The sequence below is a fragment of the Vigna angularis genome, chromosome 4 (genome assembly GCF_016808095.1).
Source record: "Vigna angularis cultivar LongXiaoDou No.4 chromosome 4, ASM1680809v1, whole genome shotgun sequence".
In the NCBI taxonomy this organism is placed as follows: domain Eukaryota; kingdom Viridiplantae; phylum Streptophyta; class Magnoliopsida; order Fabales; family Fabaceae; genus Vigna; species Vigna angularis.
This window is the reverse complement of record NC_068973.1, coordinates 3,730,828-3,802,672: the sequence shown is the minus strand read 5'-3', so window position 1 is coordinate 3,802,672 and position 71,845 is coordinate 3,730,828. Positions and strand designations below refer to the sequence as shown.

Genomic DNA, 71,845 nt, shown 5'->3' with positions numbered 1-71,845 from the left:
GCTTATATACAAAATAATATCGATATTGATATATTGGGATCAGCCTGTGCTGTGCACTAAAGGACATCAAAGCACACCAAAGGTTAAGTTTTGTTGGGCGAAATTTTTTATGGCTCAGCGAGATTAATGTTGGTCTCTGCATATATTCGTTGTCAATTTCATGTATCTCCTATTGGTGGACCTTAAATTCTCGTTTACATCCAACAGAAGCAATAAGCAATAACCATTAGTTACAAAGTAAACGTCAAAGTATTTATGAATCTACGTTTTATGTATTAAATTAATGTTGGCCTGTATAATTCAACGTTTCTCTGTATGACGTTGACGATATAAAGTAAAAAAAACATCAACGTTATACGATGTTTTTTACTAGTGAAAGTAGATAAGTGTGATTTACATAAGTTCACTCATTATAAATTAAGCTAAAAATGTAGTATATTTTGGTAAATTAAAATTTTTGAATCTGAATCAATTAATCATGAGTTGATGGATTAATAGGTTGATTTATTTAAAAATATTTTATGCTTTTAGTTTATTATATATATTTAAAGTGAATTGATTCGAATTATTATTTAATATTAATAAGTTTAAAACGTTAACTTATTTTATCAAATATTATTATAAAGGTAATAATTAATAAATAAATTAAATTTTAAACTATTCAAATAAACAGTATTGGTGTTTAATACAAAGCATGTAATATCTGATATTTTCAAAATAAATTATTATGCGGTGGTTCTTCTTCCTTTTTGGGTAAAGGCCAATTCAGTTCATCTTCATCAAAGCAAATAAAACTTTATATGAAGGTTTCTAATCATAATATTGACTACTAAATGAAAACAAAAGACATAATTAGGTTTAAATCCAAATATGGCATTAACCAATTTTTTTGGACAAGTGGGTTGTGAGCTTGTTCTGGGACATGGGACATGGGACATGGGACATGTGGGGTTGTCATGACTAGTGCAGCGAGGGGCTTTTACCGCGGTTGATTTTCACTATACGTCGCGGTTCATGAACCGCGGCATATTCAGCCGCGATAGTAAGTCAGACACTTTATGCCGCGGTTCGAACCGCGGTATATAGGCTGAGGAATATGCCGCGGTTGTCTAGGGAACCGCTGCCTAAATTCATTTTTTTAAAAAATAAAAATAAAAAAAAATTAAAAATGCACTATATGCCGCGGTTGAACCGCGGCCATATGTCTCGTTTTTTAAAAAAAATAAGCACTATATGCCGCGGTTGTGGTTAGAACCGCGGCATATTCCCCTTATATGCCGCGGTTGTGGTTAGAACCGCGGCATATTCCCCTGCAGTTTTTTAAAATTGCAGGTCTGTTTTTGTGATATCCACTACCACAAAAACAGACCTGCATATAAAAACATTTACAGAAATTCAATTTCAACATAACAAACACATGTTAAAATGTATTTCAACATCAAATAAAGTAGAGAGTCTAAGAAAATTCTATCTAATCAAATGCATTGTTTAAATCTAAATCTAAGAGCTATTGTATAATCTAACTATATACTTCGCAGCAGCGTTCCTAATGAATAGTAGTGACTTCTCAGGAACTGGTGTAGTAGTCTTGAATCTCTGCAAAAGACAATTCATTTTAATTAGTGTATATGAATTCAACATTTGTTAAAAAATCAAAATTTGTTAAAGTTAAATATTACCGTTTCCCAGCTTCTTGTGATGTGAGAACGAACAATATGGGTCATCCAATACATTACATAGTATCCACACTCATATGACCCATTTTGTCTGTTACACTACAATATATCATCACAGTTGATAATAGTTAGTGAATAACATTTGTTATAAAACAATTATAACAAAGTATAGACGGTAGCATATGTCAAACCTTGAGAGAAATCCAAGCAATCTTTCTACTCTTAACAATTGATCTCCCGTCCATCATCATACTTGCTGGAATAGAACTGTATATAAAAAAATGTTTTAGCATTCAGTTATATAACAAAGAAAGTCCAAACATTGAGGTTCTTACCAATCAATTGCTTGTCTGAGTTGTGTGGGAGGAGGCCTGTGCAATGAGCAGAACCACAAAGCATAGTTGTCTTGCACAGACATAACAAGAAGTTGCCAATGGCGCCTGAAATTCATAATAACGTAACTATTAAATATTAAAATCACATATGGAACATTATTATGTTAACAAAGTTCACTTACCCGGATATATAAGGCAAAAAGTATATTTTCTTGCCTCTTCGAAAATTGCTTATCATTCTCATGTTGATATGATCAAAATCATTTGATTCATGAATGTCTTGGGGATCAATGAATCCATAATCATCAGAACGCCCCAACTTATTAGTGACCCCAGACATATACCTGAAATCAAAAATTAACTTTGATATAAGGATACTTGATATATAAATCAATTTTATATATAAATAACTGGTCATAGACTTACATCGTCCATAGTTGAATAATTGAAATATTCAACTCTTGTGTTCCCGACGCAAGCTCACGGACATCTTGGCTATTAAGGTATATTGGGACCTCAGAGCCATGCCCAAATACATTAGCATCATACTGAACCTCCAAAGGCTTATCATCAAGGATGTCAGCAAGTAGATGCAATGAAGAAAGAGGGTCATCCTCAGATAGAGGAATCTTCTGTTGTTCCTGCGTCTGTTGTTACATGAAAAGATAAGATAAGTTTTGACATCAAAAACCTTTAAAATTGAGAAGTGTAAAGAAGAATTTCATACCGAGGGGTCAGAAACTGGTTTAACCAAAAATTTAGGCCAAGTGATAAACGACTTATATGCTTGTTCCACAGTGAAAATCTCTTCCGTGGACAGTGGAACCGAGGCATCTGGCATGATCATTTCATCCACTGATACCTTCACCTCATCCTCTAATAGTTGCATACCATGACATACAGTCGCTGACCTAAACTCTGTTCCACGAGCTACCAGCACCATCTCATCTTCTTCTAAAATGTATAGCAGACATGGACTACCATCGTCCATGTCATCCTCTGGGATGGCTGATGCGGAACAACTTCCTTTGCCGCTTCTCCCTGTCAGAGTAAATGTTAGATTATACAAGAGATAGAAATAATTGCACATAAATGTTTATTAAGTTTACCTGTGGGAGGGGGAGGGACCACATGTTCCTCTATAGGAGACTACATCGGACGCATGCTCTGAAACTGCTCCTGGTAGAGCATCTGGAATTCAGCCCTCACCTCGGCCCTGATCTCCTGCATAAGGTCTTGTCGGACCTTTTTTGTGATCTCTTCTGTCATCCTTTGTGTATCGCTGTACGAATATGAAGGCTGACGAGAAGAGCTCCCAAAATAATCCGTAATGCCTACTCCAGGACCTGCAGCACGTACACGTCCAGGGTGCTCAGGTCGTCCAATTGCAGCAGCAAGAATATCCTGGCGACCCTCTGGAGTGAATTGGCCTTGGGAGCTCTGCTCAACCAAGGCGTCCTGTAACATTACAAAACACCATTATTCTTTAAATAGTTTAATGTAGTATGTATAATGACAATATTCATTATTTTAGGAACAATGATAACTTACAATTTTTTCAGAAATCTCTCGTGCAGTGTCGGAAGAGTAGGTGCCCGATGGTCGCATACGGGCCAACTTCCATTTCTCATGTCTAGACGGTGGAGAAGGAGGCTGAGGAGGGCTACCACTCTGAGATGGTGGTATAGCATCTGCCTTTTGCTTGAGGATTTTCTCCTCAAGCTTCCTATACCCACCACGAGATAATAGGTGGGGGTTTTTGTTCTTAGCACTTGTTCCTTGTGCTTTGCTTCTAATTGCCTGTCACATACACATTAATTAATGAGTTCATATGATATATATTTGTTAATGAGGAATTGAATAATATGAACTACACTAACCTGCCATTCCTCTGACATCCGACTCTCTTTAAAAACCCGCCAAGTCTCCTCATCAATGGACTTATATGCATTACATGGAGTTTTATGTTTAAGGTGTCCAAAGATGTACCTTGATGTCAACTTGCTTTTAAAGTTTCTGAAATTTTCTGCAACAGTTGACAAACACTTATTTCTAAGTGTTGGGACATTTGGAATGTCAAATGTCATCTGAAAAAAACATAATAAAGTTGTATTAGTACAAAATTATCAATATAAACAAATTATAATTCAAATGCTATTAACTAACTTACCAATATATCTTGCCAAATAATGTTCCTATCACCCTCGGACACATGATCAAAAGATGGAATGAGAATGCTAATCTTATTACGTGCCACTACTCCAAGGTATGATCGGAAGTCATCTGCATGGGGGCCAGTTGCCACACCCGTGGTGACATTCACATTCACCGGAGTTCTTTCACCACTATTTTTCCTGATTAATAGTTGTTTCATCCTAGTGGGTCCTCTAGTGGATTTGGGTGGGGGAGCCTCATCCCCTGAAGAATGTGGATGATCAGCCATATATCTGTCAAAATAAATAACAACATTAAATTTTCTTTCAAGACTTATGTAATATCATATAAATTAACAAAACATGTAATAGTACAGAAATTGAAAATTCATACATAAAGATATGGATTCATCATATGTATATTCCCTCATCATGAGTTGCGTTAAACTTTCTCTCATTCAAACAGTTCACACAAGGACATCTAAACTTCACTTCATCATTAGTTCTCCCCTCATTACGTTGCGCAAATTGTATAAATTCCTCTACACCTCTCTCGTACTCAGCACTAATACGTGGTAAATTAATCCAATTTCGATCCATATTCCTAAATATTACATAAATAATATTTTAAGGTTTATAAATAATAGAAGAACTACAACACACATTACCAAAACTATAGCAAAAACCATATCATACATTACCAAAACTATAACAATTTCATGCACTATCAAAATTAAAGCAAAAATTATACCAAAACTATAGAAACTTCATACATTACCAAAACTATAACAATTTCATGCACTATCAAAATTAAAGCAAAAATTATACCAAAACTATAGAAACTTCATACATTACCAAAACTATAGCATTATGCAAAAATTAATGAAGCAATCACGTTAAAAATGCAAATGGACATAAATACCTGGAAGAGGAACGGCGGCGGAGAGGGTGAAAAACGCAACACAACGGCGGCGGCGGCGGAGAGGGTGAAAAACGCCAGGAAATCACGATTATGAACGGCTAAAACTCGTTTTTAAAGTCAAAAACGAATAATGACCGAACAATTTTGAGTTTAAACGGTTAAAAACGCAAAATCTGAGATGAAGGGTGGTTCGGAGGATGAAGAAACGCGAAAACAGCGAGGAAGACGATGCACTGTTCCAAGTTTTGATTTTTAACTCTGAACGGGGGAATCTACCGCGGTTCACTACTTAACCGCGGTATAAAAGGGTTATATGCCGCGGTTTAACCCCCAACCGCGGCATATACTAATTCAAAAAATTATCAGAAATGGCATTTTTGAAATTATATTCAAACTATATGCCGCGGTTCAACGGGCAACCGCGGCATAAACCTCGAAATATTTCAAATGAACATTAAATTAATTTCATATAGGAGAATATGCCGCGGTTCTCTGGGGAACCGCGGCATATACCCCTGAAACGTGTTCAACACAACTGTCTCCCCAACTGCCTTTCAGAGAATTTCAGAAGTTACAGGGGGTATATGCCGCGGTTCTCTGGGGAACCGCGGCATATACCCCCTATAACTTCTGAAATTCTCTGACTGGCAGAGAAGTTGAGACGTTGCAGGGGTATATGCCGCGGTTCCCCAGAGAACCGCGGCATATACCCCCTGTAACTTCTGAAATTCTCTGACCCAGTCAGCACCTGCAATAAATTGGCAGGGTATATGCCGCGGTTGTGCAGAGAACCGCGGCATATACTCTGTTATTTAATTTTTTATTCATACGTGGCGTCAAAGGCAATGGTTGACTGGGGTATATGCCGCGGTTCCCAGTAGAACCGCGACATATATGTTAGTTTTATTTACAAAACTGCCACCGCGCACCATTATGCTGCGATTTTCGTTGAACCGCGGCATAATGTGCGCTGTAAAAACCCGATCATGATCCTAGGATCAACCAATGTTAAGATAATATTTTGTCAGAAAAGCCACGTTTCATATGCATAGAATAGAAGAAGTCTTTTTTGTCAACTTTAAAAATACCGTCCATAAAAAAAGATCAAGAATATCTTTATGTTAATAAAAAAAATAATTCAGCAATAACTCAAAGCTCTAAATTGCATTATTTCCCTATAAATTTTAGCACCTGTATAATTTTTTATACATTATAACACTTTTAATCTACTTTTTTTCATATTTTTATCAATATTATTTAATGTGAGACTTGTTTTTCTAATGTTTAATGCGAATCTAATTTTTGTATTTTTATATTATTTATATGATAAAACTTAACTTATTAGGAATATGTTTTGACAATTAACTGTTTCTTTAAAATATGAAATTATCTATAATATAAATATGAAATTATCTATATAATATGCCTTTAAAATCTTAAAATGGTATATGTTAAATAATTTTAATAATTAATTCTGATTAAATCACTCAATATATAGATATTATAGAAATATTGATTTATTAATATAAATATTAACGTATTAACTGAATACTAAGTTATTTATTAATTGTATAAGAAATTGATTATTAATAGTTATTTTTAAACTTTATTATTATGAAGAGTGATAATACAAACGCATCTGTGTTATTTTTTTATGATAATAAAAAATAATAAAATAATTATTATTATTTAAAAATTAAATCTAAATCATTTTTATAATTATATTGTAAATAATTTTTGTTTACTTTGTATCTAGTCTTATAATTAAAAAAATGATTAATTTTTAAAAATTAATCAAATCAAATAAAAGGATTAAATTTTAAAAAAATGTTACTTAAAAAGATAAAATTAATAAAATAATTATTTTAATTAAAAAAAATTATTTGGAAAGATAAAATTAAAAAGATGATTATTTTAAATAAAAAATTTATTTGAAGAACAAGTTGAAAAATAAATATAAAATTTCTTTTATATATAGGAATAGATTATGTTGCAAAACATGTAAATAAAAAACTGTTTAAATAAATTCATGAAAATTAAAATTGAGATACTTTCATAATTTATGTATTCTATAACTCTGTTTATTTATTTTTCTTCGTAAGATATTTATAAACATTATAGAAAACGAACATTATTTAGTTAGAAATTTACTATTGATAAAAAAGTAGTAGTAATTCTATTTACCTTTTTTTATTAAAAACTACATTGGACCACGTATAAAAGGATTTTTTATACCAAATAAAGTTTGTTGTTCTTTTTATCTCTGATTTTAAAACATGTGGTAAATGGAATTTATAATTAGCAAATTTTAATTTGTTATAAAAGTTAGATAGTTACCCATTTCGAATCAAAGTTTTATATGATGATATGCTGAGTGAACTTGCTCATTGAATGCCAACCACTAATTCATCAATATATTTCTAATTTTAATAAAGTAAATAATTTTCTTATTATCCTATTCTCACTGACTGCAAGTGTGGTCACGGTTTATCTATCTCCACGGGTAATTTCAACCACAAGTTTATTAAGATATTTTAATGATTTTTTTTATTAGTTAATTATTTATATAATTGCATTTACTTTAAAATAAGAATTTTCAAAAATAAAGGGTCTTAAGCTTGTTGCATCCCTACAAAAATAACTTCTATTAATTTATTTTACTGTAAGAGTTAAAAAAAATTGTATTTTTAAATTAATATATATGAATAGTGTAACATCCCAAAAATACAGTAATAATACCATATAATATAATTGATTACAGTTAATAATAAATCAGTTCAGTCTTTAAACTAAGTAACAAACGGTTACGGCCGAACGACCTTACACAAGTTACAAACTTAAATTGTTCCAGATAAAAGGAAACATGACCGAACGGTTTACAAAAACTAAATATCGAACGATCACATAGAACAAAAAGGAGGAGGTGACCGAACGATCACCTCTCAACAAAATTTCTATAAACCAGCCGAACGCTCCTAGGGCTCGGCCTTCACTTCCACTTCGATAAGATTCTCTTCCTCCAAATTTTCTTCTTCCAGCGCCTCTTCCAGTAGCGCGTCTCCATCTGCTCACATCCACACAGATGATCATTGCAATGACAAGACGGACGTACAAGGACGAGACAACACAATAAAACACAGGGTAAGCTTATGTAATTTAATTCAAGTAATAACATACATTTCTCACATTCAAACACATCAGATACATTCCAATGTACGATTCAATCAAGGCCTACTACTAGACTGACTGTCCGGACTGTATGAATTCTGTGTAGCTACGACGTTCGTGCACCCGGGTGATGTAGTAACTGGAATTCTCTCATCAGCTGGCACCCGAGGTTAGTCCGTTCCGTCCAAAGTACCCTTAAGGACTAGGACCTCCTGTCGTTCCCACACATGAACTACCCTCCTCTACGTGAGGACGAGTACTCACGGAACATCAGGATGAACCGCCAGCTAAGCATTTCCACATTCATACTTTACCAATTCCAATATTCATCCAAGAGTCGTTTCTCCCCGGAACGCTCGTTCAAATCCACAATCTTACATTCATCTCATATACTCTTCATCCTTTATAACCTTTCACTTAGGTGTCATTTTCATGATCCTTTCTAAACACATAAAATACCGAACGTTCTGCCCTCTTCATAATGAGGACGAATGATAGAAACGAGACCGATAAAATCTCCCGTTCCAGAATAGAATAAGACCAAGAGAGTTACTTTTAGATTTAAGAATAATCCAGGGTAAAAATATATAATATATATATATATATATATATATATATATATATATATATATATATATATATATATATATATATATATAACAAACGTTATTTACATCGTGAATCAGTTAAATGAACTGACCCTCGGGAGTTCAAACCAACACTCAAATTATAATTCAAGTAGGGAGGCTCTAGGCCGGATCCAAGGGATGTAGATACATCAAGACGTTAAAGAACCATACCTAAAATAATTCCATTACAGAAACCTAATGCCAGTCAATGACCGGACACGGTAAAAGGAATTTTTACTGAATTTGGACGAATGTCGTTTCATCAAGTTTAATAAATTAAAACGAGTACGAGCGTTCGGTATAAGACCGAGCGCCTCTCATTTCAAGAGCTTGGGTTTAGACTTATCACAAATTTTTAAACTTATAATAGAAATCTTAAGGGTAATAAATATGATAAGACACGTTGGAAACCAGGTTGAAAAATAACTAACTATACTAATACATATTTACAAGATTTTCAGCTCCTCACATAATACATTTGGCCGAACGCTCAAACATAGCACTATTACAAGAAGACGCTCGTCCTCAACTAGAATTCTTCCCAAATGAAAGAATTCCATTTCAAACAAATTTAACAGAACCACCGAACGGTCAAGAACCGTTCAATGACGAACGTACACTATCATAGGGAATACATATTCAGATTTCATTTACATTCAATTCATTTCTCAATACATAATTTCATCACTTTATAAAATTCTAATCATAATCAATTTGGTTACTTCATACAACCCATATCATACCAAGAAATCACATTCCACATCAACCACCATATCAGTATTCATACTTGATACATACATTCAACCATTCATCAACAAGCATTCATTTTCAACAAACGTACAACAACATACAATTAAATTAGATAAGCTTCCCTTACCTGGATACGTGATTGGACGTCCTAAAGTAGGTTTTTGGTTCGTCCGACTACAATCTTCTACCCTCAACGATCACTTAACTCTTCCGACTAAACCAAACAACATGAAAATCAAAGATAACTTAGACCACACCCCTGCATGCAACCAGAACTTGGTTTTGCATGTAACAAAAGACGAACGACCAAGGACAGATACACTTACCCGCTCAAACTTGAAACTTGTTCGGTTTAAGAGGAAGCTTGGGACGCCGGGAATGCTCCTACGGTGCCTGAACGGTGATCGGAGCAGAGAAAAGGTAAGTTACAGTAGAGAGAAGGGAGAGTTTTCTAGAGAGAAGATGGAGAAAATGAAAGATCAGATTTTAGAGAGAAAGGGTGCATGCAGAGTGAGTGAAACAGGTTTTCAAAATTTTCAGTTTTGCTTTTCACGTTAAAACGAACGTCCGCTCACTCGCTGACACCTGCCTTCCACTATCTGATTTTCGAACCTTCGCTGTTGACACCTGGCGTCCGCGCAAAGGGTTTTGAGTGCGTTTTAAATGACTGACAGGAGGGTTTTGGGTGCGTTTTCCGAGGTCTGACAAATAGAATTACGAAACTCAAATATTTTAATAATAAAAATTTAAAGTATAAATAGAAATTTTGTAAACAAATTTTATTATTTCAAATTTTATTATTTATCTAAAAACTTTATTCTTTATAACTCTTTCTTTCCTCTAAGGATTTTAACCATTCATTTATTGGTTTGATGTTGGTTTCTTAAATGAAGTAAGTTAGTTGTCTATTTATTTTTTTTAGTTCGTGCATTTTTTGTGTATGCAAATTTTAGTTTGCATGTGGAGTCTGAGTCTTCTATAAAAATTTATGTTGATTAATGGTCTTAATGATGTGTCTTTATCGTGTTTCCTTATCATATAAGTTGTCCTAACTTTGAAGTTGTTTAGGATTTCTAAAGTTGTTTGGTAATCTTTCAGGTAAGAAAAACTAATTACCTTATTTTAGAATTTTAGATGCTTTAAGAATATTAAAATGCATGTTTGATCTATATGAGGTTGATTAATTTTTTATATTGATGGTTGAATTGTTGAGTAATCTAAATCTGTGCTGGTTATGTATTGTTTGAAATTGTCTGAATTGGTGTTGAATCGAGGAACTGATGATCTAACCATTTGAGTAAGTTAGTATGCCCTTTGACATTGAAAATTGTTTTTGAACTAAGCACTAAATCAAGACTACCAATTTGATCATCCAACATGTCCTTGGTTTCCTAAATCACGTAATAGAGTTTGTGGTTATATATTATGGCGTTGAGCAGTATGTATGTTGAGCGCAAGCACTAAATTTCTATGCATGTTTAATATGGATTTTGATATTTCATGGATTAATAACATGGTTGTGAACATGATGGTGAATGTTGTGAAAGGAATTTCAAAGAGAAGTTTCTTGTATGGTTTCAATAATGTATGTATTGATGTATGAATTTCGTATTGGGATTCATAATATATGGTCAATAGTGTATGTAGAGATGTCAATTTGACCCATGATCTTGGGGCTAGCCCTAACCCACTCTTGAAAAAGCCCCCTCTTAAGAAGCCCCTCAAATCGGGGCCAAAAAAAAGCCCCAACCCCCAAAGCCCCCTCTCAAGGGGGTTAGGGTCAGGGTTAAGGTGGGTTTAGCCCACTAAATTTTCTTTTGTAAACTAAAGTTCAACATTCTTAATAGTAACTATTAAAAGTACTAAATTTTATATTCATGTAATTGATTTCTTATTTCAAATTATTAAATAAAACTAATTAATTATAGTATAATAGAATATTTAATACTCAAAATAACCACTTTTTTAAATAATTAAAAACAATTGCAAACCATACACTTAATTTTATACAACTAAATAGTATTACAAATTTATTTTACTGAAATATTATAAAAATGCTTTATTTTGTTGTCAATTTTAATAAAATCATGTCTTATACTGCAGACACCAATTATTAGAAAATTATATATAATTAGTAATATCAAAATAACCCCAAAGAGAGATAACAACATATTAATTTGATTTAATATTTGCACTGCTTTTACAATTCTTAAAAAGAATCACTGTTTTGTTTCCTCGACTTCTAAAATATCACTCAATCTGTTTTTAATTATTTAAAATTAAAAATAATTCAAAAATTTATTATCTAAAATTTTTGGATAAAAAATAGTATTAATATTTTATGTGTAAATTAAACTTATGTTTTTTTTTTCTGATAATCTTTTCTCAAAATCACCATAAGATATATTATAAAAAGAAAGTTAATTTCTTAAAAATTTATAAAAAATGAAAATTTTAAATAGACCTAAAGTACTAAAGAATGACAAATGTTATAGTGTTTCAATTCTTTAACTAACACATTAAAGAATTTGTTTTTAACTTTCAATTAGAACACATAACATAAATGTATGTTTATGTTTATGACATTTAAAATGTAAACATTTTGAGTGAGTAGTACGACGAGATTCAATTCTATGGGCGAATACAACTTTAGTCTGCACAAGGTTTATGAGTTTTTTCTTTTTATTTATTATTTTTGTTATGAACATGATTTGTTGAGTATAAAATGAAAAAGAAAATCATTTATATTTAATTTCTTTTTCAATAACTTTATAAGAAAATAAAGAAGCCTCGTTTTTTTTTAAATTAAGAGTTTCAATTAGAGAAAATCTTCTCTTAAATTTCAATTAGGATAATTTTAGATAAAAAGTTAATTTCTTACTTATAACTTAAAAAAAAGTGAAATTAAATATTTAAATTTCAAATTTATAAAATGATCCTTTAATTATATACTTAGAGAATCTAACTCAATAAATATTGTCATTTTGCTTTTGCTTCTTGATTTTAGAACTCTCCTCTTATAAAAATTTTAATTTATTTTCTATAGTAACTATTTTTGTAACAAATTAGGAGTTAATTATATTTTTTCTTATATTCAAAATGAACATTTTTTCTAAAAAAAAGGCTCATGGGCTGGTCCTGGTCCACAGGGCTTTTGAAGATATTTTGGCCTCGTGAACTTTTTCTACGAGGAGCTTTTTGGTCCTGTGGATTTTTCTGGTCCCAACCCACATGGGTTAGGGCCAGGTTTAAGTGTATGTATATTATATATTTAAAAAATATATATATGAATTATTTTATTTTCTTATATATATATATATATATATATATATATATATATATATATATATATATATATATATATATTAATAATTAATTTATATATTATATATTTAAAATAATAATAATAATAAAACAGTAATAATAAAAAAATAAATTATAATAATAATTATAACAATAATATTTTGCAATTTTAAATAATAATTTCAATTTTATTTTAACATATTTTTGTACTATTTTTATTTAATTTTATATTAGATTTATTTGTAGGAGAAAAATTACAATCATCTAATTTAATATATATATATATTTTTAGTTTGTCATACATATCAAATCATTAAAAAACTTTCACAAAATGTTATCTCAAATCACAGTATGTTTTCTTAATCTAAATAACACCACGATATCCTCCTAAATATATTAAGAATTTTCGTGAAATGTTCTCCACAATCCAAAACCAGAAAGCAATTAATTAGAGGAACAAGAAATAACATAAATGAATATAAAGTAAGCACTTAAATAGATTTATATACTTTTGAAAGAAAAAGGAAATAAGAAAATAAGTTGTTGGTTGAAAGTAGTTATCAACCTTATTATTATTCTTAGGGTCCTAGCAAAAAACAATAGTAGGAAATGGATGGAGAGGAAAGTTGATTGCATATTCCATTAGGCACCTACCAGTCTTGCCACCACAGGCTTGGTTAACCTAACAACTTTAGGTCTAACTATCACAGGCTTTGGAGACTCCATGGAATTCATAGCATGCTCATTCTCAGACAACCATGGAGATTCAACACTAGACATGCTACTACTTCTCACAACCTTCTTCTTTTCTTCTACCTTCTTGCTCAAATACGTATTCCAGTACTTCTTTATCTCGTCTTCACTGCGTCCTGGTAATCTTCCTGCAATCATTGACCATCTGTGCCACATATTTTATTTTTTTATTATACTTACGTTAATATTTTTTAACAAATATACAATTTGAATTAGGATGTGGCAATCTAGTTTTTTGCAACTACTTATACAATAAAAAAATAAAAAATGAAATTAATGTAATAAATATAATATATATTACATTTATAAGTATATCAGGATTTGAAAAGAATACTATTGAAAAAGACAGAAGAATAACTTGGTTTGAAAAAGAATACTCTTGTAAAAAAAAACCACATTTGAACAAAATTTGTTTCTTTTTCTTACGATTCCTAGTGCTTCTTCTCATTATCCAAGGAAACTTTAGACAACTCACGAAAATGCTGTGGTTATTAACTCAGACAACTGCAACTGTGAGATACCAGTAAACCAGATCGATATAGTAATATATACTTGATTCAGATTTCAGAAAGCTCTTCCAGAAACACACTGGAAAAACAAAGGTAGCTTACACTAGCTTAAAATTGAGGTTAATTGAAAGAAAATGGAGAAGAAAAAAATCAGAAAAGCAATATATATATATACCTATTCCCCAAGAGTTTATGCAGTCTGATGATGAGTTCCTGTTCATCCCAAAGAAAGTTGTCTCTGGGGATGGTTGGCTTGAGATAGTTCAGCCATCGATGTTTGCAACTCTCACCACATCTTTTCAACCCTATTCGGCACAAGCGAAAGAGAATCAAAATTCAGAATTTTCTTTTTGAAAAAGATGGTAATTCTTTGCATATATGTACCAGCTCTTTCGGGAAGGTCTGTCCAATTTCCTTCTCCAGTGAGTTCAACATACTTCAAGAGGATTTGGTCTTCATCAGAAGACCATGCTCCTTCTTTTTCACAACAGTTCTTCGGTTCCATGGGCAACTCAAAATGCAGAATCTTTCTGTCTGTTTACTCAATTTATAAGTGTAGAGAAAGAAAGAGTCTGAAACCGAAGAAGGTCACTTCAGTTCACAGTATTTTACGTAAACTAATTCACTTTTATATTTATTTGACAAGAGTATAAAAAAGTATTTTTTTGTATTATTTTTAATTAACTCTCTCATTTCTTTTCTTTCCAACCAGACAAGTATAACTATTTTTTTTTATTTGCTCTCATTTAATTCTATAAATAACCAAATAAAATGACAAGCATGGTCATCTCATCGATCACGTCTAATGTTTTATTAAATAAACCATGTATCATTAAAATGTAACATTTAATTTATACAGTACTTAAGCCAACTAATGAAGAGGGACCTTGTAAAATTGTGAGAACAAAGATTACTTTTTAGAAAATTTCATTAGATTAAAATACATCCTGTCCTGCCATTTATGTAAAGAAAAAATTCTGTTTCTATAATATTTTTATAAAAGAAGCAGAAAAGAAAAGAAAACAATATTAATGCGAAATAAAATAATATATAGTATAATTAAATATAAAAATATATTTGGAAAAACTAAAAGAAAATGTATTTTATAGTGAAAATGTTAACTGATTGATATCGTGTCAGAGAAAGTTGTTGACTTGAAAAGTAAAAGATAAAATTTTAAAAGTTATCATACAAATATAATAAAAGTAATACTATATATATATATATATATATATATATATATATTGTGTATTTAGATCGAATTAAAATAATTTAATCATTTAAAGTACTAATAAAACATCATTATTTAATTGAAGTTTTATGTTAAATGTTTTTTTTATATTTTATGTCAAGTTTACAAATCAGGTAGTTTAAAAAAAATGTTGAAATCCTCAATGAAATTAGTACAATTAAATAATACTAATTGACCTTTAGCGTGATTAATTTATTTTCTTATATTCTGGAAGAAGTATATTTTAAGGATCTTGGTAGTAACTAGTGTTTTCAAGACACCAGTTGAGGATTTCTAGAAAAATATCATAAAATCATATTAACTAGAACATGCTTTTACCCATTTTTTTATTTTTTTTATCTTTTAATTAACTAGTACTATTTTTTGTAAAAATTACAGTACTTATAAGAAAAAGGGTTTTATATCTGTGTCATGTGGAGGAATTCAATATAAAAAAAATGATATGTTTTATGATAAGATTCCTGTAAATATGTCAATATATTATTATTATTTGTAGCTGTCTTATTGTTATAGGTTTATTCATCTTCATAAATAATCACTACTAATATTAGTTATCTTGAATGCATATAAAATAGTATTTTTCAATATAATTTATTTCATTTTTAAAATAAAGATTATCAAGATTTAAAACATGTACTTTGTTATAACATTAACCATATGTCTGTCTTGATGGGACAATACTCGATGGCAGATGTGTCCAATAACAACATTAAAATTTGGGACCAATATTGCCACAGGTTTCTTATCCTCTATAGTTGCACAGTGGTGGGTCAAAGTTCGGTTCATTATTGGTACATACTAAGTGTAAAAGGCATAACTTTTTAATATCTTACAGTAATGTTCTATCGAGAAGAAAAGGAGGAAGAAAGAAAAATGGTTTTTAGTTGAAAAAAAAAACAAATAAAGAGCAATTTTATTTATTATTTTAATAATTAATTATTAGTATTATTAAAAAAATACATTCATAATAGAACATGAATATCATGATGGCCATTATAAATAAAAAGAAAAATTAAATTACTATAACTAATTAAATTACTACTTTCAAAATTTCATGTCTCGAGTGCTCCTCAAATCAAATAGGTTGTGTAATAATCAAACAATAACTACATCCAAAATTATTTCACTACGTAAATACTCCATTTCTTCTAGATAATTAAAAAAAACTATAGAATAAAAAAACGATAAGAAAAGCAAAAAATAATCTATCTCGTTTATTTAATAAAATTTAAAATAATAATATTTTTATTTCTCTTATTTTTTAAACTTGTGTACCATGTTTATTTCGCAAAAATAAATATTTTGCCACTTCTCACATTTCCTTAATCTCTCTTTCTCTTCTATTGTCTTACACTCCACACTACAAAATAATTACACGAGTCTCTATTATTTCAATTTTCTCTCTCCACCAATATTAAAAAGAACAAAAAGATAAAAAAAAATACATAATATATTCACACCCAACAAATTTATACAATTATCTTTTTCTAATAATCACATTATTCTTAAAAAGACATTATCATATAGATGATGAAATGAAGATTATGAAAAAATTGTTTTGTAAAAAAAGAAAAAAAAAACAACATTTTATTCTCTTTACATTAATCCATCCACACAACGACAAACATTTGTTTGTGTTGAAGATAACAATCTCAAAAGACCTATATATTCTCACAGTCACTGCACTCTCACTTTCTCTCTCCCACGAACCTGACAACACTTTAATATGCATATCGCTTTTTCCCTCCCATTCCTCTGAAACATCACATTCATCACAAAAAGAAGCCACCACTCTCACTCTTATATTTTTGCCTGTTAAGGAGGTGATGTTGTTGTTGAATGAACACATATCCTGACATTTTCTGGAGAAATTTATTGGCTTTCTGCATATTGTTTGGTATATCCTTCATCAATACTATGAACATGTCAATCAATTTCGTTTATTTTCTTGGTATATCCTTCATGAATACTATGAACATGTCATAAAAACAGTATCTACTTCTACATTTAATTTTATCATTCAGGTCATTCTCAATGTCAAACTGAGATATATACTTATACATTCTTTTAATTATAAATTAGATTATAAGTTTATTAAAAATATAATATATGATTATACCATGCTTTGGGATCTCTATGAATAAAAGCATATAATTAAACACAACTATTATTTCTTAAATTTTTTGTACAAAACACAAGTAAAATAATAGAACATCGAACATTTTACGAAATTTATACAAAACAAAGATAAAATCATAAAGTACAACGTGTATTTTTATAGATAACTTATATCCATACATATCATTATGAAAATCTACATTTCGCTAATTTCTTTTAGATCACTCACAAAAAAAGATGTCTTTAAATATAATTTCTTTTTTAATATTCTAAATAATACATTTAGTAATAGTTTTCAAAAGGAGGAAATATTGTAAAAATTTCATTAGTGTAAAATTAATAATATCAACAAAAGACTCATTAATTGTTTATTTTAAAATAGAATTAGATGTCATTCTTTAGTTAATTAATATAACAAAGAGAAACTTGAAACAAAAGGACACGATGAATCAAGCACAAGTGTAATACTAAATACAACTTATAAAATTACAATTTAATTTCAGAAGAAGCACTATTACAACATAACTTGCTTTAGATAGCACTAAACTAAGTCACATATATGAAAGTATCGTCTAAACATAATAAAAACAAGACTTAAAAACTATCAAAGATGACGTGGCCAATATTACCCTCTCTTCGTCGCCTTCTCATCGGTCATCGTTGTCTCCCTTCGATTGTCATTCAGGAACCTCTTTCTCGCCTTCTCACTGTGATCGGGCTTAGGTAAGTCTATCACTTTTCTCGTCATTATCGCTCTTCTTGGTTCTCGTCGTCTACCTGTAACTTAGGTTTTGGCTTTTGGTTAGGTTAATTTGATTGAATTTGGATTTATTGTTTGATTTCGTTGCTTTCCCCTTTTGTCTACAATCCAGGGTTTATTTGTTTGAATTTGGATTCATTGCTCCCTGACTATACAATCAATCTATTGTCAATTGACTTCCAGTTTCTTTGTTGATTCTACAGAGTTTTGTTGCCTTCATTGTGACTTTTAAGTTCATTGGTATAATTAGCCCTCTTCATTAGAACCTTTTGCACTAAGATAAATCATGTGCAGTCTTAGCTTACAGCTAGAAATGTGTTTCTTGAAGGAGATTTAATTGCAGTGATTTGAGGTAGAGAAGGCGACGACATAAAGACATAATTATGATTGTGTAATCCTTAATATTGTTTGTTCTTGCACTTTTAGCGTTTAATTGGAGGAAGGCTCTGGCTCTATATTTGGATTATGTTCCTCTCACACCACAAACACAATACATTATTAGGATTTTGAACTTTCAAGGCTGGTGTAACTCCTAGGTCAAGGCCAAGAAACTCGGTTATGGGATGAAGGCTCTCGGGCTAGTACTATAATGTGTTCTATATTTTTGCTTATGGTGTAGTGTAACAAGTGCAAGATATTCAATTAGAACATATAACTATTTAACAACAGATATTCAATTATTATATATATTTATTAAAATTTTATCTATTATAAATTTTTTATTCTCATTTTATTCTCATGTAACATTAATTGAATCATGCTCCAATTAAAGTGCACAATTCATTATTGTCATCTAATATCATACATGACAAAATAAATCATACAATCCCGGACTAATCACTTTAATTGTTAGTCTAATTAAAACAATTTTTTGTGAATATTAATAATCATCCTTTAACAAAAATCTCATTCAATTTACATTATTTAAAATTCAAAAGTATTTTCATAATATTTTTAATAATATTTCATAATGTTTTTAATAAAACTATAAACTGCAAATCAACTAAAAATAACTATACAAAAAATCCATATTATTATATAAATTGAATACTAGAATAATTTCATAACAACATACGTGTTCATATATATTATTTGTCTTTGACAAATATATAGATAAGTAAATAAATAAAAACAACAATGCATTTGTTAAAATAATACCACTCAATAAATGATAAGTTTTATGCTATCAAAACTCAAATATATAATTTAATCTAAATAAAACTATTAAACAAATGTGTCATAAAATAAAAACTAGTTAGCTTCTTTTATCTTGATTCACTCGTCAAATTATGGTATAAAAACATTATAAAAAAGACTAGAACACAAGTCCTTACACTATTTTTATGTAATAATATTAATACATATTACTATTTATTATATATTTTATCTTATGTAAACATTTTTCTAGATCTTACACGTTTGTACACATGTGCATGAGCATACATGTACATACACACATTTGTCTTTACATGAAAATTTATTAAAACAAAAGAAAAAAATTATTAAAGCATTCAGAAACTATACAAAATTCATGATAAAAATCACCTTTAATGAAATATAGATAAATTATATCTATTATGAAAAAAATCTAAATAAATATATAGAGATAAAATGTTAAACAACTTCTAAAAGTCATTTTATATGCTTACAAAAATTTAAGCACTAATGTTATTTTCAAGAAACCACTTATTGATATAAGAAACCATGACACACTAAAATAAAATTACTCTTTAACCAAAGTATATGAAAACTCTCATTTTACGTATGTTCCCAAGAATAAATGACTCTTATAAACTCAATATCTGCCACTAAAAAAATTGAAAACTATCTACATATTCAATCGTGACTTCTTCTAAAACATGTAGGTAAATCAAGACAGCACCTTGTTACAACATCAATGTTTCTCTTAAATCGATTGATAAATAAAACTTGCAATATTACATTCATAAATTAAATCATCCCGTAGTTTGAATATTGAAAAAATCTAACATAAAAAAATCAGAAATAATATTATTCTTATATTTCTTAGATTTATTTTAAGTAATAGGTACCAACTTTTTTATATTTGAAAACATAGGAGAAGTAATTATATCCTCAAATTTACTATGATCTCTCATCTTTCAAACCATCTGTATAACCACGTAATAATAGTCACTTTAAGCAAATAAGTACAAGAAGATTTCATAAATTGAATAACAAAATTTAAAAAAGAAAATTGCAAATATTGATAGTTAGACTTAGAATTTGAATACACATTTTGTCATAAGAAAACTCCAAAACTAAATATAATAAATAAACTTTATTTTCAAACTAAATATTAACAACTTGCAAATCACATTTTATGCTGAAATCACACAAAATAGACCATTTAATTATGAATAGTCTCGATTTTTGTGTATCTACAATTAAAACAAAATTTTAAATTCATTATTCTACCTAAAAAAATTAATAAATCATTTATAAACTTGAAAGTTATAAAACAACAAGTCAACAGTCACTAAATTATTGATTGAATTATATTAATTATATTAAGCAATATTAGTTTTACTACGAATCTTATAGATCTGAAAAATTGTACATTAAGAGTTCTAATAATTGATCACCCAAATAAATAAAAAATATATTGATTAATTTATTTTTTAATATTAATTAAAATTAAATAACTTTGTAATAAAATAAATTAGAAAACCTTCTTATTTGATATTATCATTATGCATTAAATTCTAAAACATTTATGTTGTGTTCACATGAGTAGAAAATTCTGTTCGAGAGAAATTCTGAGCGACGATTTGCGAGATATTGGTGTTCGTTTCGAGTGATTAGCGAGAAAGAATTTAAGATGATTTGCGGGATTGATGCATTTTTGATATCTCGCTGAAATGCGATGATTTGAGCTGATTTATTGAGAAATGTCATCCTTACCCTCAGCCTTTTCGTCAAATGCCATCACTTTTTGTTTGAAATAACTCATGCCAAATTGAAGTATTCGATTCCAAGTAACAATAATCTATTCCAGCGCGTAGAAGATATAGAAGTGGAGGTTGTATTTGGTTCTGTGTGGATGGATTCGGTTCCATCATGTTTTGTGTTGCAGCATATTCGGTTCCAGCTGCTGGGATTGGGTTCCATAGCCTTGAGAATTGCTTCACACCTCGTATTCGGTTACGAGGCTGGGTGTAACCGAATACACTACTTCATACTTGATTCTAGTGCAAGAGATCTTGAGATCTTCGTTTTGATGGCTATCTCACTTGTTTCTTTGGTTTTGCAGGTGAAAGAAGGCCCGATGCACGTTGTGGAGGGGGTTGGAGTTTTTGAGGAAGAAGATGTGGAGATAAAGTTCGCAGGCAAGGTTAAGAGGAGTTTGAGTTTCGGAGGAGGATGGGGATCGGAGGAGGTGGAGGAAGGTTGAGGCAAGCTTTGATATCCATTAGAACCTTCTCGATCTCCGGCAGATCCAGAAGGCAATTACGGCCGTCAATGACGGACAAAGAATAGAACCCTACCTTCTTGCATGGTTGATGAAGATGAAGGGCCTCTGAATATCGCAAACACATTCTAGTTCAAAGAAGCCCCCATATTCGAGTTCCACGCTCAAAGCAAACTAGAGCAGTACGAGTGAGTTTGTGAATAATCCCTTGGTAACGCACGACACCGTTTTCATTTCTAGTTTTTTTTTCGCTGCCATTAATCTATTCACATTTGCAATTTTTCTTCGTTGTATTTTGGGTTGAATTTGATTAAAAACATTATTTAAATCGTTTAATACCATTTTGTTCATGTTATTAAATTATGTATTGTAATCTTCTAATATTTTTTTATGATTCTTTTAATTAAATTGGTAGTAACTTGTTTAATGGATAAATAAATTCATTTTACTAAAATAAAAATTTTGTACAATATTAAAATTAATAATTAATGTTAATTTTTTACTCTTTATAAACTTTTTTATAATTAAATATAACATTAACAAATATAATTTTATATTACATTAAGAGACATTTTGGTAATCTTCAATTTCTACCAATTAAACAATTTTTTTTATGTATCATATTAATCAAATCCTATACTAATTTTCATAGTATTCTCTTTCCACAAAGCCTTAGAGAGAGGGTCACGTCACCCTATGCCATGTAGTGCTGTGCCAGGGAGTGGTTTGACTGTTATAATAGACAAACCTTTAAAAACATAATTACAATTCCGTCCAGAAAAGTAATTGAAGATAAGAATTTACATATCTCCATCTAACAAACACCAAACTTAGACATACATTTGTTAAACCCAAATCACGAAAATCATGATTCCAAAACAATCTTCTCCCTAAGAAAGACTAATTATCTCTTTTCTTTTATATTAAATATTTATTTACTATATCGTTAAACAATTATCCTAAGTAAAAACATGTAAATGAAATATTCTATTCAACATAAAAGACAGGACAACATGTTACAAATTATTTTAATATCCAACATATAGGAAAATAGGTTTCAATACTATTAGCTATAATTTTGTCGGTGGAAACTTATAAATAATATAATTTTCTGGATAAATATGCTGAACCCGCAACACAACTCGTGTAAAACGTGCAAAGAAATATAATACTAATATATACATTATAAATTGGGTGTCAAAGTATCTTATCCAATGAAAAGACATAGTTATCATTATTGGTAGCTACTGATCTGAGTGAAAAAAAAAAAAAAAAAAAAAAAAACACTTCCATGTCTGTTTTCTCTAACTTTAAATGCACGATGATGCTGAGTCTTCAAACACGTTCACCGTCGTTTTCCCTCATTTTCTCTCCGTTCAAACACTATTCTCCACTCTTCAAATCCAAACCCCGTTTTTCAACGATCAGAATGTCCTCAAGCCAAAGTGTGGTGGAGCACGTTGTCCTCGTCAAGGTCAAAGATGGAACGGAGCCTAGCAAGGTCAGCGCCATGGTCAATGCCATGAACTCGTTAGCCTCCATCGACGGGGTCCTGCAACTCACGGCGGGCCCACTTCTCCGTAACGGACCCACCACCGCTTTCACCCACATGCTCCACAGCCGCTACCACTCCAAGGACCACCTCCAAGCCTACAACGTGCACCCGAGCCACCTCGCCGCCGTCACCGGCTTCCTCTTCCCAGTCTGCGAGGACATCATGGTTGTCGACTGGGTCGGCGCAAAAACGACCCTTAATCCGTCGGCGACGGGATCGGGCCTCCGCGTGAGGTTTTTGAAGCTGAAGGGGGGCGGTGGTGACGACCACGACGAAATTAAGGTTAAAGACGAGGTTTTGAGTGTGGTACGAGGAATGAAGGAGGGTGTCGGAGAATTGTCTTACGGCGAGAATTTCTCGCCGGAGAGAGCGAAGGGGTTCTCGATCGCTTCGCTGTCTATTTTCCCAGGACGGAAGGAACTGGAGAGTGTGAACCTGGAGGAAGGGTTGGTGAAGGTTGGGGAACATGTGGAGGACGCCATTGTTGTTGACTATGTGGTGCCTTAGGCTTTGTCTCTGTTTTTGTTTCCACTTTTGTTACTGTTTTACGCTTCAAAGTTTCAATTGAATAATTGGCATGGCCATGACAGAGACTTGCAAGAAAAAGGTTATCGGATTCTTGTATGTATTCTTCTTAATTCAATAACGAAATTGAGAGATCTAATGATGACTTAGCATGATGATGGTAGTAATTTCTCATAGCAAGTGATGTGATATGAATTATGTAAGGGAAAAGATGGTAATAATTTCTACACTAACCCTACCTAATAATAATAATAATAATAATAATAATAATAATAATAATAATAATAATAATAATAATAATAATAATAATAATAATAATAATAATAATAATAATAATAATAATAATAATAATAATAATAATCCATGTTGATGAGAAATGATGAAATAAATATGAAAATAACTATTAACAAAATTGAACATTACTTAGTATGAAAAATAAATGCTCATTTACTATGTTTTGAATATCCATGTCAGGTCTGTTCAATGAATAAAATCAACAAACAATATTATCCTTAAGACGAAATAACTACAAGTTGTAAGTGGTGCCTATGTCATTTAAATCTTGATTAGAGTCATAATTGAAGCACACTAATATAAACATCTACTTATTATTATCAACTTACTAATTTAAATAAACATCAAGCTAAACAAATTTAAACGGTTTTATTTTTAAAAAATATATCGAAAGATAAAAAAAAAGAAAAAATATTTAAACAAATTATTGGACGTGATAAAAATGTTTATTAAGAATCCTTATAAATTACATACATCATGATTCTTACATAATTAACTCAAAATCTTAAAACATTGAAATTTTATGATATCTACACCTCAAATAACAATAAGATTAATGAACATGGTACAAAATGAAAAATACAATAATGTTTCAACATTGATTTCCCACTGTTATTCTTAAGGCATGATGATGAAATTGTTAGCAAGTACTCCAAATTGGCTTTCATTTTGTAGGAAAAAACTCTTTAAATTTTTTAACTTGTGTGGAAACATTCTCATAGTTAGATACTTAATTAGAGATACCAAAGAATTTCCATAAAAGAAAAAAATTTCAGTCATCGATAAATTACTAACAGTAACATATTATGAGAATATCCAGTGTGAAGTTTTTTCAATATCGTAGTAACAATGGACTCGTTTATTTGTTGAACAGTGATGAATGTTTTTCAATTTTCATTGAGAAAAAGCATTGATAAGTACCTCAAATGTGTAAAGGGCCGCAAGGACATATTGAACATATGGGCTTGTACAACTGTGGCCCATGACAACGACTTAATAAGAAACGTATTTAAAATTATATTTCAGTCTAAACGTACTTAAACATACGTCTCATTTAAAAAATGTATTTAAAGTTATACAATCTAAAATAAAATTTTAAATCATATGATTTAAAAAAATATAATTTAAATTATATAATTCAAAATATATTTTTAAATTATGAAATTCAAAAATATATTATGAATTAATTATACAATCTAAAATATATTTTTGAAATGGATAATTTTAATTTGTTTAGTTTTAAAATATATTTCAGATTCTGAATAATACAATCTAAAATATGTTTTTAAATTTTAAATTACACAATTGAAATTATAAATTTAATATACATTTTTAAATTATATACAATTCAAAATATTTTCAACCTATTAATAATTTGTCCTTTTCCAACCTAAATACAAAAAATTAAAAGGAAATATTCAGAAGATGCTATGAGAATGGCTAGACTTAAATTAGACTTAATACACAATGGTCTAGATTCTCAAAATATATAATCATTAACTTTTCTACGTTTCACTCAATTTTTAATTTTCAATATTTTCTACATCGAAAAAAAAAACAATTTAAAATATATTTTAAAACATTTACTCTTTTATAAAATTTTACTATAATATTTAGTAACGACCAAATTTACTTTTTTTTAAACAAAATTGTGACTCATTGAATTTTTATATTGCAAATCTTAATATATTTTAACCGAGTGAAAAGTTATATACTTAGTTTGGTAAAATTTCATAAACAAATTATATAGAAAACACATTTTCTTCAGTTTAGTAAATTTCATTGATTGAAAAAAAAAATCTCTTTTCATATTTTTATTTGACGACAAAGCGATTTTTTTTATCTATTCACTAGATATGAATTTAAACAAAATCATTTATTTGGCACACCAAATTTATCAAACCCATTTAATATGCCGGATTCATAAACTAAATTTTAATGAGATATAATCGTTTACCTACCCCTACTTATTGCATCGTTAAACCATAAATAATTTTATATTTTAGATCTTGTGTTTGTGTGGACTTTTACTTAATATAAATATATGATTTTTGTGTTGTCTACTCAGAACTATTAATGAAAATATATTTACTTAACCATTTTCTGGACTTCAAAATAAACTAAACCGACAAATTTTAATATAAGCGAATGGATAAATAATCAACTAATTCAAAAAAATGAGTAACACAGTATTAATAATTTATTTCTTCCAAAAATTAATATAATATATAAAAAAACACAACAATTTTATCTTGCCATTAAATTTTGAAGAATCTTTTTATTATTAAATTTTATTTTGAAAGGCCAATTCAATACTACAGAAGTTATTATTTTGTTATTAAATTAAATTGTTCAACAACTAATTTAAACTTTTTTACGCATTCAGTGCTTAATAAGATTTTTGTTTTATTTCAAAATTTGAATTCACAACTTCCCAGAGATTTAATTAGGCATTTACCAATTTAAAAAATCTGAAACCTGTGAGATTAAATTTATTTTCTGTGATTGATTTATACATTCCTATATATGGTAGTTTGGCTAATTATTAGTTTTTCACATTAGAAAACTTTTAATTAATATTTCAGCAAAAAGACATGACACTTTTTTTTTTTTTAACTTTCAAACGATTTGAAAGACATATATATATATATATAAAGTGAAATTATTTAGGAATTGAATAACGAATAAGATGCATGAATAATAATATTACATGCATTAAACATGATATTTGACCCTTTCCATGGAATTGATATGCATAGGTAATTCATTAGCTTAGCCTCCTAAATAGTAGATGATTCATGGTCAAAAACAACCTAGAACAATTAATAGGGGACGGTTTGAAGTTTTTATTTCATTATGTATAAATTATTAAATAATGCTTAATTAAGTTTTAAATATTCCATGAATTTAGATTTTTTAGTTTAGTTTTTATAAATTCAAATTTTTTATATTTTTCAATTGAGTATTAATTATTTAATTTTTCAATTAATTGAGTAACAGTTATATTATCATGTTATCTTATTTATTTGTATCTATATTTTAAAAAATATGAAATTTTGTGATTAATATAATATGATATTATAATTAATATAAAAAGACAAATATTTTTTATTATTTTCATTAAAAATGTTTTGAAGATGATGATAATAAAAGCTACTTATTGTTTATATTAATCAAAATATCAATTTTATATTAATTATATAACTATATACTTCTTATAACACGTAAAAATAAACAAGCAAAATTACATGAGAAAATAATAATCACGTAACTTGGTTAATAAAAAAAATAAATGATATAAAATCAATTAAAAAGTATCAAAATTTTGAATATTCAATTGACAAAAAGAATAATAGAAAATTAATTTAAAATAATCAAATTTATCATTATCTTAAATCTTAATTATGTCATTATTTAATTAATAAAAAATTTAAAAAATCTAATTAAATATTGAAGATTGTTAATTAATAAGGTTAGGGGTGTGATGGATTGAGTTTGCATGCTAAATAGCATTAATGCAAATATATGCATTTCGTAACGAAATAATTAAAATTGTTTAGAGAAATAAGAAGAAAATTAAGTTTTAAGTTGTTGATAAATTTAATTATTTTTAATTGAGTTTTTATTAAGTTTTGTTTTATTTAATGAATATTCAAAATTTTGATATTTTTCAATTGAGTTCATATCATTCAATTTTTTTAATAATTGAGTGATATGATTGTTATTTATCGTCAACTATTTAATGTAATTTGATATGTTTTGGTTTTAAAAAAAACTAAAGTCATTACATTTTTTAAATTATTAAAAATATTTAGGCTTTGATTCTATTCAAAATTGAAGTATACACATAGAATCGGTGTTTAAAAGTTTTTATTAATTTAAAAAATGTTATTAATATTTTTTATTTAATTTTTAGACAGAGGTTTAAACTTAAGTTATTTTTAAAATCAAACCCAAAAACATTTGCTTAAGGTTATTTTTTTTGAAATTTTATATTTTTGTCTCTACAAAGTTTCTTTCCTCCCTCCTCTGCCACTCCTTCCTCCTTCCTTATTCTTTCTTTGTTTTTTAACATCTCCACTCAATGTTTTCAAACTTTAGTTGCCACTATTGCTCAATGTCGAGTGAACTATGAGTGACTTTTATTTCTTTTCCGTTCAATTTGTTTTATGCATTTTCGTTGAATTTATGTATATGGAGGTGAGAATATGATGGAAAAAACAAAGATTAATGACCATGAGAAAGAATAAAACAGTGAACAGGAGAGAAGACTCAAAATAATGAAAAAAAAAAGAATAAAAAGGATTAGGCTTCACAATGTCTAAAATAATTGATGTAAGTTAAAGAAGATGATTTTAGGAATTATTAAAGTTTTCATTTTAAATCAATAAAAGTAGTTAGCTCATTATAATGGTCTTGTGGATATTTAGTCCAAATAAGAAGGTTGAATTTATGAGTTATGATCATTTTAAAATGAATTTTTTAACTACCTATAGGGTTAAATATGTTTTTAGTTCCTCAACTATCAAGCGATTTTGTTTTTTGTCTCTCTTTCAAACTTTGTACACTTTGATCCTTGTCCTTAAGGAAACTATAATGTTTCGTCCTCAAAAACTAATGCCGTTAGAATTAGGCTGAGTTGACTAACAGATTGCCACATCATTATTTTTTTTTTCTGACACTAAGTCAATTTGTCCCTCATCGTATGGTAATGACTGAACAATATTGTTAATGGTCGAACGGTTATGATGACTGAATGATGATGGTCATCGAACGGTATTGGTAATGGCCGAACGATTATGACGACTGAATGGTGATGATGACCGAACAGTGATGGTGACTGAATGATGATGGTGACCGAACGGTGGGGGACAGATTACCTCAGTGTCAAAAAAAAAATGACATGACACTTCACCGTTAGCCACCTCACCTGATTTTTAACGTAGTTTGTTTTGGAGAACCAAAAATTATGGTTTCCTTAGAGGAGAGGGATCAAAGTGTATAAAGTTTGAAAGATGGACGAAAAACAAAATCGCTTGATAGTTGAGGGACTAAAAACATATTTAATCCTAAAATATATTGTTAGGTTGGTCTTCATAAAAATATCTGTTAATTAAAATTTTGTTAGAATAAAAAGTTAAATTTAAAAATAAGTGAATTAGACTCCTATCAACTCTAAAAAAAATGACGATCAATTTTCACTAAATCACATTAAATAAGGTTTTAAACAGAATTTACAAGGATTGTGATAACATAAAATTGTGAAAAATATATGATTTATAACATATTAAATGAAATATGAGAAGAGAGAGAAACACGGTTTATACTAACTCACTATAATAAAAGAGTTACATCTAATTACTCAATTATTGTTAGCAAGTCACAACTTTCAAGCTTTTACTACACTCGGAAAAATAATAAAGAAAACATATAAAAAACAATATCTTCAACCTACAAAATCTTATAGAACCAGACTTTATCACAAGAATAATTTCATCACCCTGTAATCAAGCACAAACACAATATATATGAACAATATAGAGATGTTCTTGTATAAAAGAGTTACATGTTTATTGCATTTTTTTAAACACTCAAGATAGAGATACTATTATTATACATTTGTTATTATATAAAAAATAAAAAACAAAATAGAATGTCATTATTTAAATGTTGATTATAAGATTGTTATATATACAATGTTCTTGTCAAATATTTTTATGAAGCCAATAACGTGTTCAATTATTGGAATTATCCATAAAAACTCTAAAAGAATGTCAACACAAAGTCCTACTTGCTGACTCCTTAAAGGGATGCTTATAAACAATATATATATATATATATATATATATATATATATATATATATATATATATATATATATATATATATATATATATATATATATATATATATATATATATATATATATATATATATATATATATATATATATATATTAGAGTGACTAATTGATGAAAAGTATTTAATGATACATTTAATTCTTCAACAAGCATTTTATCTCTCAGTTTAAAAGATTAAAATACCAAATTAGTTCTATAAAAGAATAATACTCTTTTGTAAATACCTTCATTTGTTTGATAAGATGTAAACCAAATACATAAAATAATTTAGCTGAAACAAGAAAAGTCATTATTATGTTGTCTACTAAAAGTACTGCTTAGAACAAGTCAAAATATAACTTCTAATTTATTGTTATATACAAATATTATTTCAAATTTTTTTAGGTGAAAGTTTTTTTTTACATGTTAAACTATATTTTTTTTAATGTTTGAGTTATTTATATTATTTGATTTTTTTAATTTGAATGTCAATCTAAAACATATTTAATACATAAAAAAAGTTGAATTAAAAAAATTATATTTATTTCTTTTTAAAATTTAAGACAAAAATGTTGGACAAATTTTAATTTTTTTGTCAAAGATTTAGATATTAAAAACGTATTTAACATGAAAGTAAAATATTTATATTTTCATTTTATCCTTTAAATGTTAATTTAAATTTAATTGTTTTAATAATTATTTCTTCAAATTTAAATAATTATTTACAATAAAAAGAATTAACAATAAAAATTGTACAAATTATTTTGTAGTTTAGTAAATCTTTACAAGAATAAAAATAAAGTGGACATGTGTTTGCACTATTAAACTATAATTACCATTAATTGTTTATCAAAATCTGTATGGTAAAGTGGCTCGTGGTATGTGTATTGTTTTTTATTATTGTTTACGTTAACTAACCTCGAAGGTTTTTAGAATAAAATATTTTGTATATATTATTTTTAATTTTTTTTTTTGGGAACATGTGAAGCTAGTACCATAAAAAAATTAAAAGAAAAGTTTGATACATAATTTAACTTTTTTTTAATTAAGTGTCCGTATTGATACGTGATAGTATGTTATCATATTATGTTATAATTACATTCTAATTAAATGTTATTTTTACTTAATATTAAATTGATAAAGTTTGTTAGATATTTTATATTAATATAATTTTAATGTTCCTTATGTAATATCACAGTATATTATATCATATATAAAATAAACTTCTATACCTATGTATTAAAATATTGGCCAGACTATAAATTTGATCAATCCAACCCAATTTAAAATCCAACTCATTTTAACTATATTTCAATTAATTATGAGTTTAGTTTGTATTTATTTCAATTAAAGATTATAGTTATGTTTAGTATCATATTCATCATTTCCAAAATTAATAATAATTATTCTTATATTCTCTCTCTCTCTCTCTCTCTTTATATATATATATAACCCTAACTCAAACCTTAAACTACACTAGTGCAGCGAGGGGATTTTACCGCGGTTATTTTTCACTATACGTCGCGGTTTACGAATCGCGGCATATTCAGCCGCGGTAGTAAGTCAGAGACTTTAGGCCGCGGTTCTGACCGCGGTATATAGGTTGCGGAATATGCCGCGGTTGTCTACGTAACCGCTGCCTTAATTCATTTTTTTTTTTTAAAAAAACAATTTATCCATTATATGCCGCGGTTCAACCGCGGCAATATACTCTAGTATATGCCGCGGTTAGTGCTAAAACCGCGGCCATATGTCTCATTTTAAAAAAAAAACGAAGCACTATATGCCGCGGTTATGGTTAGAACCGCGGCATATTCCCCTGCGGTTTTTTAAAATTGCAGGTCTGTTTTTGTGATATCCACTACCACAAAAACAGACCTGCATATAAAAACATGTACACAAATTCAATTTGAACATAACAAACACATGTTCAAATGTATTTCAACATCAAATAAACTACAAAGTCTAAGAAAATTTAATCTAATCAAATGCAATGTTTAAATCTAAGAGCTATTGTATAATCTAATTATATACTTCGCAGCAGCGTTCCTAATGAATAATAGTGACTTCTCAGGAACTGGTGTAGTAGTCTTGAATCTCTGCAAAAGACAATTCATATTAATTAGTGTATATGAATTCAACATTTGGGAAAAAATCAAAATTTGTTAAAGTTAAATATTACCGTTTCCCAGCGACTTGTGATGTGAGAACGAACAATATGGGTCATCCAATACATTACATAGTATCCGCACTCATATGACCCATTTTGTCTGTTACACTACAATATATCATCACAGTTGATAATAGTTAGTGAATAACATTAAAATAAAACAATTATAACAAAGTATGACTTTAGCATATGTCAAACCTTGAGAGAAATCCAAGCAATCTTTCTACTATTAACAATTGATCTCCCACCCATCATCATACTTGCTGGAATATAACTGTATATAAAAAAAGATTTTAGCATTCATTTATATAACAAAGAAAGTCCAAACATTGAGGTTCTTACCAATCAATTGCTTGTTTGAGTTGTGTGGGAGGAGGCCTGTGCAATGAGCAGAACCACAAAGCATAGTTGTCTTGCATAGACATAACAAGAAGTTGCCAATGGCGCCTGAAATTCATAATAACGTAACTATTAAATATTAAAATCACATATGGAACATTATTATGTTAACAAAGTTCACTTACCCGGATATATAAGGCAAAAAGTATATTTTCTTGCCCCTTCCAAAACTCCTTATCAGACTCATGTTGATATGCTCAAAATCATTTGATTCATGAATTGATTGGGGATCAATGAATCCATAATCATCAGAACGCCCCAACTTATTACTGACCCCAGACATATACCTGAAATATTCAATTTTATAAGGATATAAGGATACTTGATATATAAATCAATTTTATATATAAATAATTGGTCATAGACTTACATCGTCCATAGTTGAATAATTGAAATATTCAACTCTTGTGTTCCCGACGCAAGCTCACGGACATCTTGGCTATTAAGGTATATTGGGACCTCAGAGCCTGTCCCAAATACATTAGCATCATACTCAACCTCCAAAGGATTATCATCAAGGATGTCAGCAAGTAGATGCAATGAAGAAAGAGGGTCATCCTCAGATAGAGGAATCTTCTCTTGTGCCTGCGTCTGTTGTTACATGAAAAGATAAGATAAGTTTTGACATCAAAAACCTTTAAAATTGAGAAGTGTAAAGAAGAATTTCATACCGAGGGGTCAGAAACTGGTTTAACCAAAAATTTAGGCCAAGTGATAAACGACTTATATGCTTGTTCCACAGTGAAAATCTCTTCCGTGGACAGAGGAACCGAGGCATCTGGTATGATCATTTCATCCACTGAGACCTTCACCTCATCCTCTAATAGTTGCATACCATGACATACAGTCGCTGACCTAAACTCTGTTCCACGAGCTACCAGCACCATCTCAGTATCCTCTAAAATGTATAGCAGACATGGACTACCATCGTCCATGTCATCCTCTGGGATGGCTGATGCGGAACAACTTCCTTTGCCGCTTCTCCCTGTCAGAGTAAATGTTAGATTATACAAGACATAGAAATAATTGCACATAAATGTTTATTAAGTTTACCTGTGGGAGGGGGAGGGATAGCATCTGGTATAGCATCTGGGCGCATGCTCTGAAACTGCTGCTGGTATAGCATCTGGAATTCAGCCCTCACCTCGGCCCTGATCTCCTCTCTAAGGTCTTGTCGGACCTTTTTTGTGATCTCTTCTGTCATCCTTTGTGTATCGCTGTATGAATATGAAGGCTGACGAGAAGAGCTCCCAAAATAATCTGTAATTCCTACTCCAGGACCTGCAGCACGTACACGTCCAGGGTGCTCAGGTCGTCCAATCACAGCAGCAAGAATATCTTGGCGACCCTCTGGAGTGAATTGGCCTTGGGAGCTCTGCTCAACCAAGGCGTCCTGTAACATTACAAAACACCATTATTCTTTAAATAGTTTAATGTAGTATGTATAATGACAATATTTATTATTTTAGGAACAGTGATAACTTACAATTCTTTCAGAAATCTCTCGTGCAGTGTCGGAAGAGTAGGTACCCGATGGTCGCATACGGGCCAACTTCCATTTCTCATGTCTAGACGGTGGAGAAGGAGGCTGAGGAGGGCTACCACCCTGAGATGGTGGTATAGCATCTGCCTTTTGCTTGAGGATTTTCTCCTCAAGCTTCCTATACCCACCACGAGATAATAGGTGGGGGTTTTTGTTGTGAGCACTTGTTCCTTGTGCTTTGCTTCTAATTGCCTGTCACATACACATTAATTAATTAGTTCATATGATATATATTTGTTAATGAGGAATTGAATAATATGAACTACACAAACCTGCCATTCCTCTGACATCCGACTCTCTTTAAAAAGCCGCCAAGTCTCCTCATCAATGGACTTATATGCACTACATGGACTTTTATGTTTAAGGTGTCCAAAGATGTATCTTGATGTCAACTTGCTTTTAAAGTTTCTGAAATTTTCTGCAACAGTTGACAAACACTTATTTCTAAGTGATGTGACATTTGGAATGTCAAATGTCATCTGAAAAAAACATAATAAAGTTGTATTAGTACAAAATTATCAATATAAACAAATTTTAATTCAAATGCTATTAACTAACTTACCAATATATCTTTCCAAATAATGTTCCGATCAACCTCGGACACATGATCAAAAGATGGAATGAGAATGCTAATCTTATCACGTGCCACTACTCCAAGGTATGATCGGAAGTCATCTGCATGGGGGCCAGTTGCCACACCCGTGGTGACATTCACATTCACCGGAGTTCTTTCACCACTATTTTTCCTGATCAATAGTTGTTTCATCCTAGTGGGTCCTCTAGTGATTTTGGTTGGGGGAGCCTCATCCCCTGAAGAATGTGGATGATCAGCCATATATCTGTCAAAATAAATAACAACATTAAATTTTATTTCAAGACTTATGTAATATCATATAAATTAACAAAACATGTAATAGTAATCATAGGAAATGTATAAAAGGAAAACTTATGTTATATTAATAAAATACTTATACAGAAATTGAAAATTCATACATAAAGATATGGATTCATCATATGTATATTCCCTCATCATGATCTGACCGAATTGCATGTAAATCATCGTCAACTAGAGATTGGTCATCCAAATTTGTTGTAGTTTGAAATGAATGGTTGTCAGCAATATAAATATTAATCAGATTGTCTTCGTTAACTTCAATTTGTTTTTTGCCTTGAAAAGCAACATACCAATGGTCAGACGCAGTATCTTTGACATAAAAAACTTGAGATGCTTGATGTACCATGATAAACGGTTCGTCTCGGTAACCCACCTTGCGAAAATCAACCAGTGTCATACCCGAGTCATCTATTTTCACACCACTCTTATTGTCAAACCACTTACACTTGAACAATGGAACAAAAAACTTGGTGTAATCAACCTCCCATATCTCTTCTATTATACCATAATATCTCATTGATCCAAGTACAGGAGATTGATCTTTTGATGTGGAAAATTGAAGTGACTCAGCTTCTAAACTGACTCCACTATTTTGTACTGTGCTTTTATCATCCAAAGTCTTCGTATAGAATGTGCAATTATTGACTTCATAACCTGTACAACACACGACATCAAACTTCAAACCATTTGCAAGCCACAATAAAGTTTCAGAAGAATGTGGCTCTTTGTCAATTTCAGATTTGAACCAAGACATAAATGTTTTGTTATGCTCCATCAATTGTCATTTCTCTGATTGTCTTGGATTTTTATTCTTAACAATGGCTTTGTGTGCTTCCAAAAAAGGGATCACCTCATCTGTGTTGTTCAATATATAAAGATGCGCTTGCAACAATTCTTCGCGATCTTTTGTCACCACATTGACACCTCGGATGCTTTTACTTGTAGAAAATTTATTCAACCATGCTGTGCGAGGAACTCCTATTGGATTCGTTGATGTCATGTAATCTGAACAAAACTCGATACTTTCTTCAGCAATATACCTTTCAATCATCGAACCTTCAGGACGATATGGATTTTTAACGTACCCTTTCAAAATCTTCATATAACGCTCAATAGGATACATCCATCTTAAGTATACCGGTCCGCACAACTTGATTTCTCTAACCAAATGAACAAGTAAATGTACCATGATGTCAAAAAAAGATGGAGGGAAAAACATCTCTAGTTGACACAAGATGATAACTATCTCGCCTTGAAGTTCATCTAACTTTGTAGGATCAATGGCTTTACTACATATTGACGAGAACCATGAACACAACCTGTTTATGGTGTGCCTAACATTTTTGGGCAAAATTCCACGAATAGCCACCGGTAACAACTGTTGCATTAAGACGTGACAATCGTGAGACTTCATGCCAACAAGCTTTAGGTCCTACATTGACACTAAACTCTTCATATTTGAAGAGTATCCTTGTGGTACTTTGATACTCTTTAAACATACACAAAAACTTATCTTCTCTTGTCTAGACATTGTGTAACATGCAGGGGGCAAATAAGTACGTTTACCAATCTCCTTGGGTGCCAACTCTTCTCGGATATTCATGTCAACCAAATCCAAACGAGCATTCACTCCATCTTTTGTCTTTCCCTGAATGTTGAGTAATGTACCAATCAAGCTATCACACACATTCTTTTCTACATGCATCACATCTATGCAATGTCGAACATCTAACTTTGACCAATATGGAAGATCAAAGAATATTGATTTCTTCTTCCAAGGGGTCGTTACAGATGACTTCTTCGATGTTTTCCCAAATACATGATGTATTTTATTAACTTTTTCAAGAACTTGAAGGCCAGTAAGTGGATTTGGTGCTTCGTCCCTCTCTTGATCTCCATTGAATGCTTTTTTTAACCTTCGATATGGATGATTACGTTTTAGAAATCTCCGATGACGCAGATACACCGTCTTTCTTCCATGTTTCAATTGATGAGCTGCAGTGTTTTCTTCACATATAGGACACGCTTTATGACCCTTGACACTGTATCTTGACAAATTACCATAAGCAGGAAAGTCATTAATGGTGCAAAATAACATTGCACGCATCATAAAAGTCTCTGAAGCGAATGCATCAAATATTTCAACCCCATCAACCCACAAAACCTTCAAGTCTTCAACTAGTGGGCTTAGATAAACATCTATGTCATTTCCAGGCTGCTTTGGACCAGATATCATCATAGACAACATCATGTACTTCCTCTTCATGCACAATGCAGGAGATAAGTTGTAAATTATCAATATAACTGGCCAACAACTGTGATTGGTACTCAGATTACCAAATGGGTTCATTCCATCAGTGGCTAAACCAAGCCTAAGATTTCTACACTCTTTACCAAATTCGGGGAATTGTCGATCAATATTTTTCCATTGCTTTGAATCAGCTGGATGACGAAGCAGCCCGTCAATTTTTCTCTCATCTGCATGCCATCTAAGATTTTTAGCATCTTTGGGATTCGCAAACAAACACTTAAGTCTGGGCACTATTGGAAGGTACCAAACTACTTTCAAAGCAGATCCATTTTTTCCTATCTGACCATTATCTTCACTATTGTTTTTTGACTTGTATCGTAATAAGCCACATTTTGGACACTTTGTCAAAAATTCAAACTCTTTCCTATACAAAATGCAGTCATTGGGACAAGCATGTATCCTTTTATACTCCATACCCATTGGACAAAGAATTTTCTTCGCATCATAATTACGAGTGGGCAGTGTATTTCCATCTGGCAACATTTCATTCAACAACGTCAACAGTTCTGTAAAACTCTTATCAGTCCATCCATTGCTCGCCTTCAAATTCATGAGCCTTAACACCGCTGACAAACGTGTGAACTTAGTTGAACCGACATACAAAGGTGTTTCCGCATCAGTCGACATCGTCTCATACACATGAGCTTTGGCAAAATTTTCTGCTCCAACATCGCGGATCATGTCCTCCAATTTGTCTTCATCCGGTCGATCTTCTTCGATGGTGGAATCAGTAACATTTACACTTTGAGAGTTAGTGGGAAAATGCATTTCTTCGCCGTGCCATATCCATGTTGTATAGCATCTTAGAAAACCATCACATATAAGATGTTCTCTAATTTGAGTTGCGTTCAACTTTCTCCCATTCAAACAGTTCACACAAGGACATCTAAACTTCACTTCATCATCACTTCTCCCCTCATTACGTTGCGCAAATTGTATAAATTCCTCTACACCTCTCTCGTACTCAGCACTAATACGTGGTAAATTAATCCAATTTCGATCCATATTCCTAAATATTACATAAAAAGATAAGCTACTAAAAATCAAACTTGCAATTTCATACATATCATTGAAACTTAGTGAATAATATTTTAAGGTTTATAAATAATACAAGAACTACATGCCACATTACCAAAACTATAGCAAAAATCATACCATACATTACCAAAACTATAGCAATTTCATGCATTACCAAAATTAAAGCAAAAACTATACCATACATTACCAAAACTATAGAAACTTCATACATTACCAAAACTATAGCATTATGCAAAAACTAATGAAGAAATCATGTTAAGAATGCAAAAGGGCATAAATACCTGGAAGAGGAACGGCGAAAACGCTTGGTGCAAAAAAAACGAAATCGCAGCGGAGAGGGAATGACGCGTTTCAAACGATTTTGATCGGCTAAAACTGTTTTTTATCGTCACAAATGAGAAAGGACCGAATAATTTCAAGTTTAAACGGTGCAGAAACGCGTATCTGAGATGTTGGGTGTCGGAGGAGAAGAAAACGCGAAACAGAGCACGCGAAGAAGACGATCATTGTTCCAAGTTTTGTTTTTTAACTCTGAACGGGGGAATCTACCGCGGTTCCCTACTTAACCGCAGTATAAAAGGGGTATATGCCGTGGTTTCACAAGCAACCGCGGCCTATACTGATTAAAAAAATTAACCTAAATGGCATTTTTGAAATTATTTTCAAACTATATGCAGCGGTTCAGCGGGCAACCGCGGTATATTCCTCGAAAATATTTAAAATTATTTTAAATTTATTTCAGGTAGGAGAATAGGTCGCGGTTGCTCGAAGAACCGCGGCCTATACCCCTGTAACGTGCTGAAGACGACTGTTTCCCCAACTGCCTTTTGGGGAATTTCAATAGATGATAGGGGTATATGCCGCGGTTGCTCTGTGAAATCGCGGCATATACCCCTGTAACTTCTGAAATTCTCTGACTGGCAGAGAAGTTGAGAAGTTACTGCGGTATATGCCGCGGTTCTGTGGACAACCGCGACATATACCCTTGTAACTTTTGAAATTCTCTGACCCAGTCAGCCCCTGCAATAAATTGGCAGGGGTATATGCCGCGGTTGTCCAGAGAACCGCGGCATATACGCTGTTATTTAATTTTTTATTCACATATGTGATGGGTGACTGGAGTATATGCCGCGGTTCTGCGCTGAACCGCGGCATATGTGTTCGATTTATTTACAAAACTGCCACCGCGCACCATTATGCTGCGGTTTCTGATGAACCGTGGCATAATGTGCGCTGTAAAAACCCAATTTTTTACTAGTGTTAGGTTCTTTGATAGCAAACATTGATTATTTCTTATCATTTGTGCTCATTCTATATCATTGTTTATTGTTGTTATTCATTAAACATCATCATTTATCTAATTAGGAATCATAGCCCATTAGTTCAACTAGTCTACACTTCCTTTTTTTCTTTATTATGCTTTCTCCTTTCCTTCATTTTCCATTTTTAATATTTCATCATCTATTATTCATGTTTATCGTGCATTTAAAGTAATTATTAATTTTGTGTGATGCATGTAATAAGTCATCGTGGACATGTGTTGTGTTTTTCTTTTTTAAATGATAGTATTGATTATAGAAAAATAATTCTACCCGACTCAATTAAACCCTTAAATTGTATATAATTTTATATTCATATTTAGTCTAAATTAATAAATAGAGAATCATGTGTTGTATTAAGTTTGGATTAAGATATTTATAGAAGTAGTTTTGGAATTGAGAAAGGAAAAATAATTATGTAGATGACGTAAGTGTATCCAAATAAAGAAGAATAAATAAAATGGGAATAACATGTGGATATTGAATATTGAATATGCATCATATCATCATCAATATTATAGATTGTACAGAATACTGCTAAATGTTAAGACACAGCAGGGTCCAAGCGTGAGCGTCCCTGTCAAATCTTACGTATTCTCTCTCTCCTCTCTCTTTCTCTCTCTTCACTTCTCAGAGAGAAGAATTCATACGACAGCCTTCGCTCCAGAGATTCCATTCAAGCTTCGATCTTTATCACTCTCTCTCTCTGGGTCTACCTCGTTTTCTTCTTTCAATCTCACCCAAAAGAAAAAAATATGTTTCGGTTTACCAAGGTAAGATTTTAGAATGATAATGTTGTCGCTAACATTACTCTTAATAAACTACGCAATAATTTGACTGGTAGAATTTTTACTATATTGCAACAAAAAAAAGGTGAATTTTGCTCTCCGCTCGCTTTTGGGTCGCGCATTGATTTTACGAGCTTCGTGTTTTTCATGTTTCGCTGTTGTTTTTCTTCTTTCTCGTCGAAGGTTGGAGATGCGTTTGAGCTTGGAATCATTAAACTCGGTTTTTTGTTTTTTTTAAATTTGTTGTCCTTCGATTTCTGTGACCAGATGTTATACTGCTGCAGGTTATCCCAGTACGGATGGAACATTTAAATTTAAGTTTTGACGTCAATTGGAGATTGTTAAACGGGGTTTTGGTTTGGTTTGATTTGGTTTGGTTTGGTTTTATTCAATGTATGTTCGAGTTGGCCGAATTTGGTCAATTATCTTTGGCATCTTGGACGGTTGCTTCTTTTGTTTTTGTTTTTCGTAATTTTGTTTAGAAAAGGTTAATGATGTTGTCTGTGTAGCAGTACCTTCATAGCCTCATATTATCATCTACAATGCATCATTGACTGATTTTTTTTAGTTTTTGTTTTTGGGTCTTTGAGCTTTGGGTAGCTGTTTCCTGAGTACAATATAAAAAAGTTCCCTTTTATGGAAATGGGATCTGCTTTTTCCCAACTCATAAAAAAATAAGAATAAAACTGATTATTGGAACCTATAATAACAGTAACAATATGCTAATAGTCTGATTCCTCTGGAAAAGGAACTCATGGAGGTCATGATTTCTCCTACACTGCTTGTTGTCTCATCTGCCCAAATGCCATAAACAATTCCAAAATTAGTCATGTTTTGTCTTTCTGTTGTGGTTAGTGCAGGCCGTTGCAGATAGGGGATATGATTATTAGTATGGATAAATTCATTAAAAAATGACTATGGTGTATTATTTTTATGTATACTAATAGGACTTTCTCACCCTTTGTTATATCTTCTCATCTCAGTTTGCACATAATGCAGGCCTGGTTCTGACCTGAATTTACTTCTTGCGATTCAAAGAGAGGAATGGAGGGTGACACATTCTCTGGCCTTGGCAATGGTGCTCAGATTGATGCCAACATCATGCAGACATTTCACAAGAGCTTTGTTCAAGTTCAGAGCATCTTTGATCAGAACAGGCTACTCATCAATGAGATAAACCAGAACCACGAGTCCAAGGTCCCTGATAACCTCACCAGGAATGTAGGTCTCATTAGGGAGCTCAACAACAATATCAGAAGAGTGTATGACCTATATGCTGATCTTTCAAGTTCCTTTACCAAATCCATGGAAGTTACTTCAGAGGGGGATTCCAGTGGTGGTGTGAAATCAGATGGGAAGGCAGGCCACAAGAGACACAGGCCTGTGTAGAGACTTTGTTTCCCTGTGATTCTTTTGCTTGATGGAGAAGTACAAGAAGTGTTGAAGGGTAGAACACAAGGTTAGAAGATTCAGTAGTTGAAGAAGCTCTATTGTGTTACTGGACTGCTAGCACATCACTTGTTCCTTATATTCCAAATAAAAAATTATATATTGATTTTTATCTACAATTCTCTCATTGTAATTTGTAACCATGTAATTTGGGATCTAATAGAAATCTAGCATGATTGTGCAACTAATTCAATCATGCTACTGTTGTTTAAAGTGGAAATAAGAGAGTCTTTCATTTTTTTAACTCTTTTTTTCTTTGATCCTGTCATGGTAATGTAATTTAGTGATGAGCTTGATTTTATGAGCCTATGAGGTATACCTTTCAGCTTCCGTTAACTTTTTCTCTCTGTCAAATGGAGCAAGAGGGTCTTCTTAAATCTTTGTTCATCATTCCTTTTGATGGGAACCTGTCATCATACCTTTATTCCCTTTGCAAGTTCAACCCAAAATGTTGATCCAGTTCTCACTTTGGCTAATAGCTGAAATTGAGAACGGGTGGTAGATACTGTTTTAGGTTCATTCCCATGTAACCACAGCTTCTTTACTGAAAAATACTGTTCCTGATTTTAATATTCCTTTGTGTCCTTGTGGGTGTAAGACAGGGAAGAGTACACAGATACATACGTACATACACGAATACATGTGCGCGAAGATGCCCTGAAACAGTGTGAAAAAAGCAGCTTTAGTCTATCTTTTTGGTTCCCAATCACACACCACCACAGGAACAGAATCTCAGATAAGAAACGATGTGCTTTTGACATAAATTTTTAATCTTTATACCAAATGAATGGTATTGGCTGTGAACTTAAAGTATTATATATGGACAGTGATGTATCAACGCCCATCTGTTAATAAATATTCATAGATACAAAGAATTAGGAGAAATAAGTATCTACATGATATGATCAAGAAATATAAATTAAGGTGTCAACTGTTGAATTATCTGAAAATAATTATTCAAACTGAGCTCTACAGTGCTTTGAATCAGATATATGTAAAGAATAATGATCACAACCCTTGGATATACCCCAAGTGGTACCAGAGAAAATATCATATGATGTGGTGAGAAAGAAAATGAAAATGAAAATGAAAAGCGGTGAATAATGAAAGTTGAAATTGGAATGTAAAAAAGCCAGAGTTGATACGGAAATACAAATAGTGGCCCCAACAACAAGACAAGGGACCCAAAGGTTCTCTTTTTTGGGATGAAACTGAACTTCTCCATGCTTATCTCTTTATTCTGAGCTACATACTCTTTTACTATTCAATTATTTCCCTTCTTCCTTTCTATTCAGCAATTGTTTTTATACAATGCATAAACTGATAAGATGCATGACAAAAGAAAGAAAAATACAAAGCTTATCACTGACACTGTAATTTCTGTTTTCATTTCTATGTAAAATGTTTAGGTGAGTTATCCTTCAGAAACAAATAATGCTATGCAAACACCCAGTAAGCAAAAAAAACATCTAAAAGATTCTTAATGATGTGATTTATGATACATATTTTTATCACCAAATAAAAACTGAGCAAAGAAAAATGTTTTTTAATGGAAGTTTGTGCTTTAAAAGGTGTCTATATACTTTTTCTTAACGTAGAGACTCATCATTCTAATTAGCAAAATTCTTGAATCTAACTGAAATTGAAGCTTAAGTTATGTAGAATATGAGCATAACATTCTCCTACTATACCAAATTTTGTTAGTATTTGCTCTTTTTATACCACTGATGCAAAAAAAAATGTCCTTAGGGACAAACCTCATGGTTGGTAATTCTCTGGCTTGGATTTCTCTCTCTCTCTCTCTCTCTCTCTCTCTCTCTCCCTGATTGAGCAGATGTCTGTGTTGGAGGACCCTGTGAGTGGCAGCCTAATTTCCTGATCTCAGTAAATTGGCCCACATGAGTGATTGCTGAAAATGGCCTGTTTCTGGTTTAGATTTTGCACATACAAAAAATAGTACCTTTTCCTTATCTACAAAATTGATCCCTCTGTCCGTACCCCATATTCACAATCAATTTACTTGGACATCAAACTATAATTGTTCCACCATCATCATCATCATCATCATGATGTGTGTGTCCATACTCTCAGAGCATTTCTTGGCATTGCACTCAAGAAATCCAGTCTTAACATATCATATCATATACACAAATCATAAAATATATAGAAATAATATTATGGTCTTTTATATAAATTTGTTCTGATACCGAACCTTCGTGTGTCTTCCATAAAAAAACTTCAAATCATAAGCCTTTCATATGCTATACTTATCATCACTTCACTTTCTCTCAAAACCTCACATGTGAAATTTTCATTTCCTTGTTACATACTGGTTTGTCTGACTAGTTTTTTCATAGTATGAGGATCAAATCAAAATTTTCCTGCTTATCTTAACCTATAGACTGATTATTACAGTACAAAATTTACCAGTTTCTTGAGAAAAGGAGGGAGAATGATTATATGAGTAAAAACACATCTTGGGTGACATAGCTCTATGCAGATGTGTTAATGATTAACCTATATATATTAAGAGAGGAAATTAAAAAGGGTTGGGGGAGGTTTTGGGAACTGTGCCAAAAAATGCATAAGCATGCTAAGTTTGAGGTAGTGATGAAGGGGTGTGGAAAAATGAGATATATAAAAAATGGTTTGGTCCCTACACAGGCGAAGACAAATTAAACATTGTCTAGTACATAACATGTGCAGTGGGAATCTACTTTTCCCCTTCTTTCCCTTTGTTCCTTGCATTTCCAGCAAATAGGTTGGAAAGGAGGCCATCTCTAGTTTGCCCTAATAAAGCAGTTTCATAATAATAATGCAACCCATTGATATCTACATCATTGGTTGGACCAATCATACTTATTCCACTATAATAATCCATGCCCCATGCCGCAAAGGTGTTTGATTATATGACTAAATGACACTAACAATAATTTCATAGTTTTAGTAACTTTTATATCCTCTTTTTAAATCAAAACTGAACTACATTTAGTTTATGGTTCGAGAAGACACCGATTTATCAAACTTGTATACTTTTAAGAATATTAATAAACTTTATGACGTTGACCTCCCGTGGTCATCCTCAAAGGTTCCCAAATTATGTTATTAGGGTTTTATATTCGACCGTCTTCTGCAATCATGTCTTAACACACTTTCAAGGAAGAATATATATATATATATATATATATATATATATATATATATATATATATATATATATATATATATATATATATATATATATATATATATATGAATATGTTTGCGTAGCTAAAATAAATAAATAATATGTTTACAGTTATACATGTTTCATTTTCTTTATTTCTTAAAAATTGAAAGCGTAATTTTTTTTAAAACAATTATGCTCAGAAAAAAATAATAGAGTAAACAATTATTTTTTATTATTATACGACTAATTATATATTTTACTCCTTTTTGACTTATCCAGTTAAACAGGAAGACACATCTCAATTTTTCCTTTATTTTTATTCAACCAAACAACATGTGTTATTTATATTTTATTTTTATGTATTTTCATTATTCATAATTTGTTTATCTTAATTTCATTTATAACCAAGCAGATCATTTAGAAAAAAAATTCACTCTTTGGCATGGGATGCTTCATCCATGCTCTTTATAATTTTTTTTTTCCTTTTCCCTTTGACCAAAGGGAAAAAGTTACTCACTCTCTTAAATTTTTTTTCCATCACTTCTTTATTTTAACCAAACTCATTAAAGCATCACGTTTACAATACAAAACTAATATAATTTTATTATAATTGTTGAAGATTTATATTAATTAACAATTTGATCAAAATAAAATATATAATAAAAAGATATTCGCTCGTATCTTTAATATAGGACATTTTTTTAAAAAAATACGAGAATAATTTAGTTAAATTTTCTTAAAACATATTATCAATATACTAAATTAATCCCCTTTAAAAATTCTCACTACTTGTTAATATAAAACACAAAACTCATAATATTTAATGAAAAAATATAAAATTAAAAAAATATATAAAATACTTTATAAAATGACCAATAACTTTTTAAAGTGTGTCCAACAGAGAGAGTATTTTTTTTTTTAAATTAAAGGAAACATACCACCACCACTTTCTTGTGTGACGATAATTGCGTGTTGAATGCTTAATTAAACGTCAAATCGTACATTATATTTGCTTACTTTTTTTTTCCATAAAAGATTTCTCTTGAAACTTCAATGTGGGCGGGCCTAATTCCATTAATAGGTCCAATTAAGTTATTCTTACTTTTGACTTTTGGTATTTTAGAGAATATTACTTCTTCAAATATAATATTTTAAGAGATTTTATTTATATATTTATTTGTTATTTTAAATTTAAAGATAATATTTTTTTGTTTATATATTTTTATCCTTTATTTAATATTTAATTAGTTCACATATATTAGAACAAAGTAATGATATAAGATAAATGATTAAATATTTTTTTATTCTCTCAATTTTGAGTGAAAATTAGAATTAGGTTTTTTTCAAAGTTTTGACTTAATTAGTCTCTCAACTTTAGAAAACTTTAATATTATTAAATATGTTAATTTATGGGAAGATATTTGCCGAAAGGTAACATGATATAATTTTAAATAATATTAAATATATTTTTAATTTTTAAAGTTGAACATAAAATTAAAATTAGTTTATTTCATAGACTTACATTTTAATTTTCAAATAAAAAAAATGAATATAGAAAAACTAAAAACATATTTAATCTATTTTTAGAAACTAGTCTCCCAAACAATTCTGTTTTACATCTTTCAACCTAGATTTTCTCGTTCTAAACTGAAAAAAATAATATATATAATAAAAAATATATTTTTTATATCAACTTTTTATAATATTAAAATTCACCAAAATAAAAAGTGATGTAGTTTTGCAAATATGATAATATTTTCTAAACCGAATATACTGAAAAAAACCAAAGTATAGAAAATGCTCCGTTGATAAATTGTAATAAAATACAAATATTTTTATACAGTTTTGCAATCAAAACAGGTATAATTTTATACCGGTTAAACGTAGAGAAGGTATAAATTATTATTTTTTACCGGTTAGATATTATAACAGATTATTTTACATTTTTTACCGGTTAGGTATAATTTTATATCTGTTATGCGATTTCTTTCTCGTTCTTGATCTACTTCGTTCTGGTTCATTCGTTCTCTTTCTCCTTCATTGTGATTCACTCGTTCTCTAGTTAGCATTGTTCTTGTTCACTCATTCCAGGGTTGCCATTGTTCTCGTGTACTCGTTCAGTCGTTCCATCATTGAAGTTGTCGTTGAGGTGGTTGTTGTAGTTGAGGTGGTTGGGTGAAGATGTTCTTCAGCGTCACTGGTGGCCATTGTTGAAGTTGTTTGTAATGTGGTTTCTTTCTTTCTTGAATCATTCTCTTCACTTCTCTCTTTGTATTGAAGTTTTTTTTTCACTTTGGGAGCAAATGTTCACTTTGCGTTCCTCTTCAGCGTTCTGTACTAGCATTTTCAAGACCAGACACGTCAACACCAACGTTTGCAGCGATTCGCGTTTGCGGACCTGTTCTCTCCCCTACAGTCGACAACGCCTGCGGCGGACCATCGTATAGGGAAACGATGGATTTTGTGACGGTGAGGTATTTTTTTTATTGTTAAGGTTTTCATATTTCATATATGAAAGAAATGGTTGATTGAAGTTTGCGTTGTATTAACGATTTGGGAATTGTTTATCTTTTCATGAATTTAATAAATTTTAAAGGAAACTATGAGTGGTGACTTACCTACTCTGGAAATGAAACGAAAACAATGGGAGGAGAAAGAGGTAGTGCAGATTTGAGACTATCACTTTCTACGGTGTGTCTCTGTTCTGAAGTTTGTAAGTTTAATTTTATAGTATATTTCCTCCTATTTGTTTGTATAAAACTATTTTGTGATTACAGATTGAAAATTTAGCAGGAGATGCACAGAAAAATTATAGACAGAATGAATGGTCGGATGAAAGAGGTCAGCCCTTCATAAATTAATAAAGTAAGTTTCTATGATTTTTACCCTTCTTTACACAACTTGCATTTGAATAATGTTTCCAATTTCTTTCACACCATTCACTATAAAATTGATGTTGTAGTGTACATATGTTAGAATCCTATAAAGAAGCAGGGATTGGATTTGAAGCTAATGTTCAATAACTTACCCCTTGGTACGGTTCTTTTCTTACACATTTGATACTTGATTGGATTCAAGAATTGTAATGCTTCTTCTGATCTTATCATGTATGGTTCTTTACCAGGTTCTCTCTGTCGTTTGGCTTCTTCAAGATGAAGTTGATCCTATGGTCTCTGTCATGAAGGTTGAAGGCACATTGGTGGTCTAGATGCCCAGATACAGGAAATTAAAGAAGCAGTTGAGCTTCCATTGACACATCCTGAACTGTATGAAGACATTGGTATCAAGCCTCCTAAGGGAGTCATTTTATATGGAGAACTTGGAACTGGGAAGACATTACTTGCAAAGGTGTGTTTTTTTTAAGTTCTAGGAATTAAGGGAGGAAATTGAGAGAATGGAAACTGAATAATATTTTCCAAGTATTTTGATGTATTATGTTACAAGATATGAAACACTGGCATGTTTTTGTCTAGATCATAATCCTAGGTAAACGAGGAAATAAATTATAAGGTAAGTCTAATAAGGAAATATGGAAACTAATCCTAAAAGATATAAAATACGTTAGGATAAAGTTAAATTGATAGTTTTAGAATTTAATAGTCCTATGTCAAATTGTTTATTCTTTTTGTTGCGTCAAACATCATTTAATTAAATCAAAAGTTGGTTAATAAGTAGCAGCTTGCTGTTCGCATATGGAAACAGCAACTAACAAAACTTGGAGTAAATTTTATGTATTAAATATTTGATGTTTTGCATAGTGTTTACTGTAATTATAGTTTTATCAGTATGAAATTATTGTTTTCATCTTTCACTATCTATTGTTTTCATTGATGAAATTGATGCTGCTGGTACAAAGAGGTAAGTTATTTAACATTAGCTTCAGGAATCACTACTGATGCATTGTACGAGGTGATTTTATTGTTTACGAGTGATTAATACAATATGGTATTTAATTGTGTATTATCTATAATTCAAGCTAAATATATTTAATATTATGAAATATTTCTTTGAAACATAAATTATTTTTAATATAAAATAACTCTCTATTTCTATAATTCATTATTTAAAATTCAGGATCTTAATTTTATTGTCATACCAACATACTCTGATATTTCAAATTTTTAAGAATCACGCCTTATGACTTGATATAATTCCTGCAAATGCATCCTTATATTCGTATAATTAAATTGATTTAGTTAAATTGATTTAATAAGCTATAACTTGATATATCCAATCCTTATAAGTTTAAGTTAGATTTAGTGTAGACTATAAATTTTAATTAAGATATCTTAATGTTTATTTTGATTTTGAAATTCTTTATTATGTAGTTTATTAAAAATTTTGAAATATATAATTTATTATGGAAAATTTGTTTTAATTACACATTTGTTGTTTTTATTAGTAATATTAATGTTTTATAAGTTTTTAAATATGTATATCAGATTGAGGTTGGAGAGGAAGATGGGAATGAATAGCCGCCAAAAGCAAAAGTTGCCAAATTCTATTTAAGGGACTTCAAGTTCTTGATGTTTAAGTCCTTCTTATCAAACTTTTTTTTTTCAAAGATTATGCAATCATTCATTATGAGTAGCAATACTTTGAGAAAAAAATATTCATAAAGAATAAAATCACCTCTTAACCTAATAAAATTTATAATTATGTTGATAATTTTTTAATTCCTAAGAGTTAAGATAAACTAAATCTCATCTCTGAAATTTTAAAGAAATAATTTAAGTTCCCAAATTTAAAATATAATTTTAATTTTAAATATTAAGTTTAAAAAAATAAAATATTTTTTAAAAAGTATTTTGAATCCTTCAAATTTAATATTTTGAGAATAAAATCATATATTTTTAAACTTAAAACACTAAAATAAATTACTTTTAATATGATATTGAAACCAAACTAATCTAACATTTTTTTGGAACTAGAAGAACCATAACTAAATTTAGATAAATAATTGTACAATTGATATTAATAAATTTTATTTTTAGCACAAAAAAAGAAGACTCTTAATACAAAACATTTAATTTAATTTATTTGTGTTTAAAAAATTGAATATGTATTTCACTTTTAGTAATTAACCCATATATTTACTAAAAAAAATTAACCTTAATTAAAACCTTTTCTTATAAATTCAAAATCGTTAACTATTCTTTCATTATTAATTATATAATAATATTAATTATTTTTTAATTAGCATAAATAATTTAATTATATTAATTATTAATAAAATTAAAATAAAAGTAACAAAAAAATGAAAGACCCGGTCTGATTTTTCCTCCGCTTCCCTTCTTTCATATCGATTCGATTTCTCTATTTACTCCTTCCGTTTTGGAGTTGAGTTTGTTCGGGAAATCCACAATTGGAGGGAGAATGTCAGTGAATCTCACCGAAAACGCGATTCCGGCGATAATTAATGGCGACGTCGACGCCAAACCGCTTGTTCAGGTTTTGGACGTTACCTTAGTCTCCAACAGCAACAACTCGCAGCAGCAGAAATACCGTCTCCTGATTTCCGACGCCGTTTCGTCTCACCACGCGATGCTCGCCACTCAGCTCAACGACCGAATCCGAACCGGTCGAGTTCGGAAGGGTTCGGTTGTTCAGCTTCTCGATTATATATGCACTCCTTTCAAGAACCGCAAGTCTCTCTCTTCTCTACAAATCTAATTTTGGATTTAAGTCATTTCTCTAGTTATGCTGAAAGTAGTGTTGTTGCGATTGCTAATATAATAATGTCCATGTGATTTCACTTTTTATGTTATTCGAATTTAAATATGGTTCAGATTTCACTTCTTAAAGCAAACTGTAATGTAACCTTATTTGTCATGTTATGCATTTGCAAACCCTGATAATTCGAATTAAAAGAAGAAGCGGTTGAATTTTTTGTTGAATGAATTTTATCTATGATTGGTTAGAGTGTGAATAAAGAAAAGCAATGCAACCTACTTAGAGATTTGCAAAACCTTAGCATTTAGTTGTTAGGCTTAATGTGTCTGTGTATAGATGGATTCTAAGGAATAAAGAACATGTTGCTGATTGAATCTTGCTTCTTCAACTTTAGTTTTATCCTGTAAAATTAGTTTATATACTTATGTGTTTTTCTTTGCACAGGATTATTATGGTTCTAAACATGGAAACTATAATAGCTGATTTTGAGATCATTGGGAATCCGAAACCACCCTTGGATTCAGATTTACCAGGTGTGAGGGCTATAGCAGATAACACTGTGGAGAGTTTGGCCAGGAGTAATAATACTAGTAATACTATTAGTAACTCTGCTGCTCAAAATGCAAGTCATGATAAAGCCCAGAATTTCAGGCCAACAATTCAACCTCCATACCAACCGCCTCCTGTTTACAAAGGCCGTGGTGCAGTTATGAAAAATGAGGCGCCAGCACGCATCATTCCTATAGCTGCTTTAAATCCTTATCAAGGTCGGTGGGCTATCAAGGCAAGGGTAACTGCTAAAGGTGATCTGCGCCGCTACAATAATGCACGTGGTGATGGGAAAGTCTTCTCATTTGATCTCCTGGATTCTGATGGAGGTGAAATACGAGTAACATGCTTTAATGCTGTTGTTGATCGATTCTATAGTGTAATTGAGGTTGGTAAAGTTTACATGATATCGAAAGGTAGCTTAAAACCTGCACAGAAGAATTTCAACCATTTGAAGAATGAATGGGAAATTTTTTTGGAATCAACTTCAACAGTAGAGTTGTGCCCGGATGAAGATGATTCTATACCTAGACAGCAGTTCTCATTCCGACCTATCAGTGACATTGAGAATGTTGACAATAACTCCATCCTTGATGTTATTGGGGTTGTGACATCTGTGAACCCTTCTGTTCCCATCTTGAGGAAGAATGGAATGGAAACCCAGAGAAGAGTTTTGAGTCTAAAAGACACTTCTGGCAAGAGTGTTGAACTTACCCTGTGGGGAGAATTTTGCAATAGGGAAGGGCAACAGTTGCAAGAGATGGTAGATTCTGGGTTTTTCCCTATTTTAGCTGTCAAAGCAGGGAAGGTGAATGATTTTAGTGGAAAGTCGATAGGCTCTATTTCTACCACACAGCTTTTCATAAATCCTGAGTTCCCTGAGGCCAATAGCTTAAGACAATGGTTTGATCTAGTTGGAAAAGATTCTGCTTCCCTTTCAATTTCTAGGGACGTTATTCCTGGAGGAACGAAGAATGAGGTTCGTAAAACTGTATCTCAAATCAAGGATGAAGGTTTGGGACGATCAGACAAGCCAGACTGGATAACAATAAGGGCAACCATAGCATTCATCAAGACTGATACATTTTGTTACACAGCTTGCCCTCTGATGATTGGAGATCGACAATGCAATAAAAAGGTGACTAGGTCAGGAAACACAAGATGGCAATGTGATAGATGCAATCAAGAATTTGAGGAGTGTGATTACCGATACCTTCTCCAAGCTCAAATTCTGGATGGCACAGGATTAACTTGGGTAACTGCTTTTCAGGAAGCAGGTGAAGAGATTATGGAGTATTCAGCGAAAGATCTGTACTTGTTGAAGCATGAACAACAGGATGATGAGAGGTTTGCAGAAGTACTCAAGAGCCGACTCTTCAAACAGTTTATGTTTAGGCTGAAAATCAAAGAGGAATTATATGGCGATGAACAGAAGGTCAAGATTACTGTAGTTAAGGTAGATAAGGTGAATTATTCTTCAGAGAGTCAATACATGCTTGATTCGATTTCCAAGTTTTGTAGGAAGTGATTGTAGCTTGGTTTCAGCTTCTTTTAGTATTATTGAGAACCATGCATATAGTGTTAGTATTCAAGCTTTGCAAAGAATTAATCATTAGTCATTACTGACTGAGTTACTACGTCATTTGTATGCCCATTGCAGAGATATAGATTTAGATAGTATCAATTCGTGTTTGAATTTCCTGTTTCTTCTTTTTTGTGTGTGGACGTGCCTTTATATCACGCGGGATATATTCATTGCTCCTTGTATTACCTCATATGACCGTGTAATCCCACTATTTTCGAATTATTAATCATCAAGTATCCTACTATCTGATTCATTCTAATTTAATCTCAGTCACATCTGTAGTTAATGTTATATAATCGTTCCTTAAAGTTGGATATTTTCAATATGTAATGTATCATCAGTCTGCCAGTTATTCCATTCTTATGCAGCAAAATGACGCAATCAACAAAAAAATTCGTTTTAAGAATTGAAGGGCTTCTGCCCAAGTAGAGAATAATAAAGGTCACATATTACACAACAGAGGGTTCACTTCATTTCTGAAGAAAAATACATTACAGATGCTGCATATCATTATAAGAGTTAAAAAAAAAAAAAATAGAACACAGTGCCTCAGAACTTCATCAGCTTCGTTTGACGGGATCGAAATTGGCAACACCAATTACAGCACCAATAATGGCCACAACAACAACTCCACCGGCGGCGATGCTGAGCAAAAAGTTCTTGAGAGAAGGTGAGACAGCAGCCTCAGCCACATCAGGAGCCATCATTGAAGCCGTCAATGCAGCTGCTGTGAGCCCTGTGACAACTTTCTCCTTCATGGAGGCTCTCACTTGAAACCTTCCATTGGGATTTGATGCTGTCAGTGCCTTTGAAGACCGTAGAGGCAGTGGCTTGAAGAAGGCATCAGAGGTAGGAACGACCTTCTTGTGGCTGGCACAAGTTACCGGCATAGCCATTGAAAGTGCAGAAGTGGAAGCCATTTCTTCTCTGTAGTTTCTTTCTTTCTTCCCCTGCTAAGTCTTTCTTTACTAGCTAGAAGTTGGTGCGAACAGTGAGGAAATGGGTTGATTATATGTTAACGTGCTTTGAGAGAAATGGTGGTGGAGGCAGAAGTGGAATGAGAGGTCCAAATTTTGGGCATATTTGCCTCTATCTGACGTGGCAGCTTTCCTATTGGAAATTGATGGATAAGGTTATCTTATCTGTCCTATCATTACCCTTTGCGTTCAAATTTTAGTGAGCTTTTCAATTCTCTATTTATGCTTCTTGTTGTAGTAGTAGCTACCATTTGAGCCCTAATAAACACAACATGATTTTGATTGGCGTAGCTTAATTTATGTGTTGGATTTACTTTCAATTATCGAAATCTATAGTGAAATATCAATTAATATGATTTTAAAGTAGATGATTACTGTGTGATTAAGAAGAATTTATTATAAATCAAAAATAGGCTTTGAATTAAAAAAATATTAGTAGTTTTTATATTGGATAAAAATTTAAACTAAATTGTGTTTTAACTTTCGCAGTAAAAACATTATAACATAAATTGGTGTACTTTAAAATTATTTTTATTAAAAATCAATTTTGTAAATATTTATCCATACAGTTACTAATCTTCTAAGTAACCTGTGAGTTATTACATATTCTTTCCTTTCTAGGAAAACCTCGTCTTTTATACCCTATCTTTAAAATTTATGTATGGATGTTTGTGTTCATGGTTCGGTTTTGTAATTATACGTGATTTAGTTTGAATATCAAAATTTTAAATTAAATCTCATTCGTGTTTAATCTTTTCAATAAATTCTTTTAAAAAGATTTATTGGTGGTACGAGAATACCTTATAAGAAATAATATTCATAAACTCAGTATTTTAAAATTTTAGATTGAAGAAATGATTCTCTATCCATTACATTTTATCATTGATTATAAGATAACTATATTTGAGAACATTTTTTTGACAACATCTTAACATCATCTACGTGTCATTCTATGATTGGTCCATGTTAGTGTTTATGATTATTATTATTGATTGTGGAGTAATTTTGGACCAATCACAGAATGACACTTATTATTGATTGTGGAGTAATTTTGGACCAATCACAGAATGACACGTAAATGATGTTAAAATATTGTCAAAAAATGTTGTCAAAGTATCATTATTCTTGATTATATCTCATTTGATACAAGCATGGAGGTTTATCATCATAACCATTCTTTTTACACTTAAACTTCATACTAGGCCATTTAGATAGAAATACCAAGATTTTTTTTTTATGTTGAACTCTCTTCTTCTTACTCTTTTCTCTGCTTTCAATTTTGTATGGTGTTTGTGGTGGACATTTATTAATTGATGATAATATTTCATGGACTTTTGTAAATATTATTAGAATGTCGCTGTTTGATTTTTCATTTAAGATGTCGTTGGAACTAAATACAAAAAAGTCAGAATTAATTTGATTCAATTTTAATTTAATATAAAACTTTAACCAAATTAAACTATAATAGTATACATTGGATTGACTTCAACAGATTTTATTATCATAAAATTATTAATTTTTTTATAAAAAAACTATTAATCATTGTATAATAAAAATTTTCAAATAAAAATCCATTATTTCTTATAATTATTCTCGTATGTATAATTCCAGTTTTCTCACATAGGCACAAATAAACTATGTAATTATATAATTAAAAAATACAGTGTAAATTTATTATTTTGTCAGAATAAAATTAAATATATTATAAATACAATATAAACAAATCGTAAAAGAATATAGTATTATATTAAATAAAATCAGTTGAATTTTGTTTTTTATTTTCAGTAATTTGATAAATAAAAAACTAAATCCAAAATAATAAAAAAATAAATTGATTTTATTCAATTTTTGATCTTTTGAATTCTTTTTGAATTGATTAACTTTCAATACTGCTACCAATTACTATCAAATTTGAATAATAAATGAATCTATAACATAAATTTTCATATGAAAACTATAAAATGTAGATAAAAACTTATGATTTTGATAAAAATTATCATTTACATAGTTAATTTACGATGATAAGAGAACAAAAAGGGTTAGTCTTTTTAAATAATATGTACCATCTACCAATATTTCTGTCTCCTTCGGATAATTGGATTGTGAGGAAAAAATTATCTTATATTTATGTGTGTTGGGGTTGACTGGATTTGTCATAGATTAGATGTGTTGTGTTTATTTTTGGATTGTTTGCCCTCTTTTGCTTCTATATCTTGCTTTTAAGTCTTCAAGGCACATGAAGCGTACATAATTACTTAAAATTATTTAATATCCTTTTTAATTGCACCTATTTTAGTGTTAAGTATTTTCTTATCTTTAATATATAATTATTTGTGTATAATATATTTGGAGTACGAATAAAATGTTGTGAATATGATTAAGAATCCAACCATTCGTTTTTTTAGATTATTCAGACAATTTTCGTAAATAAAGATTTCTTTGTTCTTTTTTACGATGAGGCTTTTAAGAATAAAATAGCCGTTGAGTTTGAGTAGCTTTTTCTTTTTTCAAAACCTTTGAAAAGGAAAGTAAAAGTAGCGATCTATTCTTGCACGTGCTGATTTTGCTATTCTGATAATATTAAAACCATTATTTTAAATGTCAGAATCAACGTGCCTGATCAATCAAAATTATGAACCAATCATCTCAGAATCAAAATTCTAAACCATTCAAAACTCAATGCCGAAAAAAAAATATTTTTTAGTGTTCATTTAATCCAAAGTACTTTTTCAGATAAATATAAGTTTAATTCAACATTTTACCAATCTATCATTATTTTTTGTAAATTTTATCACCCAAGCATAAATGTCTTGACTGAAAGATCTGTCATGACAATGGATGCTATTATGAACACAACACAGATCACAAAAAAGAGACAACATAACTCATCTCACATGGTACAAAATAGTACAACATTAACACCAAAAGATCATCATACTTAAACGTGTCTCTGGCTCTTACGTATAATAATAAAAGGAAAAAATATAAATAATGTGATTTGATCTTCTCCAATTCCTTTTCTTTATTATTTGACAACTTGGCATTCTTTGAGCAATTTGAAACTTCACACAAAGTGTGTTCTTTTAAGCAAGAGCCCTTGGAGTGATCTTCCTCAGAACAATGCCATTGACCATCATCTTTCTTTCTTCCCTTCTTTCTTCCCTGGCCTCAGCTAATTCATTAGGAAATACAGTGTTCAAACCAATTTCACTTCTTATCATGAAATTTGTCACACCACCTGTGATCTCAAACTAGATACTCTATGGAGAGAATCATTAGGGTAGAACAAATTTAACAGCAAAACAACAATGTGCTACACACTTGCACCCTATGAAAGTACAAGATATCTTCAAAATGTCTGTGCTGTTGAGTCTTGTGACCTTACATAACTGAGATGAACTTCTTGTGGGAGCAGATGATATTTAATATTAAGATCTTCAAAAATTTTCTTTAACTCCAGGACTAATTCGGATCTTCGGTTGTTCTTCTCCCCGTAGTTTTGAAAATTTATGGTGTGAGTAACATATACAGCCATTTTCAACTTATTCACATTCTCAATATCCTTAACCACTACATTGTGATTGGGACGCCAATGTTGAGGTCTACTCTCCAAATATCTGCAAATTTTGTCCAAACATATAAAGTGACTTGAAACAGACAGATAATTGAGACAATGTGTAAAGAAATCAACAATCTCTAGCTTAAACAACACTATAGAAAACTTTAAAAGTACTATACTATATCAGAAAAGTAAAAGTTGAAGTTAAACCCTTTGCTCATCACACCGATGGAAGGAAAAGAACAGTGGATTCAGACTAGTCTTACTTATAGCTATAACCCCTTTAATACTATAGGTAATCTTCGGGTGAACAAAAATCTAACATTAACATTTTTAGATGGAACATAGTAAAAACGTACACTTTTAACTTTGCCTTCAAAGCTCCAATACTTTCAACAGAAGTAGAAACATCAACAACAAATTCAACAGAATCACTCATTTCTGGACTCCTGTAGAAGTTCCCGATTGGCTTGGTTGCCAGAACCGAATTTGGATAGAAAATCTTTTCATTGTCATATCTCAGAAAGACGGTAGTTAGTATGTTCATCTCTTCCACAATCATCTGGGAACCATAATAAATGTGTCAGTCAGGTATGTTTTCATGAATGAATGTTGAGAGAGTTTAGAGTTGAAAACTACCTGAACTCCATCAATAACACAACGATCACCAACATCAAAAGGGTGCATCACAAAAACAAATATAATGGCTTCAAATACAGTCTTAGCTGTGTTGCCAAACATGAAAACCACAAGTAAAAGCTGGGATGAAATAAAGACAAGAACTTCAGTTGTCAAGAAGCCCATTATAAGAAGCCACACAATAAGGATCACAATAAGCACAAGGAAAGAAGCAAGCATATTCAAGTCATCAACAGCTGTGTTGGTATCATTTAGTGAATGTACGAGCGACCGGCGTTCAAAGTAGACTTTTACCTGCAAATAAGAATAATATGTGACCATCATGCTTGTGGCATTGGAATGAGTTTTAACTTGATAACTTAACAAATATATAAGTGAGCATCAACTATATACATTCCACAAGTTTAGTGCAGCAAAATTGAAAGAAATTGGACCTCATATATTGTTCAACCAATTCTTAGGATAAGACAACAATGTTAAAGGAAATTATCTGACAAAGGAAACATTTTGGAAATTGGAACTATGTAAATGCTCTCAGTAAACATTATATAGACTATATGAAGTGACTTCACCAGCCAGTTCTTGAGAGACTTCCTCTTAATTCTTCTAGTCTCAACTGCACCTTCAAATAGTGGAAGCACGTTTTCCACTTCTTCATTTTTCATGAATCGCAAGAGGTCATCCTTATCAATATAACTGAAATATTAGAGGGTGAAATGAGAACAAGAGGCAATTCCAGAGAAACTGAATCAGAAAAAAAAAAAAAAGTTGCAGAGTTTTCAAAGGGTAACAATGTTACATGTGTCCTGGCTTGGCTACGTTCCCGAAAATTCTGTATGCAGCTGCCTTTGCTTCCCACTCGCTATTAATTTCATTATCTTTCTGGTCATTCTGATCTTCGTCTGGTGCATAGGAGATGGTAGACAACCCAGAACTCTTTATCACATTAATCAAACCTTTCATAGTCCAAGCAGAAACTTTTTCTGGTTTCATTTTCTTGAGCTTGTCTACATCAATGACTTGTTCTTTCTCCCCTTCATTCTCATTATTCATGGTCTTAAAACTGAGTTGCTGACTATTTGAAATCCAACCTACATTTTCAGCCACCTCCCTCAAGGGAGGACCTGAAAGAGTCTTGAGAATGTATTGATGAAAGATTGATTCTTGCACCCTGTCAAAAAATCTAGTAGATTGAAATTTTGAAGCTAAAAGTTTTATCAACAATGTTTTGACCAACCATATAGCTGCTCCAAGAAGACAAGAAGCAAGGGCCCTAGTAATGTAATTAAGAATCTTAGTAACCTTTCTGGTTCTCTCCACTCCATGGTTGAAAAGCAGTCCCCATGTCAGAAGAACCAAACTTAGCCATATAAAGCCCTGAACACTCTTCTTCACACCATAGACAAAATACAAAACCTTCTTCTTAAACAAAAAGTTCCTCTCAATCAAGAAAACCAAAATATTGATAAACCACTCAGTGACCAGTCTACCACAGAGGACAACCAAAGCCAATACACACCATTTCCACAGTTCCAATCCCCAAATCAACCTTTTTTTCAATTCATTCACAGTCAAGCATGCAACAAAAAACCCCACGATGCAAGCAAAAGCAAACAACTCTACAACTCTCCACTTCTTACCAGATCTCTTGCTCACTTCAACATTTGCAGTCTTGTACACTTCTTCGTCATCATCTTCTTCTTCCCCTGGTGTCCCAAGGAAGGGGCTTCTTGGGGTGACAACAGTAGCGTCAGGAACATTCTTGTTAGGAGAATTCCTTGCAGGTGAACTTGTCTTTTGAGCCTTTTCTTCGACAAAGTTTGCATCTTTTGGACACGTTGGTTCCACCATTCTGGACTTTGGTTTTGAAAACTCCGACCGACCCATCAACCTCTTTGTAGTTGTCACCAACTCTGCGGATACTTGACCATTGCACTCTGTGATTTCACCATGAGAATCTCTAAACCCTTTACCTATCTGAGTATTATGCTGAGGAGAAAGGGAACTGTTTTCAGCTACTGGGAAGCTTCTGGAAACCCTTTGCTCCTTTGTATTAATGGCTTCTTCAGTGTCTGAAATTCGTAGAACCACCTCGTTCTTTGTCTTTTTCTTGTCTGCCACGTCTCCTTCTTCTTCCATGTCAAGGTGATAACTTTTTAGTTTCTGACTTCTCCAAAAAGCAGGTCTTAGATTTCTAGGAGTGCAACAACCGTTTTCTGCAACATTGAAGCTGAAACTTGGAGAAGGTTCAACTGGGGTTGGTGAAGTCAGAAAGAAATGTTCAGGAAGGTTTGAAACTCCCTTATTTTGGGAATATAGAGGGAAATTGAGGAATAGAAAATTAAAAAAATATGAAAACCATCGAAAAGTGAGATTGTTTAAGTTAAATACAAAAAATACAAAAATAAATAAGATGTGAAATAAGTTTATGTATTATTAATAGTTTTATTTCTTATTTAGTATGATTTTTTATTACTTTTATAATAAAAATTGTAAATATATTGATAAATTATTTATGATAGAATTATATATAGTAAATATTCATAACATATAATGGAATGCTATATAATTAGAAAGATAAAATCTATTATAGTAACTTTTCATTTTCACAACTTGATGTTCTTTTTTCTGTAAATTGTAATTTTTATTGCTTATATTTTCTACGTATAATAGTTCATTTAATTTTTTCCCCTAAATTAAGAATTTGTTTTTTTTTAATTTAACGTAATTTTAATTTAATTATGTATTAAAGTTTAATGTTTTATTTTTATGTGCATTTGTATACCATTATATTTTTTCTATTTATTACCTTAACTAATTTTTAGATTAATTAAATTAAGGAAAATTATGAAAAAAAACTTATTGTTTTAACGTTACCAAAAAAAAGTTATTAGTATTTTGTTTGAATACGATGAGAAGTAAAGGAGTAAAAACATGAAAGAGAGAAAGAGAAAAAATATGAAAGTAAAATGGTTTATGTGAAAAGAAATAAAGTGAAAATATAGGAAAAGTAAAATGTATTTATTTATTATTACAGTATTATTATTTTTATTATAATAAAAAACAATAAATATGGTAAAATTATAAACATAAATATAATAAAATTTTAAACATAAATACAATAAAATGTTAAATACATAAACAATTTCCTAAATTTCCATAAAATTTTAATGTTAACACAGAAAGTTTCTTATTTTTTGTGTTTCTTATTTATTCAAACAAGAAATTTTCACACCTTGAAACCAACATGCTTTCAAGGCGAAGAAGACGGGACATTTATAAAAATGTAATAGGAAAAAACAAACAACTATAAAGATGCGCATCTTTCCGCTTTTTTTCTTCTTATTTTTCTCAAAAGAAAATTACTCGTTAAAAGGTGATAAACTTATTTTTAATGGAATAAAATTTAATTTAAAATAAGTGTTTTTATCTAAAATATTTTTATTCTCAAGATTTTGGTCGTATATGCAACTAAATTACAATCCAACCGATTATTGGAAAATATTATTATTCTAACTAATTTATTTTTATTAATTTGATGATATTTTATTAGCTTTATTATAATATTTTTGTACTTTTAACATTTATTTGTTATATATATAACTATTGTACAAATAAAGCTATTTTAAGATGAATGTTTGATATTGAAATTATTAATCTTATTTTTTATATGTTTGATTTATATTGAGTAGTATTAGTGGTAAATTTGAGTTATAGCTACATTAAATAAATTATTATGTTATATTGTACCAACTCTTTCTTATACAGTAGAATTGTCTCCATGGAAACAATGTCACAACACCAAGTAAAATTTCGAAAATCATAATATAAGTGTCGATTATTTATTAATTTATTAATATAAACAAATAAGGGGAGAAGGGTGATGTGACAAAGTAAAGCATTTATAATGATGCTGTGTAAAAGCCGAAAGTGTCAGAATTAGTCAAGATATTTATATTCTTGTACAACAACTTCTTTGACTTTTTTCACTTGACCATTTAAAATTCTTATTTTCAAATATTGCATTTTATTTATGTTTTTATTATTTAGTGACTTTAATTCTTCTTTCATTTTTGTTGGATTTTTCTTCTCTTTAAAAAACTTGAAAGAAATTTAATATTTTTTTTTAGAATTTGCTCAATCTTTATTTTGATGATCAGTTATACATTTTATTTTATTTTATGCTTTAAAGACCAAATACTGTCTTTAAAAATTACCATAATAATATTCTTTGTAAAATTCAAGGATTTACATTCTTTTTATGTTTAAAAATTTAAACTGAAAATAAAAAATCTTAGATTTTTAACTCAAATAAAATAAGTGTAGAAACCAAAATCACCAGTTTCCAAGAACTAACTAAATCATACATTTGTCACACCATTTCTTATTTCAAATTAGAAAAAAAGAGTATGTGGAGACAATCAGTCTACAACCAAGATAATAACAGCACAGAAACTCTGCTACAGACTTGCACCTCTGAAAACGATAAAGGAAATTCAAACTGCTTGCAATGTTGAGTCTGGTGACCTTACATAATTGACATGAACTTCTTGTGGCAGCAGATGATATTTAATATTAAGATCTTGAAGAATTTTCTTTAACTCCAGGACTAATTCCGATCTTCGGCAGCTCCTATCCCAATAGTTCTGAAAATTTATGGTGTGAGTAACATACACAGCCATTTTCATCTTATTCACATTCTCAATATCATTAACCAATACGTCGTGTTCGGTATGCCAGTATTGAGGCCTACTCTCCAAATATCTGCAAATTTTGTCCAAAAATATCAACTGACTTGAAACACAAAGTGTGACCAGTTTAAATTTTCTGCAGACTTTTTTTTCTGAGCATTCAAAATATACCGATAGTATCTATCAGTGTATTTTGGAAGCACAGAAGAAAAAATCAGTGTCTATCAATATATTTTAGATTTATGACCACTTTTTGCTAAAACTCAAGCAGAGGATAGACACAGATTACAGAACTATTGCATTAAGCTCATGTTTTAAGGAACATGTTTAACTAGTATCTAAGATTAAAATCTATAGCTGGAGAATAGTAAAACACGTACACTTTTAACTTTGCCTTTAAAGCTCCAATACTTTCAATAGAAGTAGAAACATCAACAACAAATTCAACAGCATCACTCATTTCTGGACTCCTGTTGAAGTTACTGATTGGTTTGTTTGAGAGAACTGAATTTGGATAGAAAATCTTTTCATTGTCATATCTCAGAAAGACGGTAGTTAGTATGTTCATCTCTTCCACAACCATCTGGGAACCATAGTAAATGTGTCAGTCAGGTATGTTTTCATGATGAATGTTGAGAGAGTTCAGAGTTGAAAACTACCTGAACACCATCAATGACGCATCGATCACCAACATCAAAAGGGTGCACCACAAAAACAAATATAATAGCTTCAAACACAGTTTTAGCAGTGTTGCCAAACATGAAACCCACAAGTAAAAGCTGGGATGATATAAAGACAAGAACTTCAGTTGTTAAGACACCCGTTAAAAGAAGCCACACAATAAGGGTCACAATAACCACAACAGCAGAAGCAAGTATATTCAAGTCATCGACAGCTGTGTTGGTATCATTTAGTGAATGTATGAGCGATTTGCGTCCAAGGTAGACTTTCACCTGGAAACAAGAATGATATATAAACATGTTGAGAATAATTCAACTGAGTCTTTATTCCACTTTAGGTAAAAGTGACAGTTAAAAATACATAAGAAAAAAGACTCAAACTTATTGTCTCAGATTTTGGATTTAAAGTGGTATTAGTTCCTTCTTAAAAGAACTTATGTCACATATTGATAATTTGAGAATCCCCTATTGAAGGACAACTTTACATGCATAGTAGGGGATTGTGAATTTATCAAATACAAGTGAGCAGCAACTATATATAGAAGTTTCAGTGCACAGCAAAATTTAGAGATACTGGATTATGATATATTAAACATGTGTTGGGCTAATGATATTAATGCAATATAGACTATATGAAGCACTTTACCAGCCAGTTCTTGAGAGACTTCCTCTTAATTCTTCTAGTCTCAACTGCACCTTCAAATAGTGGAAGCAAGTTTTCCACTTCTTCAATTTTCATGAATCGCAAGAGGTCATCTATCTCAATGTACCTAAAATATTTGAGGGTGAAATGAGAAGAGGCAATTCAAGAGAAACTGAATCAGAAAAAAAAAAAATTGCAGAGCTTTGAGAGGGTAACAAATGTTACTTGTGTCCTGGCTTGGCTACGTTCATAAAAATTCTATAAGCAGCTGCCTTTGCTTCCCACCCGCTATTAATTTCATTATCTTTCTGTTCATTCTCATCATCATCCTGTGCATAGGAGATGGTAGACAACCCAGAACTCCTTATCACATTAATCAATCCTTTCATAGTCAAAGGAGAAACTTTCTTTTGTGTCATTTTCTTGAGCTTGTCTGCATCAATTACCTTTCCTTTCTCCCCTTCCTTCTTATTAAGCATGGTCGTATAACTAAGTTGGTCATTATTTGAAGTTGTACCAACCTTTTCAGCCATCTCCATCAAGGGAGGGCCTGAAAGAGTCTTGAGAATGTATTGATGAAAGATTGATTCGTGCACCCTGTCAAAGAATCTTGTAGATTGAAAACTTGAAGCTAGAAGCTTTATCAACAATGCTTTGGCTAACCACAAAGCTGCTCCAATAAGACAAGAAGCAAGGGTCAGAGCAATGTAATCAAGAATCCTACCAACCTTACTGGTTTTCTCCACTTCAGGGCTGAAAAGCATATCCCATGTCAGAAGAACCAAACTCAGCCATATAAAGCCCTGAACACTCTTCTTCACACCATAGACAAAATACAATACCTTCTTCTTAAACAAAAAGTTCCTCTCAATCAAGAAAACCAAAACATTGATAAACCACTCAGTGACCAGTCTACCACAGAGGATAGCCAATATAAATACACACCATTTCCACATCTTCAAACCCCAAAGCTCTCTTTTTTGCAACGGAGTAAGAGACAAACTTGCAATAAAAAATCCCATGATGAAAGCAAAAGCAAACAACTCAAAAACTCTCCACTTCCTACCAGATCTCTTGGCCACTTCAAAATTTGCAATCATGTACACCTCTTCATCGTCATCTTCTTCTTCAGCGGGAGTCCCAAGCAAGGGGGTTCTTGGATTGTCTGTAGTTGCTTCGGAAACATTCCTGTTACGAGAATTCCATGCAAATGAACTTGTCATTCGAACCTTTTCTTCGACAAATTTTACAAATCTTGGACACGGTGGATCCACCATTCTGGACTTTGGCTTCGAAAATTCCGACTGACCGATCAGCCTCTTTGTAGTTGTCATCCACTTTGTGGAAACTTGATCCTTGTTTCTCAGAGGCTCTGTGATTTCACCACCAGAATCTTTAAACCTTTTATTTATCTGGGTCTTGTGCTGAGGAGAAAGGGAGCTGCTTCCAGCTACTGGAAAACTTCCAGAATCTTTTATTTCTGCATTCATGGCTCCTTCAGAGTCTGAAATTCGTAGAACCACCTCGTTCTTTGCCACTTTCTTGTCTGCCACGCTTCTTTCTTCTTCCATGTCAAGGTGACTGCTTTCTCCTTTCTACCTTATCCAAAGGCAGCTTTTAGATTTCGATCAACACAACAACCAGCAGTAGGGGAGTTCAACTGGGGATAGTGAAGTTGAAAATTTTCCGCCAAAGTTTGAAACTTTCTGAAAATGACTGTGGAAATGGGACAGTTAAGTGCTGTTGTTGGGAATCTATTCTGTTCTAACATTTTTTTGTCCAAAGAATAAAGAGTTAGAAAACGCAAATGTGGAATAAGACAGTGATATGCAAAGTGCGAAACATGGTTGTGATTTGCATGGCGGAGACGAAAAGAAGTAACGCTAAAGCTAATATTATGAGAATTTTCGCTGTTAGAGAATAATTTTTATTCAAAATTTCACAAATAAAAAAAAAAGATAATTAGTTTTATATAAAAAAAAGTTGTATTTGAAAAATTGATATAATATTTTTAATTTTTAATTTAATTTTATGAACCGTACTTTAACTCAGAAAGTTTAAACAAAAACATTTTTTAAAAAAGAAAAAATAAAAATTATATGAGGAAGTGTTAATTCCAATACAAATTTGAATGTAAACATTAATTAAACATCAGTATGACCAGATTTACGAATAAAAAACATTAATTTATACATTAAATCAATTCGACATCAATTTTTTTAATATTTCGTTTTACTATATAATAAATTTGGTTGATGAATACTGAAATCTTCCCATCAACAAATACTATGAAATATTGATTTGTAAATAATATTTAAAAAAATTTAAATATGTACATAAATAATCAATCAGTATACTGTGACATCCCAAATATATAATAACCACAATCATATATAACATAGGTGTCAACATTCAAATAAAAAGAACAGTTAGAACATCACTTGCGATTAAGTATGAGATTACAGTCATCCATAAATGAAGACAGAATTTAAACCTAAACAGTTTAGAGTTTTCAAAATGACATGAGTTCAAAGAGGGGTAATCCTATGTAGACTACATAGCAGCATCAGCGTCCTCCAGTACTTACTCCAAAGGTATCTCCTCAACAACATCTGCTTCCATCCAAGTGGATGATCATCGCAAAGGAAAAACATACACAAGCAGCACACAACAAAGAAACAAGGGTGAGCTAGATAAACAAGCATTATACATATTACACAATCAATAAATATCATCAAGTTTATTTACATATATAACAGAACAATCCAAATCATACCCTTCAAACCAGGCAATATGTACTCAACACGACTCATCTGGACTCATATACTTGTCGAACTATTGGTCATCTTTGCACTTGCATAGTTCAGCTGGCCCTCCCCAACACTACGATAGGTGAATCCTCTTACCGGTCTATGTCTAAATTCTAAGACTATAGACGAGGACCTCCCTCTACTCTCACCACTCACACCGTCCTTCTCTATTTGAGCATGAACTGTGCTTTGAGTGTAGGGATAGACGTACCATTTCAAAGCTCCATACAATTATACAAGACAACAACAAACCCCTACTACCACTTCTAATCATCTCACACTGAGATGTCCAATTCATACTCAAATACATCATTATAGTTCACATTCATATGCTTTCCAACCACCCAAGCCTCATACATAAACGTACACGACAATCTGTTAAGCAAACAACATAAATCAATCCAAACCGGAGAAGAAAAGAGTGAAACCCACTTGGTCTGGTCGCACAGCGCACCTGATTCGCCTTGCGAATTATTTAACAGGGAGCACCACTGTTTAACCATTCGCACAGCGCACCTCTCTTGCATAACGAGAGGTTCAAACAAAGAGCACCCCCTAGGGAGGACTCGCTATGCGCCCATCTCGCTCTTCGAATTAAAAAGGCAGTAGTTCCAGACCACCACCAGTCGCATAGCGACAGGATTCGCCAGGCGAATCCACAAACAGAGAGCAACACCATCTGGTCACTCGCACAGCGCACCAACTCACACAACGAGTGACTCAAACAGTGAGCACTCTATACAGGGTCTCGCTATGCGAGACAGCTCGCATAGCGAGTCTGCATAGTCTGCATAACGCAATTCTGCAGAATTATGCCACTCACACACCCTTTACCACTTCTAGTTATTTTCCCCAACTTTTAATACTTCTAATTCTTGTATTACACCTAATTAAACTTGTTTAGATGATTATAAACGTTCCTATTACAATTCTAAAGTGATTTAGACTCAATTTCTACTCTAGAACACTAAAATCAACAACTTAAGGACTCAAATCCAATTCTAATACTTGTAACTCATTTTAGTCCAGTTTTATGATCCTAACAAGTCACAATTGACTTGCCTAAGATGTCTCAACAGTCCCATCGTGCCCAGAAGCCCTACTTCCCAAATTCACTATCTCACTTCCTCTCAAAGTGTCCTCAATTCCTTCAAAATTTCTAAACTGCTTATCCAACTACCATCACCACAGAATTCTTACCCCACACCTTCCTTGCCAGCCCAATTGGCCATCACAGAAGAGTCCAATGTCTGAACGCATCAGACTCATCGTCGGCGCCAGCACATATGACTAGTCACAACTGACTGGATCAGACCAGGGCTGCTCTATGATCAGGGATGTACCAACTCAGGTTTTTAAGATTCTTCTATCCTACCAACAAAGTACTCTCAACAAGTCACCATTGATTTATCTAAGTCGTCCAAACTGTCTTATAGTATTCTAGACTCCAATTGCCCAATTTCCATACCTCACTTCTCCTCACAGTAAGCTAAAACCGTACATGTACACCTAATTACTTTCCATATTACCGTTATTATAGAATTCTTACTCCAAACCTCTCCTACAAAATCAAGTACAGGCCAACAAACTCATCCAAGTCAAATAATAATCAGTATACCATGGTTACACACATTTCACATTTTCAACCATTGTAACTCAACGTGCTCACCACCAAAATACAGTATAACAGTGATAAAATTCATAATTTATCAAACAGGCACATCATATAGTTCCTAAAAATATAACTAGCTCCCATTACCTCAGAGTTGAACTACCAAGCTCACAAGAATGTCCCTTTACGGTATCTCACACAACGAGAAATCAACCAAACTCGGTCCAATCGAAAATACGATCGGTTCAAAAGGGAGCCTTCGGTGTGGTGAACGCCTGAGCACCTTCCAACCCAGATTGAACAGTTCAGTGAGCTGGAAATCCAGAGAGAAGACAGAGAAGATTTTAGGACAAAGAGTCTTAGAGAGAGAGAGAAAAAGAGCTCAGGAAAAGAATAAGAATTCTAAGGAGCCCTTCCTAAGGTTAGGTTGGCCTTAGTTTGATGGGCATGCCTGCCTCACATAAGGCCCAATGACCTTATATTTTTCAGGCCCTTACATATACAGTATTTACAAATAAAAAGACATTAATATATACATTTAAATTAAATCAATTTAACATTATTTTTTTTAATATTAAGTTTTTACTCTAATGAATTTGCTTGATGAATACTGAAATTTTCTTATCAGCAGTAAAATAAGATAAAATATTGATTTTTAAATAATATTTAACAAGTTCTTATTAATTAAAAAGTTGAGATTTTAAAAGTTTGAAGTTTAAAATAAATATCATATATATATATATATATATATATATATATATATATATATATATAGGGGTTTGCTAACGCGCGTACGCCTGTTTTTCAGTTGGTACATTTTAGCAATGTGTACCGGATTTTAGTAGACAAAAATACCCTTATATATCATGAATTCTAAGTTTTAAGGTTAAGGATATTTTAATAATTTTCATTCTCAAAACTTAAAAAAAAAAAAAAACCCCAAACCCTTACTCACCTCTCTCAATCATTTCTCTTTCATCTCTCTCACTCCAACCTTTTCTCTGTCATCCCTACTGTAGTTCCAATTGAAAAAATCAGAAACATCTGCCTTTAAACAATTTGCCTTTGTAAAGAGTTGAGTCATTGGCATATTCACCTTCAGGCAAAAGTTCATTCAAGATCTCTTCAATTTCACCATCTTCACTAACCCTCATCATCTGCATATGTTGAATCATCATCTCTAAAAAACCCTCCAGGCCAATTACCAATTCTTTTGGATGTCATTATGCTTGTGAAAATTAGATAAAATTATATACGACAAAAATTATAAAATGAAAACTCATTATAAAGTCATTTTTTGTAAGAAATTGCTTAACAATGAGTGTTTCTGATTTTTTCCAGACCAATTACCAATTCCTTTGATGTCATTATGCTTGTGAAAATTAGATAAAATTAGATAAGACAAAAATTATAAAATAAAAACTCATTATAAAATCATTTTTTGTAAGAAATTGTTTAACAACAAGTATTTCTGATTTTTTCCAAGTCAATTACCAATTCCTTTATGCTTGTGAAAATTGGATAAAATTAGATAAGACAAAAATTATAAGATGAAAACTCATTATAAAATCATTTTTTTTGTAAGATTGTTTAACGGCAAGTGTTTTTGATTTTTTCAATTGGAGCTACAGTAGAGATGACAGGAAAAAGATTGGAGTGAGAAAGATGAAAGAGAAAGGGTTGAGAGAAATTTTTTATTTTTTCAATTGGGGCTACAGTAGGGATGACAGAGAAAAGATTGGAGTGAAAAAGATGAAAGAGAAAGGGTTGAGAGGAATGAGAAAGACAGAGAAAAGATTGGAGTTAGAAAGATGAAAGAGAAAGGGTTGAGAGGAATGAGAGAGGTGACTAAGGGTTTTGGGGGTTTCTTTTTTTTTTTTTTAGTTTTGAGAATGAAAATTATTAAAATACCCTTAACCTTAAAACTTAGAATCCATGATATATAAAGATATTTTTGTCTACTAAAACTCGGTACACATTGCTAAAACGTACCAACTGAAAAACAGGCGTACGCGCGTTAGCAAACCCCATATATATATATATATATATATATATACACACACACACACGCGCGCCCGTAACAAATTCTTACATTAAATTTGTTTTTGTTACTTGTATTTTTTGTCAAACTTCATGTTGGTTCTTATGTTTTTAGAATGTTACTAAATATTACATTTAGGTGTAAAAACTTATGTTAATTTAGTGTACCTATTAGCTTTTGCAATAGTAAAATAAATTTTAAATACTAAATTTAGACATAAAATAGCTAAAAGGCTTAATACCCTGTTTTGTCCTCAGTTTCGCTCGCAAATGTCAAATTAGTCCATCTTTTAAAAAATACGTCAATTACGTTCTCACTTAATAAAATTTGCATCAATGAAATCTCTTCTGTTAAATCCGTACAAACGGCGTTAATTATTTTGCATCAAGATAATTAACGTCGTTTGTACAGATTTAACGGAAGAGATTTAATTGATGCAAATTTTACTAAGTGAGGACGTAATTGATGTATTTTTTAAAGGATGAACTAATTTGACATTTTCGAGCGAAACTGGAAACAAAATAGGATATTAAGCGTAGCTAAAATCATATATATATATATATATATATATATATATATATATATATATATATATATATATATTCGAAATTTTAAGGAATAAATTCAATCATTTAAGGACTAGATATATTTTTTTAAAAAAAAGTATAAAAAGTTTTTTTGTTTTGTGGATCTATGTACCCACGCTTTTTTTTAATCAGAATAAAAGGCTTTCACGAATAGTAATATGATCTTTATGGAAGAATAATAGCGTACAGTTTTCAAATGTTTATTACATTAAATTAATATTTGTGTTTTTTAAATTGAATTTGGAACTTTGATTCTTTTAAAAATTGATGTGTGGTTATTTCCTTGTGATTTGGAAGTTTAAAGAAAAATGAAAGGTTTTATGATTTATATATTATTTATGTAAGAATAATATTAATGTTAAATCTTTTCCTTTTTTTTTAGGAATTAGAAATAATTTTTTTAATTAAATGTATTTTTCTGTTTTAATAATATAGTAAGTTGTTTACTTATTTCTTAAATATATCATAACTCATGATTTTAGGAAACCATTCGCGACGTTAGTCGTGTTGAATCTGTTTTTCAATTTTACCAATCGTATGGCTATAAGGCATCTGTCTACCGTTTGAATTTTACAACACTAGATTTTCTAAGGTTTTGTTGATGGATTTGAGTGAATTGAGTGAATGGGTTTTACTGAATTTAACGATAAAGTTTTTATGTTTTTTTTTAAGGATTGTGTTTTTTTTAAAGAATTTGTAAGTGAAATTGAGTAAATTTAAAAGTTAAATTTATGAAAATTTGTGTA

General features: G+C 31.1%; 9 protein-coding genes across 23 annotated transcripts; 3 read left to right on the top strand and 6 right to left on the bottom strand.

The window, feature by feature from the left end:
• Positions 1-1,438: 1,438 nt before the first annotated feature.
• LOC128196129 (uncharacterized) lies at positions 1,439-3,155 on the bottom strand. Its single transcript, XM_052875999.1, has 8 exons — positions 3,121-3,155; positions 2,739-3,052; positions 2,438-2,658; positions 2,194-2,355; positions 2,012-2,116; positions 1,868-1,943; positions 1,680-1,775; positions 1,439-1,596 (listed from the first exon to the last, which is right to left on the bottom strand). The coding sequence occupies exons 2-8, from the start codon at positions 3,000-3,002 to the stop codon at positions 1,501-1,503; spliced, it is 1,020 nt and encodes a 339-aa protein (XP_052731959.1). The 5' UTR covers positions 3,003-3,052; positions 3,121-3,155; the 3' UTR covers positions 1,439-1,500.
• A 5-nt stretch (positions 3,156-3,160) lies between these two features.
• On the bottom strand, positions 3,161-4,094 carry LOC128196128 (uncharacterized). Its single transcript, XM_052875998.1, has 3 exons — positions 3,892-4,094; positions 3,563-3,811; positions 3,161-3,469 (listed from the first exon to the last, which is right to left on the bottom strand). Exons 1-3 carry the CDS (start codon positions 3,907-3,909, stop codon positions 3,161-3,163), a joined length of 576 nt encoding a protein of 191 aa, XP_052731958.1. The 5' UTR covers positions 3,910-4,094.
• Positions 4,095-13,400: 9,306 nt separating this feature from the next.
• Positions 13,401-14,795, bottom strand: LOC108331271 (transcription factor MYB1). The gene is made up of 3 exons (XM_017565919.2): positions 14,583-14,795; positions 14,374-14,503; positions 13,401-13,834 (listed from the first exon to the last, which is right to left on the bottom strand). The coding sequence occupies exons 1-3, from the start codon at positions 14,701-14,703 to the stop codon at positions 13,579-13,581; spliced, it is 507 nt and encodes a 168-aa protein (XP_017421408.1). The 5' UTR covers positions 14,704-14,795; the 3' UTR covers positions 13,401-13,578.
• Positions 14,796-23,010: 8,215 nt separating this feature from the next.
• Positions 23,011-23,977, top strand: LOC108330950 (stress-response A/B barrel domain-containing protein UP3). The gene has a single exon (XM_017565551.2). It carries the CDS (start codon positions 23,050-23,052, stop codon positions 23,818-23,820), a length of 771 nt encoding a protein of 256 aa, XP_017421040.1. The 5' UTR covers positions 23,011-23,049; the 3' UTR covers positions 23,821-23,977.
• A 16,187-nt stretch (positions 23,978-40,164) lies between these two features.
• Positions 40,165-42,128, top strand: LOC108330784 (protein ELF4-LIKE 3). Of its 4 annotated transcripts, none has more exons than XM_017565331.2 (2): positions 40,165-40,420; positions 41,435-42,128. In XM_017565331.2, exon 2 carries the CDS (start codon positions 41,480-41,482, stop codon positions 41,822-41,824), a length of 345 nt encoding a protein of 114 aa, XP_017420820.1. In that variant the 5' UTR covers positions 40,165-40,420; positions 41,435-41,479; the 3' UTR covers positions 41,825-42,128. The 4 variants fall into 4 exon arrangements, with proteins under 4 accessions (XP_017420820.1, XP_052733008.1, XP_017420821.1 ...); XM_052877048.1 differs by having other exon boundaries at positions 40,183-40,420; positions 41,419-42,128; XM_017565332.2 differs by lacking the exon at positions 40,165-40,420 and adding an exon at positions 40,460-40,520.
• Positions 42,129-47,028: 4,900 nt separating this feature from the next.
• Positions 47,029-53,119, top strand: LOC108332138 (replication protein A 70 kDa DNA-binding subunit A). 12 transcript variants are annotated; one of them, XM_017567287.2, is made up of 7 exons: positions 47,053-47,275; positions 47,382-47,522; positions 47,650-47,744; positions 47,831-47,918; positions 48,016-48,087; positions 48,178-48,401; positions 51,171-53,119. In XM_017567287.2, the coding sequence occupies exons 6-7, from the start codon at positions 48,322-48,324 to the stop codon at positions 52,801-52,803; spliced, it is 1,713 nt and encodes a 570-aa protein (XP_017422776.1). In that variant the 5' UTR covers positions 47,053-47,275; positions 47,382-47,522; positions 47,650-47,744; positions 47,831-47,918; positions 48,016-48,087; positions 48,178-48,321; the 3' UTR covers positions 52,804-53,119. The 12 variants fall into 12 exon arrangements, 11 of the variants coding, with proteins under 11 accessions (XP_017422776.1, XP_017422781.1, XP_017422778.1 ...); XM_017567292.2 differs by having other exon boundaries at positions 47,053-47,280; XM_017567289.2 differs by having other exon boundaries at positions 47,053-47,283.
• Positions 53,120-53,307: 188 nt separating this feature from the next.
• On the bottom strand, positions 53,308-53,865 carry LOC108331046 (uncharacterized). Its single transcript, XM_017565661.2, has one exon. It carries the CDS (start codon positions 53,778-53,780, stop codon positions 53,421-53,423), a length of 360 nt encoding a protein of 119 aa, XP_017421150.1. The 5' UTR covers positions 53,781-53,865; the 3' UTR covers positions 53,308-53,420.
• A 2,832-nt stretch (positions 53,866-56,697) lies between these two features.
• LOC108330052 (mechanosensitive ion channel protein 10-like) lies at positions 56,698-60,327 on the bottom strand. The gene is made up of 5 exons (XM_017564504.2): positions 58,835-60,327; positions 58,608-58,731; positions 58,036-58,329; positions 57,756-57,958; positions 56,698-57,454 (listed from the first exon to the last, which is right to left on the bottom strand). The coding sequence occupies exons 1-5, from the start codon at positions 60,172-60,174 to the stop codon at positions 57,187-57,189; spliced, it is 2,229 nt and encodes a 742-aa protein (XP_017419993.1). The 5' UTR covers positions 60,175-60,327; the 3' UTR covers positions 56,698-57,186.
• A 2,061-nt stretch (positions 60,328-62,388) lies between these two features.
• On the bottom strand, positions 62,389-65,775 carry LOC108330051 (mechanosensitive ion channel protein 10). Its single transcript, XM_017564503.2, has 5 exons — positions 64,275-65,775; positions 64,053-64,176; positions 63,386-63,679; positions 63,107-63,309; positions 62,389-62,799 (listed from the first exon to the last, which is right to left on the bottom strand). Exons 1-5 carry the CDS (start codon positions 65,618-65,620, stop codon positions 62,532-62,534), a joined length of 2,235 nt encoding a protein of 744 aa, XP_017419992.2. The 5' UTR covers positions 65,621-65,775; the 3' UTR covers positions 62,389-62,531.
• Between the last annotated feature and the right edge of the window lie 6,070 nt (positions 65,776-71,845).

Coding starts and splice junctions, on each gene's coding strand:
- LOC128196128 (XM_052875998.1), bottom strand. Junction 3,470..3,562: donor GAGAGATTTCTGAAAAAATT/GTAAGTTATCAT, acceptor GTAATGTTACAG/GACGCCTTGGTTGAGCAGAG.
- LOC108331271 (XM_017565919.2), bottom strand. CDS start 14,703: ATGGAACCGAAGAACTGTTGTGAAAAAGAAGGAGCATGGTCTTCTGAT. Junction 14,504..14,582: donor AGACCTTCCCGAAAGAGCTG/GTACATATATGC, acceptor TGTGCCGAATAG/GGTTGAAAAGATGTGGTGAG. Junction 13,835..14,373: donor CATAAACTCTTGGGGAATAG/GTATATATATAT, acceptor TATGTGGCACAG/ATGGTCAATGATTGCAGGAA.
- LOC108331046 (XM_017565661.2), bottom strand. CDS start 53,780: ATGGCTTCCACTTCTGCACTTTCAATGGCTATGCCGGTAACTTGTGCC.
- LOC108330052 (XM_017564504.2), bottom strand. CDS start 60,174: ATGGAAGAAGAAGGAGACGTGGCAGACAAGAAAAAGACAAAGAACGAG. Junction 58,330..58,607: donor AGTCTCTCAAGAACTGGCTG/GTGAAGTCACTT, acceptor TCTTATTTGCAG/GTAAAAGTCTACTTTGAACG. Junction 57,455..57,755: donor TTGAAGGCAAAGTTAAAAGT/GTACGTTTTTAC, acceptor CAAAATTTGCAG/ATATTTGGAGAGTAGACCTC.
- LOC108330950 (XM_017565551.2), top strand. CDS start 23,050: ATGTCTGTTTTCTCTAACTTTAAATGCACGATGATGCTGAGTCTTCAA.
- LOC108330051 (XM_017564503.2), bottom strand. CDS start 65,620: ATGGAAGAAGAAAGAAGCGTGGCAGACAAGAAAGTGGCAAAGAACGAG. Junction 64,177..64,274: donor GTAGCCAAGCCAGGACACAA/GTAACATTTGTT, acceptor CAAATATTTTAG/GTACATTGAGATAGATGACC. Junction 63,680..64,052: donor AGTCTCTCAAGAACTGGCTG/GTAAAGTGCTTC, acceptor TCTTGTTTCCAG/GTGAAAGTCTACCTTGGACG.
- LOC108330784 (XM_017565331.2), top strand. CDS start 41,480: ATGGAGGGTGACACATTCTCTGGCCTTGGCAATGGTGCTCAGATTGAT.
- LOC128196129 (XM_052875999.1), bottom strand. CDS start 3,002: ATGGACGATGGTAGTCCATGTCTGCTATACATTTTAGAAGAAGATGAG. Junction 2,659..2,738: donor AACCAGTTTCTGACCCCTCG/GTATGAAATTCT, acceptor ATGTAACAACAG/ACGCAGGAACAACAGAAGAT. Junction 1,597..1,679: donor TCACAAGAAGCTGGGAAACG/GTAATATTTAAC, acceptor TGTCTTTTGCAG/AGATTCAAGACTACTACACC.
- LOC108332138 (XM_017567285.2), top strand. CDS start 50,430: ATGTCAGTGAATCTCACCGAAAACGCGATTCCGGCGATAATTAATGGC. Junction 50,702..51,170: donor ACTCCTTTCAAGAACCGCAA/GTCTCTCTCTTC, acceptor TTCTTTGCACAG/GATTATTATGGTTCTAAACA.